This window comes from Nicotiana tabacum, chromosome 19, assembly GCF_000715075.1.
Source record: "Nicotiana tabacum cultivar K326 chromosome 19, ASM71507v2, whole genome shotgun sequence".
Classification (NCBI taxonomy): domain Eukaryota; kingdom Viridiplantae; phylum Streptophyta; class Magnoliopsida; order Solanales; family Solanaceae; genus Nicotiana; species Nicotiana tabacum.
This window is the reverse complement of record NC_134098.1, coordinates 41,149,956-41,222,044: the sequence shown is the minus strand read 5'-3', so window position 1 is coordinate 41,222,044 and position 72,089 is coordinate 41,149,956. Positions and strand designations below refer to the sequence as shown.

Below are 72,089 nucleotides of genomic sequence, written 5' to 3'. Positions count from 1 at the left end.
CAAAATTTGAGGTCAATCAGAATTAAGTAATTCCTAGTAATATCAGTGTTTCCTTATCTTTCATACTTTGTACGAATAATGAATAACTCATGTCAATGGCTTTCTATTTAGATAAAGAAAATCTTAATAAGAAGAAAAAAGAAAAAACAAAAGAGAAAGATACTCAAGCAGGGAATCAAACTTTGATTCACGAGGCCAATGTGAGCCTTCAAAGCGGATCTTGAGCCAGCGCCACCCGCATCTACTTTGTGATTCATGGGTGCCACTTTATTAATATATACATTTTTTGCACATGTATATTTTATACATAGCCAAGATATAGCGAAGAAAGCAGGTGGCATGGAACACCTACCTCATACGGTAGATCCACCCCTAAGCCTAAACGATTTGGCTTTTGACAGAGCAGGAATTGAGAGCCATGAGAAAGTGCATTTTATTTTTTGTTAAAGGATTGTAAAATAACTCTCAGAATTGAAGTTACCATTTTACCCCTGCATTGACTTAGCGAAATGTCAATTTTACCCTTGGTCTTGGCTCTCAATTTAAATAGAATAGAAAGAATAGAAAATACTCATACTCCATCACATTTATATTGGGAGGGCACGCAAATGGGGTTTGGGAAACACAATGTTTTATCACTTGCGTGAAGTATTTGTCAAGAAGATAGCCAATGCAGTTTCAAACTAGTGGAGTCTGCACTTTTTAAGAATCATCTCTTCAAGAAGGGAGCTACAAAAATATTTGAGGTAATTTCTTCTTACAATAACATAAATGTACTAACTTTATGCTTACAAAACATTTGAGGTAATTTTTCTTGCAATACTAATGTAAAAATACCAACTTTATGGTTACAAAAATATTTGAGGTAATTTCTTCTTGCAATTTTTAACTTCACTCATGCTATACTAACATAAAGGTACTAACTTTATGCTTCACTTGCAATACTAACATAAGGGTACTAACATTCTACCAAGAGTCAAAGGCCTCCCAAAATGTTTTCTATTAGTTATAATTATTTATATTAGTAAATAAAATTTTAAGTTAACAAAACATTAACATTTTGTTTCAATACACTACATTGGTTCTTGTTATCAAATATGTTATTAGTAGATATGAATATTTGTATAATTTAATTCAAAATTTTAAAATATTAGACAATGTTATACTGTGAAATACTTAAAAGAGAACTTAAAATCTTGAAAGAAAATTTGTTAAGACCATACAATTTTTTCTTGGTTATCTAAATTAGTCTTGTCTATTTGTCCAACCGTTGTCACATAACTAATGTTATTTCCTCACTTCTTCTTAAGTTTTGGCGTTAGGCCTCCGATTTTATTGAGCCACCCCTGCTTTCTGCATTTTCTCTTGCCAAATTTTTCTTTTGACCAGTACTAACATAAATGTACTAACTTTCTCTATTTCTTCTTGCAAATGCTGGATTTCAAGCCAAAACATAAAAATCTTAGATTTTTTTCTTTTGAGGATTATTTTGTAGAGATTTTCTGAGAAGTTTACGAGATTTTCTCTCCCTATATCTCTACATAAATCTTTTATATTATTGTATTTTATTTTATTTTATTTCCTTATTTACTAGTTGTATAGTTGTAAAATATTTTATTTTCTAGTTTTATTAGTTTTATTGTGTTATATATCAGTTGTAATAATATTATATACAAAAGTGAATATCAATATAATATTTTATTCTCTTATTTTCAATATGATATCAGAGCAAGCAAAGACCATGGGTTCGAGTCTCACCGCCACCATTGTAAAAAAATAAAAATTTTACGTATTTGGACAGAGAAAAATGAATGAAACTTGCACGCAATAGAACGTACTGAACAGACAACTGAGTGAATAAAGTATGACTTCAATATGGTATCAGAGTAGGCAGATGTTCTGTTTCGAGTCTCACTGTCACCCGTTATAAAAAATAAATTTACACCTACATAAATAATAAAAATATAAAGCATACATGTAAAGTGACATGTTGAAGAGACAATTAAATAAATAGAAACATGCTCTGATACCATGTTTTAAATCCTACAGAAGAAGCATGCGTATATACTTAGAAAAATAGCTACAATCAAATAAGAAATTGGATTATTACTTTGATATGTGATTATTATTTTTATTTGCTAATTTATATTTATGTAGAAGTGCATAATCAAATAATCAACAAAAACTCAAAATCTATTCTTTCTTCTGTTCTGTTGATATAACCCGCTGAATGATTCCCTATCAGATGAGTGGAGGTAAAAATTCATCCTTGCGCTTACAAAGCTTAAAAATATTTCCATGGAACGTTATCGAAAAATGATGAGGAGAAAAATGTGTCCACCGAAAATAGAGTCAAAGAATGAAAGGATGAGGAGAAAAACGTATATGTCGAAAATAGAGACAAAGAATGAAAGGATGAGAAAAGCGTGTCTGCCTAAAATAGAGCCAAAGAAAGAAAGGATGACGAGAAAAACGTATCTGCCAGAAATAAGGCCAAAGAAAGAAAGCAAAAAAATTTAACGATAAAAAATGTGTTAACCGTTATTCTTCACGCATAGTTACTTTACAAGAGGTAAGCGAGGCTCAATCATGGAAATAAAATATTATATCGGAGCACATCAATACAAGGATCGTATCGAAACCTGGCTCTGAAATTTAAAGTAATCTTTTTTTTTATTTCGCTAATGAATTTATTGCAGGTTTAAGAAAATATCAATTTTATTTCTTTCACCCTAAAACTTAAATATTTTCATTATCACACTCTAAGAGTCCAAGTCCTTTTTTTCTTTTCAGACGAATGAAGCACAAGTTGTCTTTCATTGTGAAGGGAGGTCAGTAGTTATATTTTTGTATCTGAAAAATAATTTTCCTCTACTTTTATATATGGAGATGATAGTCAACTAGAAAAGAAAAGAACTACAAAGATCAAAGTTTCTCTTTTATGACTTTTATATTTTAATAGATCTCTTAATCCAATCACCTTTTTAACATCCTATGAAATTTTAAAATGGCCTTCAAAATTCAAATCCTTGTAGGTTCACAAGAAATCGCCAAAAATATAAACTGTATTGCCTCACGTTATGATATAATCCTATAACTTCACAACCTACGTCTTGTTGGGAGGATATTTTGCGATAGTTTCTCAGTAGCACTACAAAGGAAAGCATAAATGAAGTAAGTAATAGTAGAGCAGAGATGATGACTATAGTATTTCTTTTGTTCATCTTTTCTTTTTCCTTCTAAGAAAGTAAAAAGTGAAGGGTGAATTAGCTTCTCAAGGAAAAAGCCTCCCATTACATTACACTTCTTTTTTTTCTTTTGTTTTCTTTTTTTTACTACTCAGAATAGAAGAACTTTGACTAAAGAATTTACAAAAATCGTCCTTTTGCCAAGCAATGGCCATCTACAGATGTAGTCAAGCAATTGGAAACTCCAAAATGAGGAACTTGCACTTGTGAGGAGGTTCCCTAATTGCTCAGTATACATACATAAGACAGCTTACAATAGATATTGCCAGACTGCAACTAGGTTTCCAATCAAATCACTGCAACGAAGTTACACAACAACATGATCAAGAACATACAGCCCTTAGAATGTGTATAGTTTTACTAGATGCAGAATGTTGAGACACTGGCTGGACGATACACAAATGGTCTGACTGTGTGAGAATGCTCAGAAGGATGATTATAGTTGAACTTCACACCAGATTTTCCATCTACTATATGTTTGCAGTGGTCATGGAAGCTGCTAATGGATCTCGCAAGGCATGCATCCCAACGACCACTCTCTGGCATTGTCTCTTCCACTCTGTAAATGCCCCTTGAGTTTGTGAATGCGTGATAATTTAGAACTTCCCCAGAATTAGTTATACAAAGAACAACAACCTCAGCACCTGCAACAAGAAAAAAGATGAACACCCTCAAGTAGTGACACCAAAATATGAATCTAGTTGTGTATCTATAGCATATGGTTTTGTAACAGATAATGTTTTAGCCGAGCAAACCTCAAAGTTGCATGTAAATCAGACATAATGCCAGACAGTTTATGTCCCAAATTGTCCATTGTAAAGTACAAACATTTGGTTTTTGGCCTTCTTTGCTCTTATAGTACTAATAAAAATTGTCCTGGAGATATGTCATCTCGAAAGAGAAAAAAGAACAGCAGAATCTTGAGAAGTAGAGGCGGAAAGGAAAAGCAAACTAATTTAATACCATTATAAGCTAAGCCTTGCCGTAACTAGTAAATTTGCTGCCATGTGACCAAGAAGTCACGGGTTCGAGCCGTGGAAATAGTCTCTTGCAGAAATGTAGGGTAAGGGTGCGTACAATAGACCTTTGTGGTCTGGCCCTTCCCGGACCCTGCGCATAGCGGGAGCTTAGTGCACCGGGCTGCCCTTTTATAAGCTAATCTTAAAGTAGATAATGACAGTTCAAAATACTTGGAATTTATCCTTTACGCCGGAAAAGAGAAGTTTTGTTACAACCTCAAGTTTTGTGATCTTTAATTACCCCTTTAACCTGCCACTATACAAATTAGAGCACATTCTACACAACAAGCTCGAGGTGCTAACAGCACCCAACTATAAAACCCTCCCATCCCATGGAATGATGTTTCTGGAAAAAAAGAGTTTGAAGCAGGATAGCCCATGAATTCAGTTTTCCACCATGTTCCTGCAGCAGCTAAGTAAGAAGAAACCACGATGACAATCCTGGTAGAAAACACATGCAACTGCTCAACATTGTATTCTATCACTCAAATGATCTGAGCTACATAAGATAGTCAATTAGCTATGCTGGAGACCAGCTATATATAAGTCTTTTCTAAAGTGAAATAGCACAGCTATGATAATACAAAAACGTTTCCAATGTATGTATCTGCACAACGATCTAGGATTAATGTTCAGAATCTAGATGATTAACGAGTAGGCTGAGCAGGTTATCCTTGAAACTGTAGATACTTCTGAGAGTCGGTTCGGCCATTCATGTATCCAAAAATATGTGAGGTATCAAAATCTTTCAAGCTCTTATCTATTTTAATTATCACCATCCATTTGAGATTAGGGAAACCATAGATATCCAACTGATAGCCGAATAATGAATAAAACTCTACTAATGGAGTGTCACATCATACATTAAACAGAGGCTAGATGAAATTCTTTCTTTCAAGCTTTCTTGAAGAATATTCTCCAAAAGTCATCAATAGGTATTCCTAATTTCATATGACTAAGTTCAATATCTTTATTCTCTAGTGGCTTAGTTTGTGAAAACAACAGACGTGTATATTCTTTCTTCAAGTCACTATTTCAGTCTAAGATCCTCCAGATTTCCACGAACCACATACCAAAGGCCCATTATTTTTTTCTTCTGCTATAGTTAGAGAAAAAGCTCAAAATAGTCCGGTACCTTTGGACTTGGACTCAAAGTGATCATATTTCTTTCGGATGGAGCATTAATAGTCCACATATTTTGAGAAAGTGGTGCATTTTAGGTCTTAAACCTAACCACCGTCACTACTAGAAATTCGGTAAAAAACCGACCAAAAAAACCGACCAAAGTTGGTCGGTAATGGACAATAACCGACCAAAACGCGACTATTTACGTGTGGACGGTATTTTAGGGGTCGGAAAGGAATACCGACCAAAGTTGGTCGGAAATTACCAACCAACTTTGGTCGGTCAATTAAATTCAAAAAAAAATATTGCAAAAAAAAAACCGACCAAAGTTGGTCGGTATTTTAATTATATAATCAAAAGATTTACCATCTGGGAATCGAACCGGGGTCTGTACTGTGGCAGGATACTATTCTACTACTAGACCATTGGTACATTTTATGTTAAGACTGTCTTTTTATTTGATTTATACTCTTTAATTGTATTTTCGCACGAAAATAACCGACCAAAGTTGGTCGGTTTTATTAAAAAGTAAAATTACCGACCAAAGTTGGTCGGTTTTTTTAAATGACCGGCCGAATTAACCGACCAATTTTGGTCGGTTTTTTTAATATTAATTTTTATTTATTTTAATTGAAAAACCGACCAAAGTTGGTCGGTTTCTTGAAAAATAAATTTTGCGGGACTCAAAAATAGTTTCCCGCATTTTTGCGCCAAAGAAAACCGACCAAAGTTGGTCGGTTTCGTAAAAAAAATTAAAAAATAAAATAAGTTGAAAAATCGACCAACTTTGGTCGGTTTTTTGACCGACCAAAGTTGGTCGGTCGACCTTGGTCGGTTTTTGCCGAATTTCTAGTAGTGCGTTTGTCTTCTAACGGAACAAAAGTTCTCACGTGTGCCTTATATATTTCCCTCCAAACTCAAACTCTTGTTGCTGAAACATCCTTTGGGCTTCTCCTCTTGAAACAATCAGACTGCAAATAAGTTTCTCTCTTCTTTGTTTCTTATCTTGCAAAAAACCCTAGAACACCATTGAAGCAACAATATCTCTAAGGAGTTACAGTGGCAGAGAATCGGCTCCAATTTATGGTGAGTTTTTATTTACTTTTATCGAACCCCTTCCCAGAAAAAAATTCTATACAATAAGCATGTTTCTGAATATGTAAAGAGAACCCTTTGTTCAGAAAAAATACCTTTGCAACTTTGTTATTGTTTAAAAACAAAATATGACTTGAATCCACGGCCTAAAATCTGGACGTTTTCTATATGTACTATTGTTAAAGTCTTATTGAATATGTATTATTTTTATTAAATATCACAATATATTTTTTGTGATTTCAGAAGCGATAACCGAGGCATCATTTGTCAGCATCAAAATATACCATGGAGGAATTATGAAATGTATGCCAGAAAAATATTATGTTGGGGGCAACATCGACTATATTGATTATGTTAACGTGAAAAAAATGAACCTTGATGAGTTCAAGAACATGGCAGCAATTTGTGGATATTCAAAGGATTCAATAACTTTTTGGTATAGGTATGGAAGATCCGGTAATAGATGGAGGTTGGTATCTACAGATAATGAAACATATGCAGTTGATAGAAATATCCCGAATGACAATGTGATTGAGATTTACTTCGAAGACTTGGACTCATATTTCAGTATAGAAAATATGGATTTGGTATATAAATTAAATGCTAGAGATAATGACAAACATCAATTTGTGCGGAAAAATTTATCTAGTGATGATTTTAGTGACTCCGAAGATAATATGTCTGATGATCTACTTGTTGATAAACATGAAAAAATTACAGAAAGTATTATAGATGAAAGTGAGATTCTTAGTGTCGAAGTGAAGAGAAAGATGGCCGCTCCAAAAGGGGAATCTGACTGTATTGATTCTGCAGACACAAATAGTTTGCATAGCGATTCCGAGACTGAGGAATCCAATTTTCCTCACTTCAACACACATACAGAGATAGATAAGCCAATTTTAGCTCTGGAAATTACTTTTGCAATCAAGCAAGATTTTAAGAACGTAGTAGCTACTCATGAGATAAACAATGAAAAGTATATCAAGTGGAAGAAAATGATAAAGAATGAATGAGGGCTGTTTGTATACATCCGGAGTGCGAATGGAAAATCATGGCATATAAAATGCAAAGGGACACAGCGCTTCAGATTAGGAAGTACAAACCTAAACATACTTGCAAGGAGTGGAATTATGAAAATAGAACAATAACATCATCCTTCATTGCAAGAAAATATCTCAAAGAAATTAAATCAAGCAGGGGTTAGAGCTTACTTGAGTTCAGAGATAGGGTGAGTGTAGATCTACGAGCTAAAGTGACTTTATCTCAAGCCAAAAGAGCTAAGATGAAAGCTATTGCGTTGATTGATGGTGATATTAAGGATCAGTACAAAATAATGTGGGATTATTGCATTGAAATTAATAGGACAAATTCAGGCAGTACAATTCACATGAAGTTTACTGATAATGAGGTACCAAACAGGCAATACAGATTTCAGAGAATATACATATATTCTGCTGCTTGTAAGCAAGCTTACAAGGCTGGATGTAGAAAGATAATAGGTGTGGACGGTTATTGGTTGAAAGGTCCAATGTATGGGACACAATTGTTATCTGCAGTCAGAATTGATGGTAATAATAACATATTTCCCATTGCCTACGCGATTGTTGAGAAAGAAAGTAGAGAGACATGGGTATGATTTTCGAACCATTTAGAAGCTGATTTAGATATAGATGAGAATGGTTGGACCTTTATGTCTGACAAACAAAAAGGTCTTATTGAAGCTTTTAATTAAGTTTTGCCATATGTTAGCCATAGATTTTGTGCGAGGCACCTTCATAACAATTTTAAGAGAGTTGGTTTTAGTGGGTTCACATTAAAAAAAATATTTTGGACTGCTGCAAAGGCTGCTACTGTGGAAGAATTTGATGCTTGCATGTTACGGATGATAGAGTTAAATACGAATGTTGTTGCTTGGCTCAATGACAAAGAACCTAGCGAATGGTCAAGGTCACATTTTTCTTCAGATGCCAAGTGTGAAAATTTTATTAAATAACTTGTGTGAAGTGTTTAATAGCATGATCCTTGATGCTAGAGACAAGCCTATTTTGACACTTCTGGAGAAATTGCGGTATCTGTTCATGGCTAGAATGTGGACTAAATCAACTAAAATTCCTCCTTGGCCTCCAAGGATGGTAAGAAAGAATAAGAGAGGAAGAAAACAAAAAGTGAGAAAGGAAGTTGATGAGGTTGGAGCAAGTCGAACAAGAATGATAAGGAAGCAACAGTCTCTAAACTGTAGTATATGCAACAAGCCTGGCCACAACAAAAGAACTTGCAAATATAATGTTGTGCAACCAGAGATTACTTCAATCCGTGAAAAACTGCATGTACTATCTCTGGAACTATATTATAATTAGGTATTTATTAAATAAACTTAAACTAACATAGAATATATGTATTCATGGTTCAGATTAGACGGGGGCAAATTGAAATGTGACCAGAAGAAGTTGGACAAGAAGTAGCAGTTGAAATAGATTCTGGTTGGATATACTCTCAACACACACAACAAAATTAAATGGATTGCTAGTAAATTATATTTTTCTAGTGCTAATATGTGTTTAATGTTAATGGTAGCTTATCCTTATTTCAAGTGCTTATCTGTGCATTTTTCAGGTTTTGCTATCAGCTTCTTTGGTGCTGCTATTGTGTTACTTTCCGATATTTGGTTAATGGTGATGTAGAACTGCTAATGAATTGTAGTTTCATGTGGTGCTATTCTGGTGCATTTTCAAGTGCTCGTGTTTCGAATGACGTTGCTACTGTTCTGCTTTTCTTTTTTGGTGTTGGGGTGGTGCTACTGTGTTGCGCTGTTTGAAATTTCTGCTATAGATAAAATTTTCTTTGTTGTGATTGCCAAAAATATTTCAGTGTTCAGGATATTATCACATATAAGGTGACTTCTTTTGAGTTAATTAAAATGGACTGTGAGTTGATTGAAATGTTATCAAGCTATTATGCATAATAGTAGTACCTGTTTGTTCCCAAGATTTAAAAAAAACTATATATTGTAAATGCCCCTACAATGATACTGAAAAGATGTCGTCTATTTTGTTTTAAGATAGAGAGAGGAGTTTGTTTGTTTGGAAGGAAATATCACGTGCATATTCTGATGTCTCTGTTAGAAGACTAACAGTGGTTAGATTTGAGACTTAAAATGCACCACTTTTCTCAAAATATGTGGACTATTAATGTTCCACCCGAAAGAAATAGGATTACTTTGAGTCCAATTCCAAAGGTACCGGACTGTTTTGAGCTTTTTCTCACTATAGTTATCATCAGCAGTATAAATATTTTAACCTTCAAAAAAGTTCTTGCCTTTGTATAACCGCAGTGTAACACATCAAAAAGATTAAACTCATACGAAAGAACTTCACAAAATTGCACTTGGCTTTGGATTATTACACTGTTGCTAATCACCAAATGATTATCAATATGCTTTATCCTAACACAAAATCTCTCATTTTTAAAAAAAAAATTAATCTTATTGACCTTAAAATAAATTTTGATAATCAATCATCTGAAATTAATAAATGAATAAGCAAATTCTTGTCAGCGCTTTCTTAGGACCCGTTTGGCCATGAGTTTTGCCAAAATAAATTTGAGATTTATTTGGCAAGCACATATTTGGCCATAGATTTTGCCCACATTTTGGCAAAATCCCAAAATCACCTCAATTGCTGATTTTGGGCCAAAACATGACCGTTATATTTTTTAAATTTTTAAATATTATCCTAAACTTTTATAGTTTATAAAAAAGCCCACATTTATTACGACCAACTAAATATTTGATGAATATGCTTCCTTACCAGCTCAATCCTTTGTGCATCTTACTTTTGCTTCTGATTTGTAGGCTAAATGGCTTTCTGAATACTCATATCAGTTAACTTTTTCTTTTTAATTAGGATCCGTAATTCTCTAATGGGATTTCATTGTAATTAATGATTTATATAGTTCATTATAAAAATGATAATTTTGTACTAAACTTATTTGTGTTCAGGACTATGGTTTGTGATAATGGTATTATTGGGTATTTGTGATAGTTATGGGGTATAAGTCATGTTTCATGTTTTTTCAAATAAAAAGTGAAATATGTTTTGAAAAATCATGTCCAAACACATTTTCATCTTCAAACCAAACTTCACCCAAATCAAATTTTCAAAACAAATTTAAAAATTTATGGCCAAACGCTAGCTTAGTCTTATTTTACATGATCGAGATATTGGGCAACCGTAAATTAATATATTTAAGTCCAATAGAATTTTCTCTCAATCTATTGGTAAAACTTTTATGCAACTTGCAGTTATTTTACAAAAGCCCGTTTTGAAATTTTTTTGTCTAAAAGTGCACGGTTTCCAAAAGCATTAGTCATGTAATTCACATATAGTGTGTGCAACAGTGAATAGAGAGAAGATTACATGCTATGAATATAGTTGGCAAATATAGAGGTGAGAAATAATTTAGGCGGGGCAGGGCTTGGGGTCCATGTTGAAAGAAAAGAATCTTTCGAATTAAAAATTAGAATTCTTTGTTTGAAAATATTTTGGAGCCCAGACAGCTGTGTATTTCCCTAATCTTTGCTATGAGTTGATTATTTAATAAAATGTCCATATTGTTTTTTTTTCAATATGTATATTAATTTTAATTAGTCCTCCTTGAATCATATCTGTTTACCCTCAAAATCGGATAACAATTGAATTTGTAAGTGATTTTAAGGATACACGGATTAACTTGATACAAAGTGATAAATTAAGTTGCAATTGAAATAAACAATAATACAGTAAATTCAAACTACACGAATTGGACAATTTCAATCTTGGAAGGTTAGCCACCCTCGAGCCAGATGCACTTTGATCGGTATCACGAGACAGAAGAACAAGACCTTGAAGAGAAAACTAACAATACATTGCTTTGGAATGCGTGTTACAATGTGTTAAATGCATTATCAGACCCCCTTTATATAGTAGAGGAGTCCTACTTTAGGTACAATTCTATAAAAAGGTAAAGAATCTTTTGATTTGCCGATTGCGAGTTCCTTATTAATACGTGCAGAGATTCCCGCTATAATATTCGATCGGTCACGGATATTTCGGTCTTCTGTTATGCTAACAGTGTTTCTTCGAGCTCGTTCGGGGCTAGGATCGATTCCGGGATCACGACCTCGATATTCTCGAAGGCGGGCGTTCCAACCCCAAGTTCTAGCCCGATGGGACTTGGGATCGATCTTCAGTCCTTTATTGCCATGTACCGAACCTGACCTACCATGTCGTAGGCGAGCTCGATTTCGACCGTATACAGATAGTCCCTTCATTTTTCGGAGGGTAGACGACGAGAAACGGCATGAGCTTCAGGTTCTTACTTCGATACCCCACGATAGAAACGATAAAACAAGCGAAACGTCTCGTCAGTCAAGTCTTAAATGACATTAAATGCATGCCAGCCGCTGGTGGGACATACTGGATGTGAACCGCCACTGAAATACTATAAATACCTCTTCCTTTGTTCATTCCAAATTTACATTCAAACCTTCTACCCTCGTACCTTCGAAATTTCAATACTTTCTAGCAGTTATACTTAGGTTATTTGAGATCCTTTGCAAGAACCCTTGTTCATTTCCACCTCAAGCCATCAAGTGTACTCCTTTAACTTCCTCTTTTTCCTTATTTTCCCTCAATTTTCAAAGAAATGGCGAAGACTTCAAAAATCGTTCCCCAAAAAAAACTCCTTCTACCTCGCGGCCGGCTACCGAGGAGACCGTTTCGTGTATTGCTGTCGAGGAACCAGTACCGGAACCCCCATTGAAAATGTTCGTCCTCGGAGGATGCTCGGTAACAGCCGATTTCAAGGTTGAAAAACCTTCCCCCGTACAAGTCCGGTGTGAGGAGGTCTCGAGATATATATGCTCGATCACTAAAGAAGTCCTTCCTACGGTCAAAAAGGATTGCAATTGGGTTGACAAGCACGTAGTGGTTCCCGGACCCGATGAAGACATCACCATCCATGTCGACGGATACTTAAGTGTTTACACTTATCCCTTTACACTGGGCCTATTGGATCCGGTCATCATCGACTTCTGCAAAAGATACGAGGTATGCCTCGGTCAAATTCACCCCTCATTCTGGAGGATCGTGATCCTTCTTCGGTTCTTCGTGAGCAAGATCGATGGATGCTCGTTCATCGTCGACCACCTAATGTGCCTACAGTTCCCGAATCTTTCGGGGGGGACTGGTCAAGCTCGTGTATTGGGCCAGTAAATCCCCGTTCTCGAGTATTGATGAAGATCGGGATCGAGGCTAGTTAGGCCGTTTCGTCCGAGTGAGGACCTCGTACTTGATCCCAACTGAGAACATGTCGTTCCCTGAGAAGTGGAATATATCACGTAAGTAAATTTTCGTTTTCAAAATCTTATGTTACGCTTTTTTTCTACCTTCTTATCGGTGCTTTGTGGTGGTGCAGTTGTCGCTCGGGTCCCGAATGCAGTCCCTCGACTCAAGGAGAGGGTCGAGTGAATCGTGTTACAAAGGCCATATTCCAAGCGATCATGGCGCGAACTTTTGGGCTCCTCTCGTGTCATTAAGTTCTCACTTGTTTCATTTCCTTTTGCAGGTTTATCCAAGGACATCACACTGAGGCCTCCATCCAGTGGTGAGAACTTTCCCACCGAGTCCCCTGCTCCGAGACAGGGTGATGAGAAGAAAAGGAAGAGGGCTCCGAGCTCGGAGAAGAAGAAACCAAAGAGAAGGTTGGTGTGCAAATCCAAAGAAAGCACAAGCACTCGAGCACCATCTTCGAATTCACTTTGTCGGTTGAGGGATGAATCTGAAGAAGAAGGAGAAGTCTTCGATATGATGGCCCACGTGTCATCGCAACTCAAGGGGCAAGGGGCCTCCGAAATGGTGAGAGGCGAGGCCGATTTGCCTTAAGTTAGGGAGGACGACTAGGAGGTCGTGGCCGAAGCTTCCCGGGATGTGGGCAATGCCCAAAAGGAAGCACATGGTGTGATAGACATCACCAAGTCGCCCTCGTTCATTGAGTCCATGTATAACGAGGCTCGGACGGTGAAGGAACGTCCCAACGAGGGGGCCCATGGAACGGACGACCCCTTCCGTGGCTTTTTTGATGACATGGATTCTACTGCCACATAGGTAAGTCACCAGATTGGGTGACTTGGAGGTCCCGAAGAAAAGTCCATCTTAGGGAACAAGTAGGCCTTCCTTAAGCCTGAAATCGATCAACCGGTTCCCAGCTCCGAGTGTGGATCCTGACCGGAAGCGGTCGATCGTCATCTCCATTCCGGAGGATGCTCGGGGTCCTCTCTGCCCCTGTAGAAGTGGCCATCTACCTTCAATGTCTGGTAACCGAGGAAGACCAAGCTAAGATGAACGAGGTAGACGCCCCCTGCCTGTTTAATGAAGCATAACAAGCGCTAAACCGGGTAGCTTTATGTCACGACCCAAACTAACCCTGTAGTGATGGTGCCTATCGTGGAACTAGGCAAGCCGACTCATTTCCAAAACAAACCGATATTTTTATATCAGGATGAGTTGAACCAACTTGAAGCCGAGGTCCGAGGGTTCACTAAGAAGACAGCTACTTACAAACTTCTCAGCGAGCAGAGTGAAGGGGAGGCTAAGAGCCTCCAAGCTGAGTTGGAGGTGGGTCAGAATAAGCATACCAACCTGGTCGAGCAGGTAAAAATATTTGAGGTTAGTGACGATAAGCTAGACTCGGTGACTAATGGTCGAAATCTGCAGGTCTTGCAGAAAATCGATCGGATCGACCAACTTCAAGCTGAGATGGATGTTGTCAAGATTGAGACCAACGAATGGAGAGGCAGGATGGACCGTCTGGCCTCGGAAAAGGAGACTGCTCGGGCGCAACTGACTTCGACTGAGACCCAGCTTCGTGCGGCAAAAGAAAAGGCCGAGGTGCAGGCCAAAGAGTTTGAGGAGCTCCAGTCTCAACTAAGTGCGGCTGTCTCTGATCCAGAAAAATCTTGCCAAGGAGCTTGAAATGGCCAAGTCAGTAGTCTTGGTGGTTAAAGCAGATGCCGACGAGATGGTGGCCTAATATAAGGCTGATGCCGAGGCGGCCCAGGATCGAACGAGGGATATCATCGAGGATGCGAAGCAGCGATCTCGAAGGGAGGCCTTCGAGGAGATTCATGCTCGGGGTTTCGACTTGTCAGCCGAAATTGAGAGTGTTAAGGAGCTCGAAGCCGAGGCCAAGAAGTCAGCAGATCCCGAGGATGAAGAAAGCTCCGAGGGTTAGAGCGGATCCGAGGGTGGAGGAGACTCCGAAGACCCTGGCGATGAGGCGGGCTCCGGTGAAGATCAGCCTGTTTAAGTGCCATGTACATTTTTCTTTGTTTTTTGTATTTTTGTACTTTTTAACTTTTTTGTCAAGGCCGTTTGGCCCTTGTAAAGACTATACGTATATATAATACAAGGCTTCCTTTTCCCTTCGATAATTTCTGAGTTTTATTTTCCTTTGCTCTATTTTTTATGTTTGCAAAGATCGAAATGCCTTAGCATGAAGTAATTAGGTCATGTTCGGAGGTTTGAACAGGCCTTGCCTTCGAAATTATTTTGTTTAAGGCATCGTAGGGGTTCGATATGACTAGAACTTTTCCCTAAAGTACTTATAATTTTTTAGATTATAGTTTGCCGAGGGTAGCCTTTAGAACCGATTAAGAAATTTTTCAAGGCCTTGTTTTTTGTTACGGGTCTCGGATGTCTCCGAGCCGTTTTAATATGGTCGTAGCCTTTTTAGTTCGGGTATTGCCCAATGGGCTTGTCATCCCGAGTTATCCGGGCTTGCCTAAGATAACAGTCCCCGAGTGGGGATGGCCGTAGCCTTTCAGATTCGGGCGCTGCCTAATCCCCCGGGATTCAATAGCCCGGGCTGTTCGAGTTTGTCTTTGGATGACAGTCCCTGAGTGAGATCGATCCTTTGAACCCATATAAAGGTGGCCCTTGGGCTCGATCTTTAGTGGATCAAATGTAGGAAATTCCTTAAGAGAAAAGATTTTTAAGGGACAAGATATTTATCTGCAAAGTAGAAACATCCTATTATTTTTGTGCGTTATATATACGATTACACATATGTACAAGATTTATGTTAGGGCTCGAGTAGTCTATGTGGTCACGGTTTATTCGACTGTTTGTCCCTTACAGTAAATTATATTGATCGAGCCGAGACTATTCGATCGCAAATTTTCTTTCCTTGCTAAAGTCATTGTCCCAGGGTGATGCCCCTAGTGTTCGAGGCCAGTCGTAGAGAGGCCTCAAATGTTGTTGTCGTGATCTTTGATACCGATTCGTAACCGACCTTCAATTCTAAGTTAGCACGATTTACTATTGTCTCGTTAAAAACCTTGTCGAAAAACCTATTTGGGACAAAACCGGTTCAAAAGAAAAAGAGTGCAACGCGTGCTTTCAGGACAAAAACTTGTGTCGTTCTTTTGACGGTCGCCTACAAGTGTTAGTTCAAAATGCAAATAAGTAAGAGGAATGAATGGGGTTGTACCTCGGCAGTAACATCGCTTTAAGTGAGTTATGTTCTAGTTGTTCGGTAGTTGCTCATCGTTCATTGTTCCGAGTTTGTACAATCCCATTCTGGTGATCTCGATAATTTGATAAGGATCTTCCTAGTTCGATCCCAACTTCCCTTTGTTCGGGTTCTGGGTACTTAATGTGACCTTCCTTAACACTAAGTCTGCAACATTGATGTGTCGAAGGTTGGACCTTAAAATTTTAATATCTCTCGATTCGCTGCTTTTGGGCGGCCAATCGGACAAGGGCGGCTTCGCATCTTTCATCTAATAGCTCCAGGCTTGTATTCATGGCCTCGTCGTTCGATTTATTGATTTCATATCGGAACTTGAGACTTGGTTCTCCAATTTCTACCGGTATTAGAGATTCGGTGCTGTAAACCAAAGAAAATTGGGTGGTCCCGGTAGTGGACTTCGAGGTCATACGGTATGCCCATAGGACTTCGGGTAGTATTTCCTTCCATTTTTCTTTGGCGTCAGCTAACCTATTTTTAAAGTTTTGGAGTATGTTTTTGCTGGTCGACTCTGCTTGTCCGTTCCCACTAGGGTGGTAGGGTGTTGATAGGATCCTTTTGATCTTATGGTCTTCGAGAAACTTGCTTACTTTGCTGCCCATGAATTGTTTCCCATTATCTCACATAATCTCGGCCGGCATTCCTAACCGGCATATAATGTGGTCCCAGATGAAATCGATGACTTTATTTTCCTGACCTTCTCGTATGCCTAGGCTTCCACCCACTTAGAAAAATAGTCAGTCATAAACAATATAAATTGAGCCTTATCGGGTGCCCATGGAAGGGGGCCAACGATGTCCATTCCCCACTTCATGAACGGCCATGGTGACAAAATCGAATACAACAGCTCCCCTGGTTGATGATTCATCAGAGCATGTCTTTTACATTCAACACATTTTCATACGAACTCCTTCGCGTCCTTTTCTATGTCAATCCAGTAGTAGCCAGCTCTGATTACCTTTCGAACCAATGATTCGGCGCCTGAATGATTTTCGTAGGTGCCTTCGTTCCCTCAGAACGTACTCGGTATCTCCTGGTCCTAGACATATCGTGAGTGGGCCATCGAATGTTATTCTGAATAGGGTTCTGTCCTCGGACAAGCTAAATCGGGTTGCCTTTGTACGTAGGGCCCTCGATTCTTTCGGATCCGGGGGTAGTTTTCCGGTCTTCAGATATACTATATATTTGTTTCTCCAGTCCCAAGTCAGGCTCATTGAGTTTATCTCGGTGTGGCCTTCTTCCACTACCGATCTCATGAGTTGTACTACCACCCGCGAGTTGAACTCATCATCCTCGACTGTCGACCCCAGGTTAGCAAGGGCATCGGCCTCACTGTTTTGATCCCGAGGTACGTGTTATAGAGTCCACTCCTTGAATCGATGTAATGTTACCTGAAACTTATATAGGTACCTTTGCATTCGTTCCTCTATGACCTCGAACGTCCCATTAACTTGGTTCACCACAAGGAGGGAGTCGCACTTAGCTTCAATTACCTCCGCCCCCTAGCTTTTGGCTAGTTCAAGACTTGCAATCATGGCCTCATATTCGGCCTCGTTGTTAGGCAATTTTATAGTCCTAATAGATTGTATAACTACATTACCTGTCGGTAGCTTCAATACGATGCCAAGTCCGGACCTCTTTGCATTCGAGGCACCATCTGTAAAGAGGGTCCAAATCCCCGAAGAAGTCCCCGAGTTCAACAACTCTCTTTCGATCTCGGGTATTAGGGCCGACTTAAAGTCGGCCACAAAGTCTACCAAAATTTGAGATTTAATGGCGGTCCTGGGGCGATATTCAATATCGTACCCACTGATTTCCACGGCCCATTTGGCCAACCGTCCCGAGAGCTCGGGCTTATGCATTACATTCCTCAATGGTAAGTTGTCATAACACATATGGGGTGACATTGGAAGTATGGTTTTAGCTTTCCAGAGGGACTTAGCAAAGCGAACGCCAGCTTTTCTAGGTGAGGGTACCTAGTTTTGGCCTCGCCAAGGGTCCTACTAATATAGTAGATTGGAAATTACGTACCTTTCTCTTCTCGGACCAGGACTCCACTTACCACTATCTCCGATACTACCAAGTACAAGTACAGTTGTTCATCTGTCTTCGGCGTGTGAAGTAGCAGTGGGCTCGATAGGTATCGCTTGAGTTCCTCCAAGGCCCATTGGCACTTTGAGGTCCATGAGAAGTTGTTCTTCTTCTTCAACAGTAAGAAATATCAGTGGCTCTTACCAGAGGAGCTCGAGATGAAGCTATGAAGCTATGCGTCTGGTTAATCTATGCACGACCTTCACATTGTCCACAACTGTGATATCTTCGATCGCTTTGATCTTGTCGGGGTTGATCTCTATTCCCCAGTTAGATACTATGAATCCAAGGAATTTACCTAATCCAACTCCAAATGCACACTTCTCCAGGTTCAACTTCATATTATATTTCTTCAATATGCCGAACGTTTCCTGCAAATGTTTCAAATGGTCCTCTGCTCGCAAGGACTTGACCAACATATCGTCAATGTAAACCTCTATTGATTTTCCTATTTGTTCCTTGAACATCCAATTTACTAGACGTTGGTAAGTGACACCGGCATTTTTTAATCCCAATGGCATCACGTTATAGCAGTATGTGCCGTACTTAGTGTTGAAGGAGGGTTTTTCCTGATTGTCCGGGTTCATCCGTATTTGGTTGTACCCGGAGTAGGCATCGAGAAAACTGAAGATCTCGTGGTCGGCATGGCATCAATCATGCGATTGATGTTAGGCAAAGGAAAGGAGTTCTTGGAACATGCCTTATTCAAATATTTATAGTCTATACATATTCTTAATTTATTCCCCTTTTTAGTGACTACCACTTCGTTTGCTAACCAATCTGGGTATTTAACCTCCCGAATAGACCCTAGTTTTAGGAGTTTAGATACCTCATTCTTGATGAAAGCATTTTTGACCTCTGACTGGGGTCTCCTCTTCTACTTGACTGGGTGGAACTTCGGGTCCAAGCTTAGCTTGTTAGTGGTTATCTCCGACGGGATCTTTGTTATATCAAAGTGAGACCAAGCGAAGCAATCTTTGTTAGCTATAAGAAATTGAATGAGTGTTTTCCTGAGCTCGAGGCTTAACCTCGTGCCCAGGTATACCTTTTGATCGAGTAAGTGTTTGATTAGTATGACTTGTTCCAGTTCCTCGACCATTGATTTTGTGGCGTCGGAATCGTCAGGGACTATGAAAGATCTGGGGACTCCATAGTCGTCGTCCTCGTCTACCCCTCATTCCTCCAATCCTATCGAGGCTGGTGTCGGCGATTGCTATTTGGCCCCATCTTTGACCCTCCGATTCGGATCCTCCGATGTTGAGAGTGTGGATGTCGGGATCACTCATCGATCGCGAACATCCCCTTGGCACCAGTTGTTCCCCATAAACCGTTTTGACTCCTCCGGGTGTTGGGAATTTCAGCACCTGGTGCAGCGTCGAGGGTATTTCCCTCATGTTGTGAATCCATGGTCTTCCGAACAGAGCGTTGTATCTCATATCCCCTTCAATTACATATAACTTGGCTTCCTGTACGGTTCCGGCGAAGTTCACTGATAATGTCATCTCCCCTTTAGTGGTCTCGCATGCCATGTTGAACCCGTTTAGGACTCGGACCGCAGGTACGATCTGATCTTGTAGGCTGAGTTATTCTACGACCCTTGATCTGATGATGTTGGCTGAGCTACCTGGATCAATTAACACACGCTTAATTCGAGATTTATTTACGAGTACCAATATTACCAGTGCATCGTCATGGGGCTGCTCAATCCCCTCAGCGTCTTCGTCGTTGAAAGACAAGGTTCCTTCCGGTATGTAATCCCGAGTCCTTTTTTCCCTTGTGATGGACACTTTGGTGCGCTTCAACATCAGACCCTGGGGAATGTCGACTCCACCCATGATCTTGTTAATGACATGCTGAGGCTCTTCCTGCTTGGTCTGTTTATTAGAATCCTTGTTCCTGAAGTGGTTCTTGGCCCGATCACTCAGGAATTCTCGAAGATGCCCTTTGTTGAAAAGTCGGGCCACCTCTTCCCTTAATTGTCGGCAGTCTTCTATTCTATGGCCATGAGTGCTGTGATATTTGCAATTAAGTTGGGATACCTTTGGGATGGATCGGACTGTAAAGGTCTAGGCCACTTGGTATCTTTGATACATCTGATGGCAGATACGATACCGACGGCATCGATGTTAAAGTTGTACTCCGATAATCTTGGCGTTTCTATAGGCCCGACGGGCCTGTCGAAACTCTTTTTGCTCATGAGTCCCCGGTTGTTCTGACCTCGATCACTTCTCCTTTCATTTCTTATAGAGTTTCGTCCGGACCCGCTAATTCTTCGGTCCCCATTATACGGTTGATTTCGATCCCTGTTTGATGTCGGTTCACGATCGATCTCTCTTAACTCTGTCGATGGTTCTGATGGGATACATGGACCCGGAAGGGGCCCCAAGCTGATCATCTTCGATCCTGATTTTCGATTGATACCGGTTATGGACATCGGCCCAAGTGACAGTCGGATATTCCACCAAGTTTTGTTTCAACTGTCGTGAAGCCAACGAGCTCCGAATGTTGAGTCCTTGGGTGAAAGCCTAAACGGCCCAATCATCAGCGACCGGTGACAGGTCCGTTCGTTCCATTTGAAACCGGGACATGAACTCTTTGAGCATCTCATTATCCTTCCATTTTACTTTGAAAAGGTCTGACTTCCTGGTCTCGACCTTGATAGCCCCGGCGTGTGCTTTTACGAAAGAATCTGCAAGCATAGCAAATGAGTCAATAGAATCAGGAGATAAGCTGTGATAGCATATCATAGCTCCTTTTGATGGGGTCTCTCCGAACCATTTCAACAAGACAGACTCGATCTCATCATCCTCCAAGTCATTCCCTTTGATGGCACATGTGTAGGAGGTAACATGCTCATTTGGGTCGGTCGTTCCGTTGTACTTAGGAATCTCGGGCATGCGGAACTTCTTAGGGATCGGCTTTGGAATCGCACTTAGAGGAAAAAGTTTTTGCACAAACTTCTTGGAATCCGGGCCTTTCAATATCGGCGGTGCGCCTGGGATTTGGTCAACCCTGGAATTGTAGGTTTCTACCTTTTTATCATTAGCTTCGATTTTCTTTTCCCCTGATTCTACCCGTTTTGTTAGTTCCTCAAGCATCTTTATGATCTCGGGGTTAGTCCCCGATTCATTTTCATTCGACCTCTCTATGACCGGTTCATCCCTGCGGGTTACTTCCTCGGACGGATCGGGTTCAATTCTGTAAGGTGCGTGGTTTTGGTTCTGTAACTGAGCTATCGGTGCCTGTTGAGCCTGTAAGATTTTGAAGATCATCCGTAAATTGATCCCGTCTCCTCTAATGTTTTGTGTATTTTGAGCTGTCGATCGGGCTCCACCACAAACGCTATTCTCGGGATCGGTTGGCAGGTTTGCGTTGATAGCCACATGTGAATTAGCGTCAATCGGGTCCACGGCCGGAATTTCGATGGGATCAACGGGCGGTACCTCGTCACTGGGCACTATGTTTTTATTTTCACCGTGATGGCCGGACTCATTGTCAACATGTAGGGGTGCTGATTGAGAGTTTGACATTTTGAGCTTTAACCTGAAATTAGAGACACTTCAAAGAACAAGTGTAAAGTAGTGTGTGTTATGGAAATTTGTATCAAATAACCACTATTATCCTTAAACCCACGGTGGGTGCCAAACTGGTTACCCTCAAAATCGGATAAAAATTAAATTTGTAAGTGGTTTTAAGGATACGTGGATTAACTTGATACAAAGTGATAAATTAAGTTGCAATTGAAATAAACAATGATAAAGTAAATTCAAACCACACGAGTTTGACAGTTTCAATCTTGGAAGGTTAGCCAACCTCGAGCCAGATGCACTTTGATCGGTATCACGAGATAGAAGAAGAAGAGCTTAAATAGAAAAATAATAATGTATTGCTTTGGAATACGTGTTATAATGTGTTAAATAAATTATCAAACCCCTTTTATATAGTAGAGGAGTCCTACTTTAGTTACAATTATATAAAAGATAAAACATCTCTTGATTTGCCGATTGTCAGTTCCTCATTAATACGTGCCGAGATTCCCACCGTAATTTTCGACCGATCACAGATATTTAGGTCTTTTGTTATGCTAATAGTATTTCTTCGAGCTCGTTCAGGCTAGAATCGATTCCGGGATCACGACCTCGATATTCTTGAAGGCGGGCGTTCCCACCCCGGGTTCTAGCCCAGTGAGACTTGGATCAATCTTCAGTCCTTTATTGCCATGTTCCGAACCTGACCTACCATGTCATAGACAAGCTCGATTTCGACAATATACAATGTCTTAAGCATATGAATTTATCTATGCACTAATATCATGGGATTTCCAAATTAAACCTATCAATTAATCACTTTTCATCTTCTACAATAAATTTATGTAATGAAGGTAAAAAAATCTAACCTATGTTATTTTTCACAGCCTATTCTATATGGTTATTTTGTCTTGTTTTATACGTGTAATTCTTATTTGTTAGAGTAAATGAGCTATGATTCATGCTAGAAATCATGCTTAGGCTATGTGCTTATTCGGTTGAGAGCTATCGAGGTTATTTCTGTTGTTTTGAGTTATCTTCTCTAACTCTAATTATATACTCAGTCATGATTCTTTATTTGCATATCATATCTAAGTCTCTGTTTATCATTCAATGTTACATCACATGTTATCATTGTTTGGGCTGAGTGGTACGAGATTGTGAGCTCTTGAGACTTGAGAGATTGATGATTGAGGTGGTCCTGAGAGCCAAGTTGTGAGTGTTATTGTGGATCGGGCTACACCCGTAGCAGGCCATATTGGCTTTATCGTTATTATTACGTGGATCGGGCTGCACGCCGTAGCAGGACTTATTTGCTTAATATTAGCTCTTGGGAAGGATCCTCCCCTCCGAAGTTTGACATACCAGTAGGGGGCATAGGCACATTGATATATATACACGTGCTTTGGTGAGGGGCATTGATGACAAGCATCCGCATAGTGTTGAGTGATTGTGTGTGAGTTGTGTGGGCATTTGGCAGACATATTGAGTATTTTCTGAAAGTGTGAGTACTTGGGGGTATCACCGTGAAATCGTTCCTTGACATGCATATATGACATGTAGAAATCGTTCCTCATGTTAGCTGTAATTGACATGTTCCTATCAGTGTTGAGCTTTAATTGTTGAACTTGAAAGCATGTCTAAATTTCCGTATCATGAACGAGCTGACTATGATAATTTCTCTTAGTTGTTGATTGTTTATGTCATCATTAAACCTATGTAGTCATTATATTGGACTCTAACTGTTTTCTTCTGATCTCGTCACTGCTTTCAGCCCAAGGTTAGTTTTGTTACTTATTGAGTACAAGAGGTCAGTTGTACTCATATTACACTCTACACTTCGTGTGCAGATCCAGATGCATCTGGACGTGGTGATTTCTAGATCTGTGCTACTACTTTCTTGGAGACTTTAAGGTAGCTGGTATTACGTAGGGAGACCTTGACTCTCTTTCCTTTTATTTTCTTCAGTATTGTTATATTATTCGGACAGTTGTACTAGAGTTTTTGGTTTATTTTGATACTTAGTAGTGCTCATGTACTCGTTGACCCCAGATTCTTTTGGGGATGGTTGTAGTAGTATTTCAATTATTTTTATTAGATATTTATGAGATTTTCGCTATTGAGTTTATTAAAATATATTTATTCCAATGTTTAGTTGTTATGTGATTGTCAGCTTGCCTAGCAAGTGTGTTAGGCTCCATCACGACAAGTTGGCATTTTGGGTTGTGACACAATCACCCTACCGTCCTGTATCAATATCGCGCCAAGCCCAATATGTGTTGCATCATAATGGTATAGGACCCCGAATCTGTAGGCAACACCAACATTGGGGTCGTAGTCAATGCAGTATAGAGCTTATGAAAACTCACCCCACACTGATCGGACCATATGAAAAGAGCACCCTTCTGGGTCAACCTGGTCAGTGGGGCTGAGATAGATGAAAACCCCTTCACGAACCGGCGATAATAACCCGACAAACCTAAGATGCTTTGAATCTCTATAGTTGATGCAGGTCTAGGCTAGTTCTGAATTGTCCAAATCTACTTTAGATCCACCTTGATGCCCTCGGATGGTACAACATGCCCCAAAAGGGCAATCGAGTCCAACCAGAACTCGCGCTTTGAAAACTTGGCATATTATTAACGATCCTTCAAAGTTTGAAGTACGATCCGCAAATGCTGCTCATGCTCCACTCGTCTACGGGAGTAAACCAAGATATCATCAATGAAGAGAATTACAGAGAAATCCAGATAAGGCTTGAACACTGGTTCATACAATCCGTAAAGGCTGCTGGGCTTTAGTCAAGCCAAATGACACCACCAAGAACTCATAGTGACCATACTGAGTCCGAAAAGCAATCTTAGGGACACCCGACCTCAAATCAATCTTCAAAAATACCTTGAAACCTTGAAGCTGGTCAAATAAGTCACAATCCTTGGCAACAGATACTTATTCTTGATAGTGAATTTATTCAACTACCGATAATCTTTGCACATCCTCATAGATCCGTCTTCTTCTTCACATACAACACTGGTGCACCCCAAGGCGAGACACTAGGTCTATGAATCCTTTATCAAGCAAATCCTGTAGCTGTTCTTTCTTTCAACTCAATTGGGGCCATACAGTATGGTGCAAGAGAAATAGGCTGAGTGCCCGGAACCAAGAAAATGCAAAAGTCGATATCTCTATTGGGTGGTATGCCTAACAAGTCTATAGGAAACACCTCTGGAAACTCTCTCACCACCGGAACCGAATCCAGGGGATGAACCTCCGCACTCAAATCATGGATATGAGCCAAATACGCCTGGCACCTTTTCTAAACCATATGCCGAGCTTTCACATATAAAATGACCATGCTAGTGGAGCGACCGAGAGTCCCTCTCCACTCCAATCAAAGCAACCCCAGCATCGATAACGTCATAGTCTTGGCATGACAATCCAAGATAGAGTGATAAGGTGACAACCAATCCATACCTAAAATCACGTCAAAATCCACCATATTAAGTAACAGAAGGTCAACCCTAGTCTCATAGCTCCCGAGAGCGACCAAACATGAATGATAGACCCGGTCCACCATAATAGAATCCCCAACGGGCATAGACACATAATCAGGATCACTCAAGGAATCAAGAGACATAACTAAATATGAAGCAAAATAGGATGACACATAAGAATAAGTGGAACCAGGATCAAATAAAACCGATGCATCTCTATGGCAAACAAGAACAATACATGTGATGACCGCATCAGATAACTCTGCCTAGGTCTAGCTGGAAATGCATAGAAACGGGGCTGAGCCCCACCAATCTGACCTCCACCTCTCGGATGGCCTTTCACTAGCTGGCCTCCACCTCTAGCTGCCTGACACCTCCCCCTAACTAGCTAGGCAGGAGGTGGAGCAACCGGTGCTAGAACTATAGCACGAGTACCCTGTTGTGGCATGCTGCTCTATGACCTGGGGAAAAACCTCGCGACGTGCCTTGGGTCCCAAAGTATAACAAACCCTTGGCTGATGTGACTGTTGACCTGAATAACGACCCTAATAACTCTAAATTTTGTGGTGCACTGATAGGAGCTAGATATGCACTAAATGTTGGCTGCCCAGAGTAAGGCATAATAGAACCGTGACTCCCTGAAGCACCGGGAGATGCTTGAAGTGCTGAATGACACAGTCTAGGTGGATGGCCCTTACCAAAATTAACCCTACCTCCAGACGAGGCACCATTGAAACTACCGAACTGACGAGGCCTATCTCATTTTCCATGTCTCTACCCTGACCAGGAATCTTCTTAATCCGTCTAGCGATCTCTACGACTCGAGTGAAAGAAATATCATTCGCAGTCTCTTTAGCCATTTGTAGACTGATACCATAAGTAAGGCCATCAATGAACCAACGCACCCTCTCCCTCTCTATAGGGAACAAGATAACTGCATGGCGTGATAAGTCCACAAATCTGGTCTCATACTAGGTAACGGTCATGCTACCCTGCTGGAGATGCTCAAACTAATTGCGAAATTCCTCTCTTTGAGTGAAGGGGATGAATTTCTCCAAGAATAGCTATGAAAACAGAGCCCAAATGAGAGGAGGTGAACCTGCTAGTCTACCCCGAACATACTCCTACCACCATCTCTTAGCGGAGCCATGCATCTAAAACAGTGTGAAGTTAGCTCCATTGGACTCCATTACACCCATGTTTTGCAATACCTAATGGCACCGGTCTAAGAAATCCTGGGGGTCCTCAAAAGGTGTACCACCAAAACAAATAGGAAACAACTTGGTGAACTTGTCCAACCTCTTCAGCCCTCAGATGATATCGCGGGTCCCTCCCTAAAATGTGTAGCAATAATAGGCTGAGCTGCTCCAACTGGCGGAACTGCTGGAGTCTCATACTCATGATCCATCTTCTCTGGAGTGTGAGTAGCAGGAGTTTGGGCTCCTTCCCCAGCATGATAGATGGTTGGTGCCATAAGGAACACACCAGTCTGGGCCACACTCTCCATAAGGCCCACCAGGCGGACTACGGCATCCTGAAGTATCGATGTAGCAATGAACCCCTCTAGGACGTGAGCTGGTCCAACTGGTGCAGTCTGAACAGGGATCTCCTCATCCTGCTCAATCCGAGGCTCTGCATTATGTGTTGTTACGCGTGCTCTAGGTTGAGCTCTGCTTCTGGCGCTACCTCGGCCCCGGCCTCCGCCCCTGGTAATGGCTACAACCCGAGGCTCCGACTCCTGATTAGCTACTGATATGGTACGTGTCCTTATCATCTGTGAGAGAAAATAAAAGAATGATTTAGAATCAATGATAAAATAAAGTCGCACGATAGACAAAGAAATAAGTGAAAGTTTTCCTAAAGCCTTATAGCCTCTAGAATATAAGTATAGACGTCTCTGTACCGATCCTCCAGACTTTACTAAGCCTGCTCATGACTCGTGAGACCTAGGCAACCTAGTACTCTGATACCAACTTGTCACAATCCAAAATATCAACCACGGGACCGTGATGGAGCCTAACATTCACTTGTTAGGCAAGCCAACATTGGCTAAAGAATTAACAAATGTTAACAATTTTAAAAAAATAGAATATTAGTAAGTAACGACTGAAATGATCTGAAATACATAAAACACCTCTATAAATAATTCATTCTATATTAATCCTAGAAATCCGGAGTCACAAGTACATGAGAGACTAGAATACTATAAGTACAGTCTGAAACAAAGTACAATTGTTTGAAACAAGGTAAATAGTAAAACAAAATAAGGAAGGGAACTTCTGGGACTACGAAAGCCGTGTAGCTCTACCTAAAGTCTCCTGAATAGATATGATCTGAGAAAGCCTCTGCTAAATGCCGCTGGGACCAACACTCGAATCTGCACAAGAAGTGCAGAAATATAGTATGGGTACAACTGACCCAATGTACTCCGTAAGTGTCGAGCCTAATCTCGACGAGGTAATGATGAGGCTAAGGCAAGACACATATAATAAGCATGTACAGTTATATATATGCATAAAAAAATAACAAATACAGAGTCAAGTGAAACAACTGAGTTGGGGCATGTATTGGGAACAATAGACAAAAATAATAAATAAAGAATCATGAAGTAACCTCTTTCCAAGATGGGCAACGAAGTCACCAAGTCAAGTTTCACATTACCAAATATAGAGTAACACAATGAAATAAATAAACTCGCACGGCATCACCCTTCGTGCTTTTAATCTCAACTTCACTATATCAAATAAATACAAGTGCATGACATCACCCTTCGTTCTTTTACTCTCATCCTCACGTGATCACAATAGAAATGCATATGCACAACATCACCTTTCGTGCTTTAACCTCTCATGATAAATAAGCATGTACACGGCATCGCCCTTCGTGCTTTTATCCTTACATTCACTCAATCAATAATGTCAATATGCAAAATATGGCACGGCAACACCCTTCGTTCTTTTCACCCTTCTTCACCAAGAAACCATAACAATTCAAATTATCAAACAAGGTGAGAAGCAATTTCAACCTCAACAAAAATGCTAGAATCATGAAACTCAACTTTTGATATCACAATAATTTCAACATAAGCAATAAATACGCAAGCGAATAATTAAAGAATAGACAATCTGACTAAGGCGTGGAAGGCGTAGTAAATGAAACAATATGGTACAAATAAGATAAATTTCACCCGCATGCTTAAACCCACGACAATGTATATATTCTCGTCACCTTACATATACGTCACCTCTTCCGCAACCAAATCAATAATCAACCCCGACTATTTCTTTAGAATAAGCCTCCAAACTAATTGAATCTAGCCAAATATCGTTCAAACAATTCAAAACAAGCTTTAGAAACTACCCACGGGTGAAAAAGGTTCAATCTTTAATGAAATTAAAAAATTTAACAAAAGTCAACCCCCGATCCGCTTGGTCAAAATACGAGATTCGGACCAAATTCTGATTACCCATTCACCGCCGAGCTCAATTATTTGATTTATTTTTAAATTTGGCCTCAATTTGACGTCTAATTCTTAATTTTACCAAATTACTAAATTCTACCAAAATCCCTAATTTCTAACTTTTAACTACTAAATTTAAGGCTAAAAATCAATGGGTGTTTTTGAGAATACATCAAAACTAGTCGAAAAGTACTGACCAATGAAGTTAGGATGAAAATCTCTTAGAAAATCTATCTAATACGGGCTCTAGGTTTCAAAAATAGTGGAAAAGAATGAAATCTCGTGTTTCAGCTTTTATTCAATTGGGCATCAGGTGCTCTTCACATTGGAGGACCACCTGTCGCGTTCGCGAAGTACACAGGCCCATTGGACTTCGCGTTCGAGAAGTCCACATCGCGTTCGCAAAAACATTTTTCCAGCCAAGCCTCCGCGTTCGCGACCAGTAGGTTGCGTTCACAATGAAGAACTCCTCCTGCCTTCCCAATCATCCCAAACCGCCACATTCGCGAAGGATAGTCCCCCCAAGCCTTCGCGTTCATGGTCTGACTCTCGCATTCGCATAGTGAATCCAGCCCCAGTCCCATTTTCCCCTTCGCGGTTGCGGTAGTAGTTCCGCGATCGCGAAATACTGATGCACCAACAGAAAAAACAGCAATCTCACAAGGCAAATAATGGTCCGAATTCAATCTGAAATTCACCCAAGCCCCCGCGCTCCAATCCGAACATGCACAGAAGTGTAATAACATCACATAAACTTGCTCACTCGCTCAAATCATAAAAATAACATCAAAAATCACGAATCGACCATTGAAACTTATGATTTTTCAAAGTTTAAAACTCATTTTCCAACGTTCCACGAAACGCGCAATGCCCTCGGGTCTTCTGGGACCCCAACTAAACTTGTGTACAAATCTAAAAAATCATGCGAACCTACCGGAATCGTCAAAATACCGATCCTAAATTTTTTACTAAGAACGTTGACCATGGTCAACTCTAGTTCTTTTTAATGCCAAAAATTACATTTTCTACAAATTTTTCGAAAAGCGATACGGATCACACGCAAGTCTTATAATATCAAATGAAGCTACGAGAGACCTCAGAACACAGAATTTAAGGCTATTACTCAAAATGATCTATCGGGTCGTCACATCGTTAGGGTTCCCTCCTTTAGAGTTTTACTCTCAATCATCCGTGAAGCGCTTCGACCCAATTCCCATGAACTTAAAGCTGCTAAGAAGTCTTAATCTGGTTTCTTGTATTGAGGTTTGTTTTACTTAGCTTGTTTCGACTTCAATTAGTTTTTAGGACAAATTTAAATTGAGGTTTTCCTCTACCGAGGTACTTTTCTGTTGTGTTATTTATTTCACATTCTGTTACTTTTTTACAGCAATTGAATTAACAAGGTAGATGTAAACTATTTCTCTTTAAAGTTCAAAGTTGTATGCTTTAGTTGTGATAAAATTCTTTCTTCATTGAAGATTTATTTATAGAATTCTTTTTGCTAAGATTGATGGAAAATCTTATAATCATAGACGAGCATGTTTTAAAATGCGCTGCTTCTTATTACTGCATTAGCTTCTTTCTTTTGTTTGGATGCGGTGCATTTTAGTTGGTATTACATCAGTATAAAGAGTATTTATCTTGGTAGAATGTTATTTCAAAAACGTTGACAAGGATAATACTTTCATACATGTGGTACTTTCCCCTGCAGTTCTGTGATATTTTTCTTTATTTTACGGGACAAAATTCTAAAGTTTGAGTACTTTGTAGTAGTTGTATGTGATCTATCAGAAACCTATAAGTTACTTGAATCCTTTCATTTGAGGTAACTGAAGGAGATCTTCTTTATGCTAAAATTTATAAAAGGCATATGCCGTGGTTTATTCTTCAATTGGCAACGTGTTCCTCATATATAGTTATGCACGAATTTCTTGAATATTTTCGGATGGGAATGTGAATGGGTTGCTACTCTCTAGAAGGTAAGTACATGATTTTCTTTGATTCTGATTGGCCTTCTTTTGTACCTCAGCTTTAGTAAATTACTATGTATGTTATAGACAAAAGTACTTAATGGCCTGCCTGGGAGCGAAAACCTCTTCAGAATTAATATGATATTATATGGGAGGAAACAATTTACCTTGTGATTTGTCCTTCACTTGACAGGACGTCAAAGATCATAAAATGCCCAATTTATTTCTCTATTTTGCTAGAACGCAGTCATATTTATTCATTGGCTCTAAAAGATTCTTAAATGACTAACTTTTCTAAAAGGCTACCAGAATAGCATTTAGGCATATCTCATTATTAGTTGACATCTTAATAGAGATGTTTAAGACTATCAATATATCCATGGGAAATACTTTAGTTGTTCTGTTGTAGCAATATGCTAATACCATATAGTGTGCTAACTCAATTGATAACATCACTGAGGGTCACAGTTGAAGTGCTTCCGCAATATTTATATCATGAACTTGAACGTATCTTCTAAGCTATCAAGTTGTAGTTGCAGAGTTAACGGATGCTTGAAATGCCTCTGCTTTATTTACATGCTAGGAGAATTAGTTCACTTATGTTATTTTTATATTAGGTTTTCGCTGAAAAATGTTAGTAGGTGTTTGTCTTTACTTTGTGACAATTGCCAGATAATTCCTTTAAATAAAATTTAAATGTAAATGTTTCTTTCAAGTAGCAAGTTTGTGCTCTCATGGCTAACGGAAAGGCTGTACCATGCTAACATTTAAGCACTTCCACTACTGTGCATATTTTTTGGGATGAAAAGAAATTATGATATTGCGCTTTGAGGTGTTTGTGTTTTGTCCATGTGACCCCTATTGGTCATTTTAACCTTAATTTTTGTGTTCTCAGACCTCTCATAACGTTTTTTAATATTTATTGATTTGTGTGCATGGTCAGAGTCACTTTTCGGAAAGTGTTAATGCGAAATTTTTATAAAAATATAATTTTTAACTTAAAATGAGGTTAGGATTGACCACTGTCAATATTTTGGGTAAACGACCATGGATAGGTGTTTTGACGATTCTGGTAGGTTCGTATGATATTTTTGAACTTGTACTCACGTTTGGTTAGGGTCCGGTGTGATCCGAACGCGTTTCGGTGCATTATGTGTAAAATTGTGAAAATTGAGTTTAAGATAAAAATTCTTAAGTTTTGATGATCGATTCTTGTTATTTGATATTATTTTGATGATTTGAGGTAGCGATCAAGTTTGTATAATGTTATTACACTTGTGTGCATGTTCGGTTTGGAGACCGAGTGGCTCGGGTATGTTTCAAGTGAGTTTCGGGTGAGTATCGAATGAGTTTGGTTGGTTTTACGATTGCTTGGGCAAAAACTGTTGGTGCCTCAGGTCTACAGATCTCGCATTTCCAAGATCTGGCTTGTATTTCGGTCAAATGAACGCATTTGCGATAAAGGGGCGGGGCTGGGGGATCTCACATTTGCGAGGTAAAGTTCTCTTTTGCGAAGGAGGGAGAGTCGCTTTTACAAACTATTCGGTCGCAGTTGCGACCATTGGGCATATAGGTCAACTTCACAAATGTGAAGAATTTATCCGCATTTGCGAAGGTGGGCAATTCACATTTGCGACTTCTGTGCATTTGATACAATGATCGCATTTGCGATCAGTGTATCGCATTTGCGGGCATCGCATTTGCGAACAAGTGTTCGCAAATGCGACGTCTGTAGCTGGGTAAAAGAGGAGAAAACCGAGAGTTAGCTCATTTTAAATCATTTCTCAAACCCAAATACTCTAGAGGCAATTTTTGAAGAATATTTTCTTCCCAAATTCATTGTTAAGCAACTCTAATTAATTTTCTATCAATTCCCATTACTTTTCATGAGGTTTTTTAACTTCAAATCTATGAATTCCATGGTAGAACTTAGGAATTTTGTAAAATTGAAATGTAGACCTCAAATTGAGGTCGAATTTTGAGACAAATTACATAATCGGGCTCGGGGGTGAATGAGTGATCGGATTTTGGTCCGAATCTCGAATTTTGACCAAGCGGGCCCAAGGTTGACTTTTGTTGACTATTTTAAAAATGATCAAAATTGAACCTTTTTCATTCGTGGGTAGTTTCTAAAGTTTATTTTGGATTGTTTGATCAATAAGTGGTTAGATTCGGTTTGTTTGGAGGCTTATTCGAAAGGCAAGGTCGTGGTTGATTGATTTAGTTGCAGTGTGAGGTAAGTGTCATTTTTAACTTTGACTTGAGAGAATTAGGACTTGTTGGTCTATTTGCTATATGAACTATGTGTGGGAGGACGTACATTCAAGGTGACGACTATATATGCATCGTCATGGGTTAAAGCATAATAACAACAACAATAACGAACCCAGTGTAATCCTATAAATGGGGTCTGGGGAGAGTAGTGTGTACGCAGACCTTACCCCTACCTTATAAAGATAGAGAGGTTGTTTCCGATAGACTCTCGGCTCAAGGAACAGAGGAGATAAGGCAAAAGTAGCAAACAATAGTAACAACAATATATTAAGGTAACGAGCACTAATGACATATCGTGTAATAGTAAAGAATCATGAATAAGATAACACAAAAATAGTCCTAGTACTACTGGTAAGCCTAGGAGGAACACACTACTATCTATCAACCTATAATCCTAATCATCGACCTCCACGTCTTTCTATCGTGGGTCATATCCTCGATATGCTAGAGCAATGACACGTCCTACCTAACTACCTCTCCCCAATACTTCTTAGGCCTGCCCCTTCCCTTTCTCAGACCCGTAATGGACAACCTCTCACACCTCCTGACCGGAACACCTATGTCTCTCCTCTTCACATGCCCGAACCATCTCAACCTCGACTCTCGCAACTTGTCCTCCATATATGCTACTCCTACCTTGTCCCTAATAACTTCATTCCTGATCCTGTCCTTCATGGTATGACCACACATCCATCTCAACATCCTCATTTCAGCTACTTTTATCTTCTGGACATGGGACTTCTTGACAGGCCAACACTCAGCCCCATACAACATAGCCGATCTAACCACCACTCTGTAGAACTTTTCCTTAAGTCCAGGTGGCACATTCTTATCAAACAAAACCCCCGAGGCGAGCCTCCACCTCATCCAGCTCCAATACGATGAGTAACATCCTTGTCAATCTCTCCATTGCCTTGAATAATCGACCCAAGATACTTGAAACTTTCCCTTTTGAAACTATCTCATGGGTTAAAACATGCAGGTGGAAATTGATATATTGTACCATGTTGCTTCTTTTGTCATGCCTCCTATGCTTTAGTTATATTGTTATGCTTTGGCTGTTCACTTCGTGTTTAGTTATTGATTAATTTAAAGTTGTTAGGATATCGTAAGTTGAATTTGTTTATCATAACACCACGTTTAAAGCTGAAGTTAGTTTCCCACCTTGCTTGATACTTTGAATTATTGTTGTTACTTGGTGAGGAAGAGTGAAAACACGAAGAGTGGTGTCGTGCCTTATTTTGCACATTATTATCATTGATTGAGTTATTGTGAGGATTAAAGAACGAAGAATGATGTCGTGCACTTGATTACCTTAATATCATTTATCATATCATGTGAGGAAGAGGGTAAAAGCACGAAGGGTGATGCCGTGCCATTTTATTTATCATATCATATGGCGAGGATGAGAGTAAAAGCATGAAGGGTAATGCCGTACCATTGCATTTATCATATTATATGATGAAGATGAGAGTAAAAGCACGACAGGTGATGCCGTATCATTTGATGGATTCATTTTTTCACTTGATTTTCGGATTTGTGAATTTACTTGAATGCATCGTTATTTATTTTGAAAAGAGGTTAATTGGTGATTTTGTACCTACTGTTATGATCTTGCTCCCTTTTTACATGTTCCCTTCACGTTATTATTTTAAATGCTATACTTGTTATTTAGTTTCTTTATGTATATATCTGCACAAGATTTTAGAAGGTGTCTTGTCATAACCTAGTCACTACCTCGTCGAGGTTAAGCTCGACACTTACGGAGTATATTGGGTTGGTTGTACTCATACAACACTTTTGCATTTCTTGTGCAGATCCTGGTGTTGGTCCGGTGGTGTCTAGCAGAGTTCTGCTCGGATCATATCTATATCTGGAGACTTGAGGTAGACCTGCACAAGGATCGCAGTCCCTGAAGTCCCCTTCCTTATCTAGCTTTACTATTTATTTTGTTTCGAACAATTGTATTTTATTCAAGACATTGGTTGTAGCAAATTTTAGTACGCTCATGTACTTTTGATACCAGATTTCGGATTTCGGCTAGTCGGTGTTGGAGTTATTATATCTACTTTGAAATTCTACAACTTTAATTCATATTTTATTGCTTTCATGTTGGTCTAAAAATGATTAATTGTGTAATAATGTTGGCTTGACTAGCAAGTGGACGTTAGGCTCCATCACAGCCCCACGGTCGGGATTTTGGGTCATAACAAGTTGTTATCAGAACCCTAGGTTGCCTAGGTCTCACGAGTCATGAGCAAGCTTATTAGAGTCTGGAGGATCGGTACACGTCTGCACTTATCTTCTAGAGGCTATAAGGTAGGTAAAATTTTACTTCTTTCTTACTATGTCGTGAGACTTTATTCTATCATTGAAATTTGAATCATTATATTCTTGTTCTCTCACAGATGGTGAGGACACGCACCATATCCACAACGGGACAAGAGCCGCAGCCCTAGGTTGCTGCCACTACCAGGGGTAGAGGCCGGGGCTGAGGCAGAGGTAGGGGCAGAGCTCAGCCTAGAGCACGTACAGCAGCACCTATTGCAGAGCCTCAGATTGAGCAGGAGGAGGAGGTCCTTGTTTAGACCATTCCAGTAGGACCAGCTCAGGTCCCAGAGGGGTTTATTGCTACCCCGGTACTTCAGGACACTCTAGTCCGCTTAGTGGGACTTATGGAGAGCGTGGTCCAGAAATGTGCATTTTATGTGGCACCAAACTGGTACAGAAAGCTCATGGAAATTAGACTCACGTGGTTCCAGCAGCCTGAGTACTTTAGCCGGTCATTGCTACACAGTCCGGGGAGAGACCTGCGATGTCTTCTGAGGGGCTGAAGAGGTTGGATTAGTTCACCAAGCTATTTCCTATTCGATTTGGTGGTACACCTTCAGAGGACCCACATGATTTCATAGACCGTTGCCATGATGTACTGTGCAACATGGGTATAATGGAGTCCAATGGAGTTGACGTCGCGATATTTCAGATGTATGTTTCTGCCAAGAGGTGGTGGTCGGTCTATGTTCGAGGTAGACCAATAGGTTCACCTCCACTTACTTGGGATCAGTTCTCAGAGCTATTCTTGGAGAAGTTCATCCTTTTTACTCAGAGAGAGGACTACCGTAGCCAGTTTGAGCGCCTCCAGCAGGATACATGACTGTTACCCAATATGAGACCAAATTCCTGGATTAGCTCTATTACACCCCACATTATTTTCCCCACGTGTGAAGTTGACGATTTATGAGGTTTAAGTACAACCAACCAGATAGCAACACGTTAACGGGCAAGAGACGAATGCATGCAACCATATTTTGCTAGTTGTCCCACTGGGCGCAGCAGCCGGTGCGGGGTGACCCATTTTGCATCTGGGGTGGAGAAATTTCCTAGGATTGATATGGTATAAAAGGGCATAATAGATCTTTCGCTTTAATTTTTAGGAAGTGTCACCCACTCAAAATTCACTCAAGCGCTCTCCAACCCTACTATAGAATTCCAAACAACCTAAGGCTAAATCAAAGCTGAATCTAGCAGGATTCAGCATGAAGAAGCTTTAATCATCGCTATAATATTCATTGCCTTGATGTGTTGATTCTGGAAATTCGTTAGAGGCAAAGTTAACCGGAGTGTAGCTAGTTCTTCAACAAGGTAGGACAACTTTCTTTTTTGGCATGACTTGGTGTTAATATCTTTCTCTTTGAAGGATCTCTATGTTGTCACAGTGGTTTGTTCTAAGCTCTTCCCAGAAATGCTGTTTTTTTTTCTTTTATATATATATATATATATATATATATATATATATATATATATATATATATATATATATATATATATATATATATATATATATAAAATTATCAGAATAACGTTACGTTTCTATCAGTTGAAATGTTTTTAGATAGTATTTTGAAGTAATAAAGTATGATTCATTCTACGTTGATCTTGGTATTTCCTTGAAGTTAACCTTGCATATATATATAGATATATATGTATATATATATTACCTTATATAGTCAGCTATAGTCAGCCGGGTACGACACCTATTATGCAACCACTGATTAGTTGGGTATGATAAAGCATGATGTGATATATTATCGAGCCCTTGTGTGGCCGGGTGCGATGATGTAAGGTTACCAAGTCCTCTTGAGTCTGACTACACCGAGTCCTGTTGAGGTCGGGTACTATCGAGACCTCCTAAGGCTGGGTATAGAGTGTTGTGTGATGTTAGGCTACCGAGTCCTCTTGAGGGACGACTACACTGATTCTTATTGAGGCCGAGTTCTATATAGACCTCCTGAGACCGGGTACGATCGAATCCTCTATGAGGCCGGGTATGGAGTGATGTGTGATGATATGTCCCAAAGAGTGGCTGAATATATATATATATATATATATATATATATATATATATATATATATATATATATATATATATATTACATGGACCCAATGAGTGGCTTGACCTTTACAAAACCTTGCATACATTCATGATTCATGGTTATAGCAGTGTACCCCCTGGTGGCTTGTCTTCGATATTCAAGTTATATGTATGTATTTCTATCTCTTATGCTATGCCCTTGATTTACGTACTTTATCGTCTTACATACTTAGTACTTCGTTCATACTGACGCCCCTTTCTTTGGGCGTTGGGTTCATGCCCAAAGGTACATATAGACTCGGTGACGTCCCTCCCTAGTAGGATATTTGTTCCAGCTGTTGGTCGTTGCACTCAACTCCGTCATAGTAGCTGTTCAGAAGTTAATAGGTACTATAGTGTATGTTCCAATTATTTTGGGTACAGTGGGGCCCTATCCCCACTAAGTTATGTGTGTGTATATATCCTTTGTTACTCTTAAAGGCTTGCAGACTAGTGTTTAGATATGTATAAATGATGGTCATAACTCTGATGGAAACAGATGTATTTGTAAGTGTAAGTGAATCAAGGTCTCTTCCATTGTTACTTGTGTTCACTTGAATATCAATTCGGAGGCCTTATTGGCCCAGTTCACATGATGTAAAGATGTTGGTATAGACGTCGGTTTTCACGGGCCTTTGGGTGTTATGTGCTGGTCGCACCTCCCAAGGTTTGGGTATGATAAACTTAGTATCAGAGCAGGTTTGTCCTAGGGAATTTGCAAGCCGTATCTAGTAGAGTCTTGTTTATGGGTATGTCGTGCACTATACTTATAAACAGAAGGCTATGAGATATCTAGGATAAGTACCTTTCCTTTTGATCGAGAATGTACACTGGAACGAGATCGTAATGTGTTCGTTTTTAATCTCTATTTTGTTTATGTTTATAGCGATGCCTACCACGAGACGACATGCAATTATTCAAGGATTGAATGAAGAAGCAGGAGAAGGTACCAGCCAGGTGCCACCTGCCCCTATGAATCATCACGAACTCTGTGATGAGGCTGATACTCAGGCTTCGGGGACAGTACCATTACCCCCGGAATGACAAAGAGAAGCTAATGTGCCTCTGATTCCTCCCCCGGTTGTTCCTGAATAGGATCTAGATATGAGGAGTGCAGTACAGTTGTTGACTTGATTAGTAGCCTCTCAGGCCCAATGTCAGGCACCTACCATATCAAATAGAGTAGTTAGTACGTAGGTTCGGAATTTCATAAATTTGGACCCCCCGGTATTCACAGGAACAGATCCGAACGAAGATCCCCATGCCACTGATGCAGAGTCTATAGAGCTTTTCTCATACAGATTGTGGGATATTGCTGTGATTTGGCATGAAACATGGGAGCAATCTAGGGGAACTCTTGCTCCACCAGTAGGATGGAGGGAATTTTCTGAGGCATTTTTGCAGCAGTATTTGCCTATTGAGCTCCGCCGAGCTAAGCAAGATAGATTCTTACGCTTGGAACAATGGAACATGAGTGTTTGGGAGTACAACATGCAATTTAACTCCTTGTCCAAGTACACTCCTTTGGTTGTGGCTGAGATGAGGGATAAAGTACATTGATTTGTGGGTGGTTTGGGACCACATTTGATCAACGAGTGTACCACTGCATCTCTGAGTCCGAATATGGACATTGCTCATATTCAAGCTTATGCGCAGAGTTTAGAGGATCAAAAAAGGCAACATCGAGCTGCTCGAGAGCATGATCGGGGCCAACATAAGAGGGCCCGGTCTAAAGGTGATATGGGTGAGTCTCGAGGTGAGTTCAGACCTCCGTTTACTCAGTACCCATATTATCTAGTAGCAAATGCAACAACTTTGTCCCAGGGTCAGTGTCGCAATCGAACCACTCAATCCGGCTAGAGTTACAATCCCCGAGGGTAGAGCTTGCAATATGGTGGAGACCCTAGTAGGATGAGGCCCCAGGTGTCGCATTGTGGACGGTATGGTCGAAATCATTTTGGACAGTGACGTTAGGGTTCAAATTTATGTTATTCTTGTGGGTAGCCTGGTCACATAATGCGTTTTTTCCCAATGAGAGATGTGGGTAACAAGAAACCGCCAACGAGATCTGTAACAACTTCATCATCATCAACATGCCCTCATGAACAAGGCATGTAGCCACCGGTAGGTAGGGGTAGAGGTAGAGGTAGAGCGTCTACCTCGGGTAGACAATAAAACTGCATCTATGCATGATCGGGAAGAAAAAATCTAGAGTAATCATCGAATGTGGTCACAGGTATACTATCCATTTTCTTCGTAATGTATATGCTTTGATAGACCCAAGTTCTACCATGTCGTACATTTCTCTATTTGTTGCTAGTAAATGTGGTAAAGAGCCTGAATTGTAACATCAACCATTTGAAGTATCTATGCCCATAGGTGAGACTGAGATAGTTAGACAGGTATATCGAGGGTGCGATGTGGTGATTCATGATTGTCATACCTTAGCTAATTTGAATGAATTAGACATGATGGAATTTGACGTCATTAGGGGGATGGACTGGTTGGCTTCGTGCTATGCCAACGTGGATTGTTGGGCGAAAGTTGTTCACTTTAATTTTCTAAGAGAATCCGTTATTGAATGGAAGGTTGATGTTGCAGCGCCAAGAGGGAAGTTTATTTCTTACTTTAAGGCTCGGAAGATGATTGTGAAAGGGTGTATCTATCACCTGGTGCAAGTGTGGGATGCAGATGCAAAGCCTCCCACCCTCCGATCGGTCCCAGATGTTAGTGAATTTCCCGAAGTGTTCCCTTATGAGCTCCCAAGTATCCCATATGAGAGAGAGATCGAGTTTGATATCGATGTGCCACCCGATACACAAGTGATATCTATTTCTTCATATAGGACGACTCATGTTGAGTTAAAGGAATTGAAAGCTAAACTAAAGGATCTTTTGGAAAAGAGCTTTATCTGACCCAGTACTTCCCCGTGGGGAGCTCCAGTGCTATTTGTTCAGAAGAAAGACGGTTCGTTGAGGATCTATATCGATTATCGATAGCTGAACAAGGTAATCATTAAGAACAAATATTTTTGTTTGATCAATTGTAAGGGGCTAAATATTTTTCAAAGATTGATATGATATCTGGGTATCATCTGTTGAGAATTAAGGAAGAAGATCTTCCTAAGACAGCCGTTCGGACCAGATATGGGCATTACAAATTTCTCGTTATGTCTTTTGGCCTAACCAACGCACCATCGACTTTTATGGATCTAATGAATCGAGTATTAAGGCCATATTTTGTGATTTTTGTGATCGTTTTCATATATGATATTCTAGTGTATTCTCGATCTGAAGTAGAGCATGCAACGCATTTGCGAAAGGTTCTACGCACACTTTGGGATCACAAGTTGTACGCCAAGTTTTCCAAGTGCGATTTCTGGCTGAACTCAGTGGCTTTTTTTGGGCATATTGTATCGGACGAGGGTATAAAAGTTGATGGTCAAAAGGTTGAAGCAGTTAAGAATCGGCCAAGGCCCACAACTCCTATCTAGGTGCACAATTTCTTGGGCTTAGCCGGTTACTACTAAAGGTTTATGAAACATTTCTCATCTATAGCGGCTCCGTTAACAAGGTTGACGCATAATGCATAAATATTTTGGTGGACTGATGATTGTGAGAAGAGCTTCCAAGAGTTAAAGGACAATTTAATCTCGGTGTCAGTGCTAACTCTTCCCGAAGGACCAGAGGGGTACGTTATATATTGTGATGCATCTAGAGTGGGATTGGGCAGTGTTTTAATGCAGCATGGGAGAGTGGTTGCCTATGCTTTGAGACAACTAAGGAAGAATGAGAAGAATTACCTCACTCATGACTTGGAGCTAGCAACCGTTATATTTTCCTTAAAGATATGGCGTCACCATATGTATGGTGTCTATGTTGACATATTCACAGATCACAAGAGCTTGCAGTACATATTCAAGCAAAAAGAATTAAAATTAAGGCGGTGGAGATGGCTTGAATTGTTAAAAGATTACGATGTTGATATTTTGTACCACCCCGGGAAGGCAAACGTTGTGGCTGGTGCATTAAGTTAGAAGCCCATGGGCACCCTACGACGTATGGAAGATTATAAGTTAGAGATGACTAAATATTTGTACCGGTTGGCTAACTTAAGTGTACGATTTCTCGATACCGGTAACGGAGGAGCCATAGTTTGAAATATTGTTGAATCCTCGCATGTAGCCTAAGTAAAAGCACGACAATATGATGATCTAGTTTTGGTAAATCTATGGGAAAGCATTCCCTTTCCGAAAAAGCCAGCGTTCGAGCTATCCGAGGACGGGGTCCTTAGATATAAGGACCGGTTATGTGTACCCGATGTTGGGGGACTCCGAGAGCAGATCATGGAGGAGGTTCACCAATATCGGTACTCTATTCATCCGGAAACAACCAAGATGTATCATGATCTTCGACAGCTGTACTGGTGGAATGGCATGAAGAGGAACGTTGTTGAATATGTCGCTCAATGTCCAAATTGGCAACAAGTTAAGATTGAACACCAGAAACTGGGAGGATTACTACGGAGTATGGAAATTCCAACCAGGAAATGAGAGATGATCAATATTGATTTTGTTACCAGGTTACCACGATCACGCCAAAGATTTGATTCCATATGGGTTATCATGGATAGACTCACTAAGTCATCTCAATTTCTACCAGTTAAGACTACCTTCTCGATAGAAGAATATCCTAAGCTATACATCAAAGAAATAGTTTGACTCCATGGGGTTCCGACTTTCATCGTATCGGACAAAGGTGCCAAGTTTACAGCTAATTTCTGGAGATCATTCCAAAGAGGATTGGGCTCGAGGTTCAAACTTAGCACGACTTTTCATCCACAAATAGATGGTCAAGTTTAACGTACCATTTAGATGCTCGAGGACAATTGCGATCATGTGTTTTGGACTTCAAGGAAAATTGGGAGGATCATCTGCCATTCATTGAATTTGGTTACAACAATAACTACCATGCTAGCATTTAGATGGCACCATATAAAGCACTATACAGATGAGAGTGGAGATCTCCTATGGCTGGTTCGAAATTGGTGAAGCAATGTTATTGGGTCTTGATTTGGTACAACAGGCTGTGGAAAAAGTGAAAATGATTCGGATTCGATTATTGCCACTCAAAGTAAGAAAAAATCTTATTCGGATAACCGATGATGAGATTTAGAGTTCGTCGTAGGAGATTGGGTATTCTTAAAGGTGTCGCCTATGAAGGACGTGATGAGATTTTGCAAGAGAGGCAAACTAAGTCCCCGGTATATTGGACCATATCGAATTATCCAAAAAATTGGTCAAGTGACTTATAAGCTTGAGTTGCCCCCAGAATTGGAAGTAGTGCATCCGGTATTCTACATGTCAATGCTTCGGAAGTACTTGAGCGATCCATCTCGTATTATCCCTGTTATCTTACGAAGAAGTTCCGGTGGCTATCCTAGATCATCAAGTTCGCAAGCTATAAACCAAAGACGTAGATTCGGTTAAAGTATTTTGGAGAAACAATAATAAATAAGAAATGACCTGGGAATCTAAAGAAGATATGAAATTCAAGTACCCCCATTTGTTCCCTGCTACAGGAAGCAGCAATGAAACTACTATGACTGGCATAACTCACAATGACTAAAGAAGTTTGTAAGGAATGACTATAACTCAACATTCAAGGATGAATGTTCGGGGGGGGGGAGGAGATGTTACACCCCCACACTATTTTTCCCCCACGTGTGAAGTCGATGATTTACGAGGTTTAAGTACAACCACCCTGATGGTGACACGTTAATGGGCAAAAGGCGACTGCATGCAACCAGATTTCTCCAATTGTCCTACCGGGCACAACAACCGGTGCGGGGTAACCCATTTTGCATGTGGGGTGGCGGAATTTTCTAAGCTTGATATGGTATAAAGGGTAGAATAGTTCTTTCTCTTTCATTTTTAGGAAGTGTCACCCACTCTAAATTCATTCAAATGCTCTCCAACCCCCCTTTATAATTCCATACAACCTAAGGCTAAATCAAAGGTAAATTTAGCATGATTTAGCGTGAAGAAGCTTTAATCATCGCTATAATATTCATTGCCTTGATGTGTTGATTCTGGAGACTCATTAGAGGCAAAGTTATTCACCACAGGAGTGTAGCTAGTTCTTCAATAAGGTATGTAGGAAAACTTTCTTTTCTGGCATGACTTGGTGTAAACGTCTTTATCTTTGAAGGATTTCTATGTTGTAAGCTTGGTTTGTTCTAGGATCTTCTCAGAAATGCTGCTTCTGTTCTAATATAATATATTCTCACCGTTAACGTTACGTTTCTATCAGTTGAAATGTTTTTAGATAGTATTTTGAAGTAATAAAGTATGATTCATTCTACGTTGATCTTGGTATTTCCTTGAAGTTAACCTTGCATTACACTTATATATATATATATATATATATATATATACACTTTACCTTACCGAGCCATGCTATAGTCGACCTGGTACGTCACCTATTGTGAAACCACTAAATCAGTTGGGTATGATGAAGCATGATGTGAGATATTACCAAGCCCTTATTTGGCCGGGTACGATAATGTGAGGTTGTCGAGTCCTGTTGTGGCCGACTACACCGAGTCCTGTTGAGGCCGAGTTCTGTCGAGACCTCCATAGGCCGTGTATGATCGAGTCCTCTATGTGACCAGGTATGGAGCGATGTGTGATGATATGTCCCAAAGAGTGGCTGAATATATATATATATATATATATATGATGATCATTGCATGGCCCCAATGAGTGGTTTGACTTTTACAAAATCTTGCATACATTCACGATTCATGGTTATAATAGTGTACGCCCCGGTAGCTTGTCTTCGGTATTCGGGTTATATATGTGTATTTCTATCTCTTATGTTACGCCCTTGATTTACGTACGTTATCATCTTACATACTCAATAATTCGTTTGTACTGACGCCCCTTTCTTTGGGTGTTGTGTTCATGCCCATAGGTACGGATAGACCTGGTGACATCCCTCCCCACTAGGTTGTTTGTTCCAGCTATTGGTCGTTGTACTCCACTCCTTCAGAGTAGCTGTTCAGAAGTTAATAAGTACCGAAGTGTATGTTCTGGTTATTTTGGGTATGGTGGGGCCATGTCCCTACCAAGTTATATGTCTGCATATGTCCTTTGGCACTTTTAGAGGCTTGCAGACTAGTGTTAAGATATGTGTAAATGATGGTTGTAATTCTGATGGCAACATATGTATTTGTATGTGTAAATGAATTACAGCTAAGGTCTCTTCCATTGTCACCTGTATTCACTTGAATATCAATTTGGAGGCCTTATTGGCCTAGTTCACAAGATGTAAAGATGTTGGTTCGCACGTGCTTCGTGTGTCGGTCGCACCTCCCAAGGTTAGGGTATAAAAAGCTCGCCATGCATCTTGATCCCTACTAAGAGGGAGAGGGTGGGGAGATTCACAGATGGCCTTACTTATGGTATCAGGCTACAGATGGCCATAGAGACTGAGGATGATATATAATTTACTCGGGTTATCGTGGTGTTCAACCAAGAAGAAGTATCAATTTGAAGTAAATTTGGAAGGGACTTAGAGAAATAAGACAGCGTGGTAGTAGGTTGGATCAGCACAGTAATGGATATAATCGGTTCTTTGGGTACTTATGATGTGGCTAGTCTCTACAGGTGTTTCGTGGCAATGCTCTTGGGTTTTGGCGACCTGCGTGGCTGGGTTGAGTTAGAGAAATTCGGTTCTGATAGCTTGGTTATGTGCAAATGGGTTCGAAGAGTTCTCAATGGTTTTTACCAAGGTTCGAGGGGTATTTTTCCTGCTGGTGTGAGGAGCATGTGGTGTATAGTGAATTTCTCCTGGATGAAATCAAATGGAAGGTCCTTGGCTAATTGAGTATGTAGTTAATTGTGACTCGGAGTGGACTATGAAGTTCTCGTAGTTTTCTTATGATGGCATGGTATATGCGGTGTGTTGTGTGGGATTGAGATTTACGTGAGTGGGGTCACAGTTCTGTTTTGGAAGGGAAGGTCATAAAATCCCGTAGGCAGCATGGATGGATTCAGATGACTAGCTAAATGATATTACTGTTTGGTATGGCTTGATGAAAGTATACATTTCACAAGGGGCAATGTGTTTTGATTTATGGATACTTCACTAGTACTGTGGCACTCTTCTGGTTGATCGACTGCTGATATTCAAATTTTGCTATGTGGAACGGAAGAATTTCAGAAGTATTCCTCATAGGATAATCGTGTATGAGGGATGTGTTAGACATTCTGGCGGTGGAGTTGGGATCAGATGTGGTGATTCGTGTGTTCTATGAATTTGGAAATAGCGAGTTCTCAGGAGTAGACTGTTTCATGGTTGTAGACTGCGAAGTCATGGCCGAAGCTAGCCAGTATGTGTTATGATTCAGTCAATTGTAGGCTTTCAGAGGTTCATTTATCTATTTGTGGGTGCCCGGAGTTGATTTGGGGGTCCATTGGTAGTCCCAATTAGGATGTGTATTCTACACCGAGTTGGATTGGTTGGCTCCATAATGCTATTGTTGAGGGATGTGTCATTCAGTTGTTGCTGAGCTTATTCGTGTTCTGGAATTTTCTGTGAGTTACTCTTATATGCTAAGAGGAGTTGTGATTCGTTGGTTTTAGGCACACATGGTGCGGTTCTATTGTGGTCTTATAGCATAATTTAAGCCAGTTGAGCAGTTGGGTATTGCATGATTGAGGGCGTATTGGTTATGTTCTTTCAATTTTTGTGTGGCATTGTGTCATCTGCTTCTCCATGGTTATGGTAATGCACTTTGGGTACTTGATATCTAATTTCGCATGGCTATTGATTTTGAGTAGGGTGGCTCGAGGTATATGATATGGATCAGTGTTTGGATGGAGTCGCGCATTGCAGTGGAGTTATGTTGAGGTATAATCCCTTGTGTTAGATTTGTGTGTTTTGGTCCTACGATGTGTGATGGGTTCTTAGCATTGCGTTGTGGTGGTACCCATTGAGCTTGTGGGACGGTTCTCTTGATTGAGTCATTTTCGTGATTGGATATATTTGGATTGTTGTTTATTGGTGCATAGATTGCACGGTTTGTGGCTCTGAGTAGTATGGGTGTTGCGTGTCAGTAGAGTTGTTGGTATCCGATAAGATGGAGTCGTTGGATCTAGGATAAGTGCTATCGGATTTGATTGCAGTATATTTGGAAAGATAATATCGGAAGTCGGCTTAGGAATTGGCTATAGTTCTTGTTGAAGGAGAGGGAGCTCCAGGCTTGTTGATTTGATGAATGATTATGAGTTTCTGTGTGTTCTTTCATTATCGGCGGTGTACGAAGGTTTTAGAATGAGGTTTTGTTAGGTATGAGGTTTATTACCGGGATTGGGTTGTTCTGAGCAGTTACTGTGATCAGAGATTTTGCTATGGGTATTTGAGTTAGATGGTATATCCTGTGATTGTAGCTTGGGTGATGGTTGCGGTTTGGTACAGTTTGTTCAGACTTATGCAGTGTGTAGGTTGCGAGATTCAGATCTTATAAGAAATTCCGGATGCTGGAAAATTGAATTCTAAGGCTTATGGACTAGGTTGAATTGAAAATTTTCAGTTATGTTGTGTTATCGGACCTATATGGGACAGGGTGACATGGGATCACCCCCGGGTACGTGCATGGTAAGGTTATACGACGGTTTGATGCTTTCGGGAACAACTCTTGGCACGTTCGTCCTCGAACGTACGTTTAAGTGAGGAGAATGTAACGACCCGACCGGTCGTTTTGAGCATTTGCACTTCGCTCGGTAGTTTACGGGCATGAGTAGCTCCTTATGTTATAATTTGACTTGTGTGAATCATCGATTTTGGTTTTCAGGTTATTCGGGACTGATTTGGAAGAATGATTCCCAACTAGGGAGCTTTAAATTTGAAAGAGTTGACCAAGTTTGACTTTTTAGCATTTGACCTCGGATTGAAATTTTGATGGTTCCGTTAGGTCCGTTGGGTGATTTTGGACTTAGGAGCGCGTCTGAATTGTGATTTGGAGGTCCGTAGTGGAATTAGGCTTGAAATGGCGAAAGTTGAATTTTTGGAAAGTTTGACCGGGAGTGGACTTTTTGATATCGGATTCGGATTGTGATTCCGGGAATTGGAATACCTTTGTTACGTCATTTGGGAGTTGAGTGCAAAGTTTGACATCAATCGGCCATGATTTGGTAGGTTATGGCATCGGTTGTGGAAGTTTGAAGTTCAAAGTTCATAGATTTCGATTTGAGGTGTAATTCGTCGTTTTGATGTTGTTATGTGTGTTTTGATGCCTCGAGTAGGTCCGTATTGTGTTATGGAACTTGTTGGTATGTTTGGACAGGGTCCCGAGGGGCTCGGGTATGTTTCGGATTGATTTCGGATCATTTTCTTCAATGTTGCTATTGTCGGTTCTGGTATGACCGCACCTGCGGCTGGTTTGCGCAGGTGCGATGGTCACAGAAGTAACGAAGGGGTCGCAGGAGCAGAAATATTGCTGGGAGCAGGGTTCCGCAGAAGCAGAGATTGCTTCGCATCTACAAAGGCGCAGATGCGGTGAGTTGAGCGCAGAAGCGATTGGCAGCGCAGAAGCGATATTTGGGCGTGCACCTGCGAGTGTGCAGATGTGGGTATTTTACCGCAGGTGCGAAGGCAGGCTCCAGTGCTTCTCCGCAGAAGCGTGATTTTTGGTCGCAAAAGCGATGTCACAGAAGCGGCTAATGTGTCGCAGGTGCGAAAGTGCTAGGCAGAATAATAAATACAAGGGTTTGCGATTTTGGCTTCATTTTAACATTTCCAAGCTCGGATTAAAGCGATGTTTGAAGCAACTGTCACCATATGAATTGGGATAAGTGTTCTCTACTTGGTTTTGGTTATATTTCATGAATCTACCTTCATTTTGGTAATTGGATTGTGAATGTAAAGAGGAAATTGGGGGTTTTGGCCTAAAGTTTCATTATATGAATGTTTGAGTTTTGAACATCGAACTAGAGTCGGATTTGAGTGAAACTAATATGGTTGGACTCGTAATTGAATGGGTTGTTGGATTTTGTAAATTTTGTCAGGTTTCGAGGTGCGGGCCTGGGTTGGGCTTTTGATTCAAGATTTGATCTTTTTCGATCGAGATTGGTTCCTTTAGCATTGTTTGGTGTACTTGAGTTGTTTTTGGTTAGTTTCGGGCCGTTCGGAGTCGGAACGCGCGGGGTGGCATCTTTGGAGCATCGTTTGGCTTGTTCGGCATTGATATTAGCTTGTTCGAGGTAAGTAACTCTTCTAAATCTTAGTGTTGAGGGTACGAAACCCCGAATTACGTGTTATGTGATTGGTATTGAGGTGACGCACATGCTAGGTGACGGGCATGTGGGCATGCACCCTGTGAATTGAGACTTCTTGTTTCCATGGCACTGTATAGTGGCCTTATTTTGTTGATATCTATGTTATCACCATATGATAAAGTAACTGAGCTGTCAATCATGCTAAATATCATGTTTAGGCTTTATGTTGACATTGTTAGGACCCATAGTGGTCGTTTCTTGCTGTCATCTCACTGAATTCAGTGATATATCGTACTCAGTCATATTCATGCATTCATATCACATCTCAGTCTCAGTTGTTATTTATTGATACATCATATCATTGTTCTCGGGCTAGTTTCATGACATTGCGAGCCCGTGAGTGAGACTGGAGAGATTGATGATTGAGTGAGGTCGGGGGCCCGTTTGTGAGGATATTGATACTGTAGCACGTGAGTTGTCCATGCAACACGTGAGTTGTCCGTGCAACACGTGAGTTGTCCATGAGGATCCAGATATTGATACTATAGCACGTGAGTTATCCGTGCGGATCCAGATATTGATATTATTTCACGTGAGTTATCCGTGCAGCACGTGAGCTGTCCGTGCGGATTATAGCGCTTGTGCTGAAAGGAGCCCCTCCGGAGTCTGCACAAGCCCAGTGAGCGCAATCGACTATAAATATATGGATCGGGCTGCACGTCGCAGCGGGTATTGTATAGCGCTGAGTGATTTAGTGTGCTGAGCATGAGCATAGTGAGAGAGGATGCGAGACAGTGAGATTGAGTACTATGAGAGTGTGAGTATACGAGCTCATCATCGAGATGCATTGCATTTGATATGCGTACTTCAGATACATGCATAGAGATGCATTTCCTTCTGCTACCTAGTTTTGGGACATTTATGATTTTACATGTATCTTGACATGTAGGCATAGAGATGTACTTTCCTCATGCTATCTGAAAATGAAACATCTTACTTATTGTTGAAAGGACTTTTGGGAAAAATCACAGTTTTCCAACTTACTCGTATTTTGGCATATTCGGTAAAAGATTTGAGTTTCATTGAGATACCTCTTTTATTACCTGTGTTATGCTGTTATGAACTGTTGTGGAATATTGGTATTGTACCCGACCTTGTGTTAGCTCGTCACTACTTTAAATCTAAGGTTAGGTTTGTTACTTACTGAGTACATGGGGTCGGTTGTACTCATACTACACTTCTGCACCTTGTGTGCAGATGTTGGCTGCTAATATTGCTGTGTTCGATGGGAGCTGGATTGAAGATGTACCTGCGTCCCGGTTGTAGCTGCCTCTTGTTCGTGATAGCCTTAGATCTATAAAACCTCATTTATGTACTTTTCAAACAGACTTTGTATTTATTTCATTTCAGCTTTGTAAACTCTATTCTTAGAAGCTCATGATTTGTATTACCAGTCTTTGGAAAATGTATAAAATTCAGTAAATTACTACAGTTTATTTGTCATGTTAATATCATTGGAATTGGATAGTTACTAGTTGGCTTACCTAGCGGGTTGGGTTAGGTAGCACCACGACTAGTGGATTTGGGATCGTGACAACCACAATAGGTATCCAGTAAGTATCAAGACTAACTTCGATAAATTAGTGACGAGTTTCAAGTTATATGATACTCACTAGTCACATAACTTATGCAATATATCAATAACTAGCAACAAAATATATATGAAAAACAATATCAACAATCTCATTAAAATATGTGATAACAACTCAACATAGAAAAATCCATCTTTGACAACAAATCATTAAATAGAAGTGGAGGCATATGATAGGATGTCAAATTCAACTAACAGCTTAATAAAGGGAAAAGGTCCACATTTACCCCTCTACTTTTGAACATTGTCTACATCTAACCTCTATTATACTATTCGGCCAAATGAATCCCTACCGTTATACTATCCGGCAAAATTTACCCCTACCATCAGCAAACTTTAATAATTTACCTCTCAATCCGTTAGGTAACTCAAAATTTCCCAAATCCTTTTTATTTAAATCACTTGTTCATCTTCCTAATCCACTATTTTCAGAAATTACTATTAATGTGAATGCTAAAGGTACTAAATTATACAAATGATTCATGGATATTTTTAATTGCCATCGCACCCACTTCTCTTCTTGTGATAATGGGTTTGGAATTGGTTTAAATTTTTTATAATTTTTCAACCATATACACACCGCAGAATTCAGTGGGTCTATTAGTTATGTATTATATCCGGTTGCTCATAATGTATGCACATGTATATTCGAATATATTTTGTAATAGTTTAGTTAGTATAGAGTTTGGTCGACTAACTTAAGAGTGCTCAATGCGTAGGTATTTGATTAAAGCAAAGTTGAATTCGACAATGCAAAGTCTCCAAGGAACTTCAACTTATATTACTAATACTTGTAAAGTTTCCATATTTTTGGTACAACAAATTCATTAAAGTTGTAGTGTTATAAATACTTTTAGAATTTAGACAAGCTACCTAATTTAGATTCTTCAATTTACTATATTTTGTTTACTAATCTCTGCATTATTTTAATATTTCTTTGTCATGTGTCTTTTTTCCAATTAAATAAGCAGGTAAATGTCAACTATTTTAAAAATAGTAAATCAAAACAAAAAGAATAAATGACTTAACTAAAATGATTTGGAAGATTTTGGGTCACCTGACACATTAGGGGGTAATTTTTAAACGTTTACCCATGGTAGAGGTAAATTTTGGCCGGATAGTGTAACGGTAAGGTTAAATTTGGACGAATAGAATAATGGAGGTTAGATTTGAACAATATTCAAAAAATATAGGGTTAAATAGACGGAGTTTTAAGAAAACATGTGTAAGATTAAAATATCATCCCCGTCTCGTCAGATGAATATCATTAAGAGAATCACCCCAAAATCATCACATAACATCATCAGCAATACCGCCCTTATTTTGCTGCATGTGCAAATAACAATAAATGTCATCCTTATTTTGCCACATTCATATATCGCCATCCTTATTTCGCCACATGGCAACCCGAGAAAGTAGCACCCTGACGAGTGCAAAACACAACATAAAATTATTGCTCACTAGTCAAAGATAGTATAGATTAATTATCGTCTCCACATGGATTGGATTTAAACAGTGTTCGAATAATCTCCAGTTAATTACTATCCAGGAAAATTAATACTTGATTTGATGACTGTTACTACGATTAACTAGTAAAAATTAAGCAAATAATAATTGATCACAAAAGACAGCAGATTAGCAACAAATAAATATCAATGAGAGGGATAAGGATATTTGACTAGATAGGTGAAAGATAATTGACTCGGGATCCAATTCTTGAGTTAATTCACTCTATAATACGGTTGATTCTCACGAATTCAACCGATAATCAAACTGCACTTAAAGTTAACGTTCCTTTTTCGATTAAATGTTAATTCAATAATTAATCCAATTGAAGCACGGTAAACACTTGTAACAATCAAATGATGGTTATGATCTCAAGGGTAACGTCTCACAAATATTTCCCTATTTTCTAGTTCAATTAACAATTCATGAAGCTCTTTCGATTACCTATTTGAATCACGAATTTAAACTAGAACATAAGATGTGAAAAAATTCAATATCAAACTCCTCTTCCGATTAAGCAAAATAATAAATAACTCACAGTACAAATTAAAGCTCCGTCAATTAATTCTAACAATTATCAAGAATCGAATCCCTAATCAAGTTATCAAAACACCGTACATGTCAACACCCTAATGGAAATTACTCCATAATAATGGAGTAATACGTCTCAAATAAGTTTAAGAATAGAGAAAAAAATTAATTCTAATGATTTGATACAAACTCTCGTATTGCACCAATTGCAAGTTGTAATATTGATGAATTCTTGAATCTTCTTGCCTTGGTTGATTTTTCAATCTCTCGTAGGTCAAAAGTCCCTTCAAAATCGTATTTTTGGTGTATTTATACCGTGTAAAAATAAGCCCGGATGAAACTACCCTTTCCTAGCCGAACTTGGAAATCACTCTGACGATTTTGCACAACCGCGCCGCACGCCGCGCCGCGCCGCCCCATGCGGCGTGCTAGTGAGGAAATCCAGAGAGCTTGCACTTTGCTTGTCAGACCACTTTTGCACTGTCGCGCCGCGCCTCGCGGCGCCCCATGTAGCGCGGTAGTGGCTTTTTCTCAGAGTAAATTTATTTGTTCACTTTTTGATATCCGGACTTGGTCCTCGACCCCCAAACATAATCCCGGCTTAATTTCTTGGGCTTCTACTCATACTTCAAAGCTCCAACTTATTCGATTTCTCTCCAAATTACCTAAATAGCTCATAATCATTTCCTATAAGGCATAAAATACGTAATAAGAATAATTCACTCTCATTTAAGCTCAAACACACATAAAATGTAGTAATTAGAGTACAATACTACGGCTAAAACACGGGTTTCTAGCCTACCATCAACATCCCACACTTAAACCATTGCTCGTCCTCGAGTAATCAAACTGCACTTCACCTAGGGACGACCTTTTCATTAAACAACATCCCTAACACATCATGCCAAGAATATTTAAAATCGACTAAGCACCTTATCATAACATCCTGACCTCAAGACTCGACTCAAAAGCACCACACATTTTTCACAACCTGTTCACTTACTCTAACACAGAGGTCAAAGACTTTACCTTAACAAGTCATGTGCCCTCACACAAACAATAGAGAGTAGTTCAACACATAATAAAATTCAAGAACAAATAGGAACTCGAGATAGACAGGATTCACTCACTCTCAGAAATAAAATTCATGTGTCACAGAGAATGTACCATAAGCTTTCTCGTAGTGTAATACTCTACTAACTGAGCTCATTTAGTCAAGGATAAAGTTGGACTTTATTTGGTTGTAATGTAGGCTGCGGGACGGGTAGCATACATTTGAATATAGTGACTACACCTCCCTAAGTACTTTAATACATATACATTAACAGTTCAAACCCCACACTTGTGTTGAACCAAACCCTAACCTTCACACATAATAACATCAAGCTCCCAATTTCTTTAAGCACAAATAAGATGAGAACTACCACTAGCAAGGAATTAATATTTTCTTCTTCTAAGTTCTGATTTTTTTTTTCTTTTCGAGCAAACTCATTTTTTTCCAATTTCCTACAAGTGGATTTCACAATTTTTCAAACAATTCACCTTTTCTCCTTTTTCAATAGTTCCACTCAAAAACATGACCATACCTTTACTTAGCTTTTATAAGCTCATAACAAATTCAAGTAATCAAGAGAGGTAAAAGGTTCAAATAGATAGTCAATTCAAACAATAGGGGTCAGGCTTGTAATGTGGTTGCCAAAGAAATAGGATTACAGGCTCAAAGGGGCTAACTAAGATATACATTAATTAGGTGAGTAAAAGCATATAATTGGCTCAACAAAGAAATGCCTATATTACTTCCCAGACTGAACAAGACTGCTATTTCGCTTTGCAGACACACGGGGCAAGTTCTAGACATCACTGAAATGCACATAATATCAACAAAAACCTTACTCACACATTGGCACATAACTCACTTAGTATCGGATCTTTCCCAACTCTCTAGTCAAAGCAGTTAAGCAGAGTTACGATCAAGCAATTTAAGGCACTTATCTAAGAGTCAAGAATTGGGCCTAGGCGTCACGACTAAGGCACTCACCACTCTCAAGGCATATGCAGTAAAGGAAAATTGCTTCAAATTAGCACTATGACTCAAGATTCTTTATTCCTATAAAACAAAAAACTAACTACACCCGGTTCAAGTAAAACCCTTGGAAACAAACCATGGCACAAAGAAAAACCAAGGGAGAATTACTACACTACCAAAGAAAGTAAAATAAAATAGAATAACATAAAACAAAAGACAAATTTTTGGATTTTCAAATTGTTTTAATTTTTTTGTATTTTTCTCGTTCGACTTCAAATCCCTCAAGAAGCCAGTCGACGAAATCCATCACCGGAAAGAGTCGAAACTAAACAATTAATTACTAACTATTACAAACCGATAGAATTCAGAGTTATGATTACAGACCATATTGTCTAAGAAAGCAAGAAACAAATCAAACAAAACCAACTGGCAAATAGAAAACAAGTACAAATACAATCAAATAGAAGCACCCCACACTTAAGAAATTGCATTGTCCCCAATGCAAAATAGTAAAACAAGAGTGAAAAGGTAACTCCCTGAGGCCCGTGGACTACTCCTCATCAACACCCTCAAAGGTGTGCAGGTACTCTTTATCATCAGAGGGAACACAGTTGGAGTCCTCATCTGGTGACATATGTACTCCAGCAGCTAAGCCCAACCACTGCTGCGTGACCACGGAGAGTGGATGGTCCTCCTGCAGCTCTGCCAAGTCAACCTCCCCCCGAGCAGCGCGAAGGCGCATATTAGCAAATAGCAGCTGCAGTGTCTCCTCAACACAAACAAATCTCTGATCGACAGGAACAACAGCAGTGGGTAGGTCTGTCATAGCTGTGACATCAAAAGGCTTAAGAGGCTGCAAAACCGGAATCTCCCGATCATAATGGAACTCCTCCTCCACATGGTTGGTCCTTAGAAGCCGCGTGATCATACTCGGGAGATATATGAGGCAGGCCCCAAGTGGTCGTACTCGATACATGTGCTCAAGCATAATCTTACCTAGATCAAGCTTTATCCGAATCAAGATAGCATAAATGAGACATACCTTCAACCGGGAGACATCAATGTCGTTCTTGGTAGGCATGATCTTTGCATTAATCAAACGGAGAACGACTCTGGCGGGACGCTAGAAATGGAACTTCTTCATGTCCTTGTGGAACTCATTAGCATTTAGCGTCCATGTGGCAAGAGACCCAGCGCCCTACAGTTGGCGTCTAATATCAGGATAGGGGTCCGACATAACAATCTCAAGAACAACTTATGTGAATGCTCTGTGAATCCCATGATCTGATTTATTACCCGAGAAAAAATTGAAATCATCTTGCCTCGCACCTACACTTCATACACTACATATAAACTGGCCTCAGGTTGTCAGTTAGCATAAAACTCCTTAACCATGTTCACGTTCACAGACTCACCGGGACGGAACAAGCTTTTAAAACCCATGTATCTGATGTTGTTGTAAATCCAAAAGTATTTCCTGGCTAGCTTACCATCATCAATGCCAACTTTCGGGTCGGGACTCACCACCAGAACAAAGGTCTGGTACCACATCCTAGCATGAGCTGGCACAGCCCGAATGCCATACTTGCAGCCTGGTACTACATCCGCATCAGGATCAATGCGCTCCTCTTCTTCCACCACTAGGGTGGGGGGAGGTGCCCGCCTACCTCCTCGACGGCTACTAGAGGCAACCTCTGAGGTACCTTTGTTAGAACATTTGCTAGGACGGCGAGACATTGTACCTGCACAAGACGAACAACATTAGCCACAACACTTAAAACAAAAATAAGAGCAAACGGGGTAACCACCCTACACTTATGTTATTGGCATGTTCACAAGTACAATGTATATCGGGGACTCAGACTACCCCATTGAAAGCACACCACGAGTAATCAACAACCCACCCGACCACCAACATAACATTACAATAACATAACCACAGACTACACTAGTGTAAAAGACAAAATTAAGAAGCTAAACTAGTAATTAAGAAAAGAAGAAAAAGAAGTTAGTCTAATTCACTACTAACAAAATTAAGATACAATACAACACTACACAAGCACATAGCATGAATCGGACACCCCATTTAGTACCTAGCAACACATTAGTATGGGGTGGTCAATCAATTAGCACTCGGGGCTAACAAATTAAAGTTTCACAACATACGAACATGACCTCCCACCCCATACTTATCATCTAGCATCACATCCCACAAAGCACTTCCCTTCAAAATTAGCAACACTACACAATTTTATGTCACTAAGGCATTTCAACAAACACATTGTGGGCATACCTTTCACCTTCTTATTTCATCAAAGTGGGTTAGAATCCTCATACAACCACATCAAAAACACCACTCACCACAACCACAACATTACCACATCTTCACAATAGTACCAAGTGCACAAAGTTTACACAAACTTTACTAACTTTTGGCCACTTGGGCACGCCCACAAAGCTTCAATACAAATTAATTCTAACACCATCAAAACACACCAAAAATCACCCATAATCATAAGAACAATGAAAACTCTATAAGTTTATGCAAGAATTTCGGCCAAAATAGAAGACAAATAGCTAAAATATTAGCAAAAAATAAAATACTTAGGGTTAGAAAACTTAAACTAAAGATAACTAAAATCTGGTATTAAATACTAAAAGAAGGAGAAGAAAAACTTACCTTGATGAGGGGTGAAGGCGAAGAGTTGGAGTGGAAGAAATTTGAAGAAGAAGAAAAATGGGGGATTTGGGGTTGAGTTAGAGAGGAAAGACTTGAGAGAGAGATTGAGAGATTGAGAGATATGGGAAAGGGGGAAGGGAAAATGGGTCTGTTTGTTTTAGTTTTCCAAACAAACATCAATTCTTGAGTTTTCTTGCCTTGGTTGGTTCTTCAATCTGCCCTAGGTTAAAAGTCCCTTCAAAATCATATTTTTGGTTTATTTATACCGTGTAGAAATAACCCCGGATAAAACTACCATTTTCTAGCCGAACTTGGAAATCACTCTGACGATTTTGCACAGTCGCGCCGCATGCCGCGCCACCCCATGCGGCACGCTAGTGAGGAAATCCGGAGAGCTTGTACTTTGCTTGTCAGACCACTTTTGCACTGCCGCGCCGGGGTGCCGCGGTAGTGGATTTTTCTCGGAGTAAATTCGTTTGTTCACTTTTTGATATACGAACTTGGTCCTCGCCCCTCGAACGTAATCCCGGCTCAATTACTTGGGTTCTACTCAGACTTCAAAGCTCCAACTTATTCGATTTCGCTCCAAATTACCTAATTAGCTCAGAATCATTTTCTACAAGGCATAAAATACGTAATAAATATAATTTACTATCATTTAAGCTCAAACACACATAAAATGCAGTAATTAGAGTGCAATACTACGACTAAAATATGGGTTTCTTGCCTACCATCATACCCTTATTCCGCCCCATGCGCACAACAATAATCACAATCGCATGGCAAAGAGCTCGTGCCAATACCCAATCAATCTGCCTAATATGTCCACATGAGCCATAATTATTTCAAAAAAATAATTTTAGATTTTCATGAAAGATATAAGCTCTTAATTTAATAACAAAATGTACAAGGACATGACAATAATAAAATACGGATGGGTGTTCAACATATAAAGCATGACTACGGCTAAATCAATTGTAATGATCAGATTCATGTAGTCACAAAGTGATTAAGCATGTTTCATATAAAGCACATCCTCAAATTAAGGCTTATTAATAGCCTAAGATCTAATCCGGTCATAAGCCACACATAGCACCTATGTACAAAGCTCGCCACCTCGTGTACAAGTCGTTTTTCACATAACACGAATAAACAGTTAAGGACAAATCCTAAGGGGTATTTTCCCCATACAAGGTTAGGCAAGATACTTACCTCAAACAAGCCAAATCAATACTCTAAAAATGCCTTCCCACATGAATCGACCTCTGAACGGCTTGAATCTAGCCAAAAATAACTCAATAACATCAAACAAAGCTATACGAATTGATTCCAAGTAATAAAGCGTTAATCTTTATCAATTAGCAAAAAATCAACCAAAATTTAACTCAAGCCTGCTTCTTAGAACCCGACAAAAGTCACAAATCCCAACTGCCTATTTGAATACGAGTTCATATATACAAGTTTCTTCCAAAACCAACTCCAAATCAGGGTTCAAATCTCCATTTTTTACTTTAGAAAAGTTTTGCGAAACCCCCCATTTTTTATCTCTTAGATTTATCAATCAAATGCCAAAATCAAGGATAGAATCATGAATAATAATCAAATGGGAAAATGGCCAAATATACTCTTCTACTTTCGGATATACTCTATATTTAACCTCCGTTATACTATCCGGCCGAATTTATCCCTACCGTTATACTATACGGCCGAATTTATTCCTACCATCAATAAACTTTTAAAAATTACCCCCCAGTCCGTCAGGTGACCCAGAATCTTCCAAACCATTTTAATTAAGTCACTTATTCTTTTTCTTGATCTACTATTTTCGAAATAATTGGCATTTACATGTTTTCTTAATGGGAGAAAAATTAAAAATAAAAATAAATATTAAAATAATAAGACTATTGGGAAGCTCACTCTCGGCCGGGCTCGAAGCAGAAGGTAGAACGTAATATCTCTTGTTGGTTCAGCTCATCAAGCTATTACAAAAGAGTCCAACGGAAAGGGTTAGTAAACAAAGTATAGTAAATTGAAGATTCTAAATTATATAGCTTGTCTAAATTCCAAAAGTATTTACAACATCCCAACTTTAAAAATTGCACCAAAGATATGGAGACTTTGCAAGTATTAGTGATAGAAGTTGAAGTTTTTGGAGACTTTACATTATCGAATTCAACTTTGCTTTAATCAAATGCCTACGCATTGTACACTCTTAAGTTAGTCGATCGAACTTTATACTAACCAGACAATAACAAAATATATTCGAATATACATGTACATACATGGTGATCAACTGCATATAATATACAATAAATAGATCCACTGAATTCTACAGTGTGTATATAGTTGAAAAAATAATAAAATTTTAAACTACTTCCAAATTTATTATCACAAGAAGAGAAATGGGTGCATTGGTAATTAAAAATATTCATGAATAATTTGTATAGTCTAGTACCTTTAGTACTCACATCAATAGTAATTTCTAAAAATATTGGAGCAAAAAGAACAACAAGTGATTTAAATAAAAGAAAATTGGGAGATTTTGGATTACTTAACAAATCAAGGGGTAATTTTAAAAAGTTTGGTGATGGTAGGGACAAATTTGGCCGGATAGTATAACGGTAGGGATAAAATTATCCGAATAGTATAATGAAGGTTAAGTGTAGACAATATCCAAAAGTAGAAGGATATATTTGGCTCTTTTCCTTAATCAAATCCGAGTCAAGAACACTTACCCAATCCAAGTGGCTGAATTACCTCAAGCATCGCCTCAATCTGAGCTCCCAGTCTCAAAATATGATAAAATGAGCTCAAATTCCCGAAAATAACAACTTATAACTCTACCTAGTTATACCCTTCGCGAACGGGGTCCAAGCCTCGCATTCACGAAGCACAAAATTTCACTGCAAAAATTAAACCTTCGCAAATGCAGCACCTAGCCCGCGAACGCGATGAACAAAATCCAACTGGCCTACACGAATGCGGTAGCTTTCCCTCGAACGTGAAGACCACTGCTCACAAAGCTTCGCGAATGCGTCCTTCCGATCGCGAATGCGAAGAGCAAAATTACACTGCCCCAAAAAATAGCTTCGCGATTGCAAGCACACTAGACACCAGCAAATCTTCGGCAGTCCAACAAAGCTCAAATGATCCGAAATCCATTCAAAATACTCCCGAGCCCCTCATAATATCGTCCAAACATACAAACCAATCTCAAACATAACATGGACCTACTCGAGGTCTCAAATCACACACTACAAATTGTACTCAATTCAAGCTTAATGAACTAATCAACTTTCCAACTTCCAAAATTCATACCGAACCACGTCTAACCAACTCAGAATGACCCAAAATTTTGCACACAAGTTTCAAATAACATAACGAACTTATTTCAACTTTTGAAACAACAATCCAAACCTGATAACATCAAATTCAACTCCCGGACAAACCTATGAACCTTCCAAACCTTCAAATTTTTAACTTTTGCCAAAAGAACCAAATCAACCTAGAAACCTCCAAATCCAAATCCGGACATATATCTAAGTTCAAAATCACCATACGAACCTATTAGACCCATCAAAATATCATTTCGGGGTCGTTTATATAAAAAGTCAAACATCTGTCAATTCTTATAACTTAACCTTCCAACCTTGGAACTAAAGTTTCAATTCGCTCTAAAATCTTTCCGAAACCAAACCAATCATTTCTGCAAGTCACATAACAACAAATACACATACGGAGAGCATCAAATAAGGAGAACGGGGCTCAAATATATAAAACAACCGGCTGAGTCGTTACATATATGTAACGATAACAAATCGGCCAAGCAAGATAATTAATTGAATGAAACTCACCAGAATAGCAAACCAACCGAAGCTCCATCAGAGAAAATATCACACCCCCACCAACATACGATATTAGCACAGTCAAAAGGGAGTGGACAAAATGATCGCTGAAGGAAAGCGACAGCGAAAGCAAAGAAATAGTGATTTCTTACTCTAGGTGTCATTTAGAGCGCCAGAAACAAATGTTGCCTTTGTTAAGTGAACAAGAGATCACAAATAAAGCTCTACCAGTGGCAGATCATAAAGATTAACACTGATGGTTCTTGGAGGCGGATGTAGAACTAGAATGAATTTAATAATGAGTTCAATTTTGAATTTTCTTAAAATACGAGTCCATAAATTTAACATTTATACTACTACTTTTCAAGATTAATTCTCACATACAAGGGCGAAGCATATAGGGGATGAACCAACATCATTGTGTATATTAGGTTCATTTTTTTTAATGTAAATATGTTAAATGTTGAATCTCCTTATTTTTTCGTGTGTTTCTTTTTTTATTTAATTTTTTAAATTTCCTTAATAAAAATCTTGCCACCGTCTATATATCCATATGGTTGTAAAAATAATGAACCCAATTGAATTCACTCTCAACGCTCCAGGTCTGCCTCTACCTAGATGAAACAAGTGACACCCTGATTTTGAAAATCTTAGAAGCCGATAAATGGGGAAGTGTTGCAAGCGAGTTTCAAACATAAAAGGAGTCGAGATAGGATAAGTGTTGGCTGCAAGTACGGTTCCAGCTACAGAGAAATTTGTCAATGGTTCACTTATAGGAAGAGGACACCAGGCCCTCTGCTAGTACGACGTGATGGAAGACATATTTTGTCATACAAATTTCTTTGAGAATTAGCTTTACTCATATACTTATAACGTGAACCTCGTGAAAGGTATTGGATGGAATCAACTGCATTAATATGCTTTGTTAGGAGACGGTATTATTGAGTATGTAAGCCAATTGTCCTTTCATGTTGTCATGGAATCATCCCATTAATCAAGTGGCAACAATTTCAACCGTTGTCTCATGATTTCGGTAGTATTTGATAACTGCAATAATTTTATTAGATATTTTTTACTCTCTTGTTTATAAGGTACACTCTATCATCAGTTAATTGGGATGGTATATATGAATCTTATGTCACCCCATCTAGCCACCTAGACCTGTTTCATTTCAGTATTCAATAATGTGGAGTTCTTTAACTAAATATTTTCTGCATTTTCTAATATATATATATGTATCTTTTGGAACATCTACCACCTTTTCCTATCTAATATATATCCTTTAGAAGTTGAAGCACCAAATACAATATATAGTTGCAAGACAAGAGTAATGTTCTAAAATATACTCCCTCCGTTTCAATTTATGTGAACTCATTTGACTGGGCACGGAATTTAAGAAAAGAGAGAAGACTTTTGAACTTGTGGTGTAAAATGAGGCACATATATTTTGTGTGGCTATAAATCATTGCATAAAGGTAAGTTGTTTCCAAATAAGTAAAGTGGTCATTCTTTTTGGCACGGACTAAAAAGGAAATAGCTTCATTTCAGTATTCAATAATGTGGAGTTCATTAACTAAATATTTTCCGCATTTTCTACTATATATATAAACTCTATGAAGATTAAAAGACCATGAAAAGACATTGAACTAATGTAATTGTACCAACATATTGAGCTTTAATCTCAAATAGCTAGTATGAACTATATAGATCTTTTATTTTCAATATCCAAATATTGTAACCACCAGGAGGTGATCATACACGGAGACGAGGCCGGTTCAATAGCGTTCGAGGCCTAAAGCAAAACCTTAATAAGATGCCCCATATATATATATATATATATATATATATATATATATATATATATATATATATATATATATTTATTTATTTATTTATTTATTTATTTAAGAGGATCAAGTGAATATGAGGAATGAAAAAAGAACTTGGTTAGATAAACTACAAAATAATTGAATGAATTTAACGTCGATTACATCACAACATATATTTATTTATTTATTTAATGTAAGAGGATCAAGTGAATATGAGGAATGAAAAAAGAACTTGGTTAGATAAACTACAAAAAAAATGATTGAATTTAATATTGATTGCATCATAACTGAAATGAGAAAACCTAGAAAATATACTCTTTCCGTTTCAATTTATGTGATACTATTTCTTTTTCAGTTAATCCAAAAAAGAATGATACTTTTCTAAATTTTTCTTGCTGCCATGTGACCAGAAACTCTTGGGGCCTAAATAAGAAATTATTATATAAATTATATATGATATATAGAAAATAGTAATTTTGGGGCCCTTAAATTCTTGGGGCTTAAAGCAAGTGCTTAGGGTCTAGCCGGCCCTGCATGGATTGCAAGAGATTAAAGGATAAATTTCACAAATGGTCATATAACTATGACTTTTTTTCACCAAAGTCATAAAACTATATTTTCTTACACAAAAATCATAAAATTTTCACTAACTCATACAAAATTCATAGTGACGAAAAATAAAATTTTCCGGTAGTATTTTCTTATTTCATAATTTTTTGTTTTTTATTATCAATTTAATAAATAATAATCCAATTAAAATAAAAATGGCCTTACCCCACCTCACCCAATACCCTACATACAAATTAGAATAATACTAAAAGTGAATCCCCAAAACACGATACCTCTATATTTTATTTTTCTTTTCAAGATTTTCATTTGAATGGATATCATTATTGTTTCAAGAGCTCTCTAATTATTCATATATTTTATTTTTCTTTTTTCTTTTTTTTTCCTTTTTTCTTTTCTAGCAGAATCACATGCATTCCAAACTAATTTTTTTTCCGGGAAGTATTCACTTTTGGTATTATTCCATTTATATTTATGGGTATTGGGTCGGGTTGGGTCATTCCTATTTTACGAAAAAAAATATTGATCGGTAGATAAAAACTAATTGGTTTCCTTAAACAATATATATATATATATATATATATATATATATATATATATATATATATATATATATATATATATATATATATATATATATATATATATATAGAGAGAGAGAGAGAGAGAGAGAGAGAGAGAGAGAGAGAGAGAGAGAGAGAGAGAGAGAGGGTTAATAATATATATTTTTCCTATTTTAATTGGGTTATTATTTATTAGACTGAAAATAAATAATGAAAAAATATGGAACAAGAAATACTATTGCAAAGTTGACTTTCTTGGTCAATTTGAATTTTACGTGAGTTAGTAAAAAAATTATGATTTTTGTGTGAGAAAACATAGTTATATGACTTTAGTGAAAAAAATCATAGTTATATGACCATTCGTGGAATTTAATCTGAGATTAAAGATTCTTGAAATAACTTCTTTTCATGTTAGGTCGATCATGTTTAAGTTTAATTTCAACATTTTATATCATCACGGATCTATGGTATATTTGGATGTTTAGATAGGACCTGATCAAACATCTAGCCTTCTTCCATTGTATCCTATGTGCTACTTGCACCTTCAATTGAATGTGATCATTGCCATATAATGTTATCTAAACTTGTATCAATATATATATTCATCTTAACATCTGCATTTACAATACTTGTTTTGTTAATATGTTGTGTCTTAGAGACCAACATTCACCCATATAACATTGTTGATTTTATAAATGCATTATAAAAATTATTTTTCACTTTGTTAGATATGCTTTTCACGCACAATATTGTCCTAAAATGCATCCCGTTCTAGCTATTTTTATTGTTAAACCATCATCTATTAATATACCATTCTTTCATTACATTGAGCATGTATATCTGAATTTTTTTATTTAGGTACTTCAATCCGTCAAGTTGTTATACTGTCTAAACATGTCGTTCATCTTATCATGTCTTACTTCCAGTTGTCATAAACTTATTACTCTGTATAGCACTTTATAAAAATTCAGATTTTTCGTCGCGCTCTTCTAATTGTCACAAGTTCATAACTTTCTATAACATTAATTTATCATATACGACAGAGAATATCATTATATATGTTTTCCCTCAAAATTGGATAACAATTAAATTTATAAGTGGTTTTAAGGATACGTGATTTAATTTGATACTAAATGACAAATTAGATTGCAATTGAAATAAGTAATGGAAAAGTGAATGCAAACCGCTTAAGTTGAACAGTCTTAGCCTTTGAAAGTTAGCCACCCTCGAGCCAAAAATGCTTTTATTGATAACAGAACAACAAGAGAATAATAAGAACTTGAAGAGAATATTAATATACTGCTTTGGATGCGTGTTATAATGTGTTTTACAAGTAATCAGACCCCCCTTTATATAGTAGGGGAGTCCTATTTTAGGTACAATTCTATAAATGGTAAAAATCTCCTAGTTTGCTGATTTGCCGGTTCTTTATTGATACGTGCCGAGATTCCCGCTGAAATATCCAATCGGTTATGGATATTTCGGCCTTCCGTTATTTCGGTCTTCTGTTGGTTATACTGGCAATGCTTCCTCGGGCTTATTTGGGGTCAAGATCGATCCTAGGATCATGGGCTTAATGTTCTCGAGGAAGGACATTCTGACCTCGTGTTCCGGTTCGATGAGACTCGGGGTCGATCTTCAACCCCTCGCGTTCCGAGCTCAATCTATCATGCAATAGTCGAGCCCGATTTCGACCGTATACAAATAGTCCCCTCGTTTTTCGGAGAATAAACGATGAGAAATGATATGAGCTTTCGATTCTCACCTTGGTACTTCGCATCAGAAACGACAAAATGAATGAACTGTCTCGTCAATCACGTCTTAATGGCATTAAATGCTCGTCAGTTGCTGGTCGGTCACCCCTGGCTTTGAACCGTCGTTTAGAAATTATAAATACCCCCTTCTTCATTCATTCAAATTTTACATCCAAATCTTCTCTACTTTTGTTTTTTAGAAATGTCAACACTTCTCAGCATTAAATTTCTAGCTATTCTAAAATCCTTTTTCAAGAACTTCAGCTCTGTTTTTATCCCCAACCACCAAGCTTAATCTTTAAACTCCCTCTCTTTTCTTCATCTATCAAAGAAATGGTGAAGACGTCAAAATTCGTTCCCCAAAAAGAAACTCCCTCTGCCTCGCGACCGGCTGTAGAGGAAAATGTTTCGTCTGCTGCTACCGAGGAACCGACACCAGAACCTCCTCTGAAAATGTTCATCCCGGGGGGGGGTGCCTGACCGGTGCTGATTTTAAGAACGAGAAGCCCTTCTCGGTACCGGGTCGGTGTGAGGCGGTCTCGAGATATATTTGCTCGATAACTAAGGACATCCTTTCCGAGGTCAAGAAAGTTTGCAACTAGGCTAATAAGCATGTGGTGGTTCCCAAGCCCGAGGAAGCCATTACTACCCACGTGCAGGAATTTTTAAGTGTCTATACTTATCCCTTCACGATGGGTCCTTTGGACCCGGTAATTATCGCCTTCTGTAAGAGGTACGAGGTGACCCTTGGTCAAATTCACCCTTTATTTTGAAGGATAGTAATTCTCCTCCATTTTTTCGTAAGCAAAATCGAGGGGTATCCCTTCACCCTTGACCATCTCATGCGCCTATATAGTCCCAGACTTTATCGAGGGGGACTAATCAAGCTTACTCGTCGGTCCAGTAAGGCCCCGTTCTTGAGCATCGACGAAGATCGGGATCGAGGCTGGTTAGGACGCTTTGTCTGAGTAAAGACCTTGGATTTGATCCTAGCCGAGCATATGCCATTTCTTGAGAAGTGGAACATGACACGTAAGTACAATCTTGTTTTCAAGATTTTGTTCACCGCTTTCCCTTTTCCTCCCTTCTCATCGATATTTTGTGGTGGTGCAGCTGTTGCTCGGATGCGGAATGCAGTTTCACGACTCAAGGAGTGGGTCGAGGGCATTGTGTCACAGAAACCGTATTCTAAGTGGTCATAGCGCGAGCTTTCGAAGGGCCGGGGGGAGGCCCGTTCTCATGGTGAGATTCTTTTCTTGAGTGGATAACATTTAGGTTTCCTCTGTGCTACCGAGCCCTTACTTATTTCTTTTTTCTTTGTAGGTATTTCCAAGGATGTCGCAATGAGGCCTCCATTTGGTGACGAGGATTGCCCCGCCGAGTCTCCTACTCCGAGACAGGGCGGGGAGAAGAAGACAAAAAGGGCTCCGAGTTCTCCGAACACGAAACCAAAAAACCGACGAGGACTCTGGTACGCAAATCCAAAGAAAGCACCAGCGCCCAAGAGCTCCCATCGGACTCACTCCATCGCTGAGGGATGAGTCCAAAGAAGAAGAAGAAGCTTCTAAACTTGTGGCCTGCGCGCGAGGCGGCATCAAACTGCCTCAAATCGGGGGGCGATGAAAAGGCAATGGTCGAGGCCTCCGAACCAGGGAGGGCGAGGCCGTTTTTCCCCAAGTTAGGGAGACGATAAAGAAACCACGGTCGGTGCTTCTCGGGCAGAAGATAATGCCTCGAAGGACGTACTTGGAGTGATAGATCTCTCTAAGATGCCTTCGTTTACTAATTCCATGATTAAGGAGGCCCAGACACTGAGAGAGCGTCCCAACGAGGGGCCCCAAGGGGTGGCAGACCCCTTTCACAACTTTTTTTATGGTTTAGACTCTACCGCCATGGAGGACGTCACTGAGTTGGGTGATTTACCGGTGCCAAGGAAGAGTCCGCCTTCGGGAACCAGCGGGTCTTCTTCAAGTTCGAAACTAGTTGACCGGTTCCCAGCTCCGAGTGTGAATCCTGACCGGAAATAGTCAGTCATCATGTCTATTCCAAAGGATGCTCGGGTCCTTTATACCCCCGTAGGGATCGCCAGTTATCTTTGGTGTCTGGTGACCGAAGAGGATCAAGCCAAGATGAATGAGGTGGAAGCTCCCTTCATGCTCAACGAAGTACAATAAGCGTTAAATCAGGTAACTTTGGATGACTCTTGATGACCTCTATTATGTACTTAGATTAAGTCGTAAATAATCATAACTTTTTTCTTTATGCTTACAGGCCTCGGTGCTTCATCGCGAGACTTTTCTCTGATATCAGGAAGAGTTAAACCAACATGAGGCCGAGACTCGAGGGCTTACTGAGAAGAGGGATACTTACAAACTTCTCAGTGAGAAACTCCAAGCTGAGCTAGAGGCGGCTCGAAAGGAGCATGCCGACCTGGTCGAGCAGGTAAGAAGAGTATTTGATGTTAGTGATGATGAGTTAGATACGGTGGCTAACGGTCTGAACCCGTAAGTCCAAAAGAAACTTGATCAGATCGAGCAGCTCCAGGTAGAAATGGATTCGGTAAAGGTCGAGGCTGAAGAATGGAAAAGAAACATGGACCGCTTGGCCTCAGAAAAGGAGACTGCCCGGGCACGGTTGTCTTCAACTGAGGTCCAGCTTCGAGCTGCGAAGGAAAAGGCCTTGGTGCAGGCCAAAAAGATCGAGAAGCTTCAATTTTAGCTAAATTCAGTTGTTTCCGATCGAGAAAATCTGGCCAAGGAGCTCGAGACGGCCAAGTCTGAGGCCAAGGCAGTTAAAGTTGATGCCGATGAGATGGTGGCTGTTTATAAGGCTGATGCCGAGGTGGCTCAGGTTCGAGCAAAAGATATCATCGAGCACGCGAAGTGGCAATCCCGAAGGGAAGCCCTCAAGGAAATTCACGCTCGGGGTTTTGACTTATCGGTTGAGATTGAGAGTGCCAAAGAGCTCGAAACCGAGGCCAACAATTAGCCTATCCCGAGGATGATGAGGAGTCTGAAAATTTAGGCGAGTCTGAGGATGGAGGAGACCCCGAAGGTGATGATGCGGACCCCAACGAAGACTAGGACACTTAGGCCATTTTTTCTTTTTTTGCTTTTTGTATTATCATTTTGTTGAGGTCGTTCGGCCTTTGTAAAAATTTGCATCGGGGGTGTTTAGACCTTGTAATAAGGAATTTTTGACATGTATATAAGGCTTTTTCCCTTCAATAGCTTTTGATTTTTTCCTTTACTTTATTACTTATATTTGCAAAGATCAAAATGCCTTAGCATGAAATAGTTAGGTTACGTTCGGAGGTTCGAACAAATTTTGTCTTCAACATTAAGGCATCGTGGGTGTTCGGTATTACTGAAAACCTTTTCCCAAAGTAGTTTAGATTATAATTTGCCGAGGGTAGCCTTTAGAACTGGTTATGAAATTTTGAAGGCCTTTTTTTTTTGTTACGGGTCTCGGACGTCTCCGAGTCATTTTGGTATGGCCGTAGCATTTTTAGTTCGGGTGTTGCCCAGTGGGCTTTACTCCGAGTTATTCGGGCTTTGCCTAAGATAACAGTCCCCGAATGGGGGTGGCTGTAGCATTTAAGGTTCGGGCGTTGCCTAATAGGTCTTCTGCCCCTGGGCTCCGATAGCCCAAGCCGTCCGAGTTTGATTTTGGGCGGGAGTCCCCGATTGGGGTAGTCGTTTGAATCCGGGTAAAGGCGGCCCTTGGGCTATGTACCTTTAGGGGATCGGATATACGAAATTCCTTAAGAAAAAGGAAAAAAGAGAAATTCTTAAAGGATAAGATTTTTATCCGTAATGTAGAAACTCCTTTTACTCTTGTGCGTGATAGTTACACATGTGTATAGGTTTTATGCCAGGGCTCGAGTAGTCTATGTGGGCACGTTTCATGTGACCGTTTGGCCCTTACAGTAAATCCTACCGATCGAGTTGAGATCATTGAATCATAAAGTTTCCTTCCTTGCTAAAGTTGTTATCCGAGGGTGATGCCCCCAGTGTTCGAGGTCGAGCATAGAGAGGCCTTGAATACTGTTGTTGTAACCTTCGATACCGATTCGTAACCGACCTTCAATTCTAAGTTAGCACAATTTACCGTTGCCTCGTTAAAAACCTTGCCGAAAAATTTATTTGGGACAAAATCGGTTCAAGGGAAAAAGAGTGTAACGCGCGCTTTCAGACCTAAAAATCATATCGCTTCTCGATGATTCCCTGCAATTGTTAGTTCGGAATGTAAATAAATAAAATTAAATGAATGGGATCGTACCTTAGAAATAGTATCGCTTCAAGTGAGCTATGTTCCAGTTGTTTGGTAGTTGCTCACCGTTCATCATTCCGAGTTTGTACGATCCTTTACCGGTGATCTCGATAATTTGGTAAGGGCCTTCCTAGTTCGGCCCCAACTTTCCTTCGTTCGGGTTTCGGTTATTTAGTGTAACCTTCCTTAGTTCCAAGTCCCCGACGCTAAAGTGTTGAAGGTTGATCCTTCGATTATAATATCTCTCGATACGCTGCTTTTGGGCAGCCAACCGGACAAGGGCTGCTTCGCGCCTTTCATCTAATAAATCGAGGCTCGCGTTCATAGCTTCACCGTTTGACTCCTCAGCTGTATCTCGGAACCTAAGACTCGGCTCTCCGACTTCGACCGGTATTAGAGTTTTGGCGCCGTAGACTAGTGAGAGCAGGGTGGCCCCGTTACTGGACTTTGAAGTAGTTCGGTATGCCCATAAGACTTCAGGTAGGATTTCCTTCCACCTTCCTCTGGCATCGGTTAACCTCTTTTTAAGATTTTGGAGTATGGTTTTGTTGGTTGACTCTGCTTGTCCGTTCCCACTAGGGTGGTAGGGTGTTGATAAGACCCTTTTAATCTTATGATCTTCGAGAAATTTGCTTACTTTGTTGCCGATGAATTGCTTCCCGTTGTCGCACACGATCTCGGCCGGCATTCCGAATCAGCATATGATATGATCCCAAATAAAGTTGATGACTTCTTTCTCCCTCACTTTTTTGTATGCCTGGGCTTCCACCCACTTAAAAAAATAGTCAGTCATAAACAATATGAATTGAGCCTTACCGGGTGCCCATGGAAGGGGACCGACAATATCCATTCCCCACTTCATGAACGGCCATAGTGATAAGACCGAATGCAGTAGTTCCCCAGGTTGATGAATCATCGGAGCGTGTCTTTGACATTTATTACATTTTTGTACGATCTCCTTTGCGTCCTTTTCCATATCGATCCAGTAATAGCCGACTCTAATAACTTTTCGAACCAGTGATTCGGCGCCTGAATGATTTCCACAGGTGCCTTCGTGGATTTCTCTCAAAACGTATTTGGTGTCCCCTGGTCCTAGACATATCGCAAGCGGGCCATCGAACGCCCTTCTGAACAGGGTTCCATCTTTGGATAGGCTAAACCGGGCTGCCTTTGTACGTAGGGCCCTCAATTCCTTTGGATCCAATGGCAGTTTTTCGATCTTCAGTTATTCTATATATTTGTTTCTCCAGTCCTAAGTTAGGCTTGTTGAGTTAATCTCGGCATGGCATTCCTCCACTACCGATCTCATAAGTTATACGACTGACCCCCAGTTGAATTCATCGTCCTCGACTGATGACCCTAGGTTAGCGAGGGCATCGCTATTTTGATCCCGAGGTATGTGTTGCAAAGTCCATTCTTTGAATCGTTGTAATGTTACCTGCAATTTATCCAGGTACCTTTGCATTCGTTCTTCTCTTACCTCGAACGTCCCATTAACTTGGTTTACCACAAGGAGGGAGTCACACTTAGCTTCAATTATCTCTGCCCCCAAGCTTTTGGCTAGTTCGAGACCTGCAATCATGGCCTCATATTCGGCCTAATTGTTAGTCAATTTCACAGTCCTGATAGATTGTCTAACTACATTGCATGTTGGTGGCTTCAATACGATGCCAAGTTCGGACCCTTTTGCGTTCGAGGCGCCATCTATAAAGAGGATCCAGATTCCCGAGGAGGTCCCTGAGTTGATTAATAACTCTCTTTCGACCTCGGGTATAAGGGCCGGCGTAAAGTCGGCTACAAAGTCCTCCAAAATTTAAGACTTAATGGCGGTCCGGGGTCGATATTCAATATCGTACCCACTGATTTTCACGATCTATTTGGCCAACCATCCTGAGAGTTCGGATTTATGCATAACGTTTCTCAATGGGTAAGTAGTTACGACACATATGGGGTGACACTGGAAGTATGGTTTTAGTTTCCTAGAGGTGCTTAGCAAAGCGAGCGCCAGTTTTTCTAGGTGAGGATACCTAGTTTTGGCCTCACCTCGGGTCCTGCTAACATAGTAAATTGGAAATTGCATGCCTTGCTCTTCCCGGACCAGGACTCTAATACCGCTATCTCTGAAACTGCCAAGTACAAGTATAGTTGTTCGTCTGCCTTCGGTGTGTGAAGCAGTGGTGGGCTCGATAAGTACCGTTTGAGTTCCTCCAAAGCTCGTTGGCATTCCGGGGTCCATGAGAAGTTATTCTTCTTCTTCAATAGTGCAAAGAATCGATAGCTCTTGTCGGATGACCTCGAAATGAATT

The 72,089-nt window shown here is 39.6% G+C and overlaps 1 protein-coding gene across 1 annotated transcript; it reads left to right on the top strand.

Annotated features, from left to right (window-relative positions):
* The first annotated feature begins 39,746 nt into the window (after window positions 1-39,746).
* On the top strand, window positions 39,747-40,193 carry LOC142173443 (uncharacterized). Its single transcript, XM_075239033.1, has one exon. It carries the CDS (start codon window positions 39,747-39,749, stop codon window positions 40,191-40,193), a length of 447 nt encoding a protein of 148 aa, XP_075095134.1.
* The last annotated feature ends 31,896 nt before the right edge of the window (window positions 40,194-72,089 follow it).

What these genes read in the sequence shown, in the direction of transcription:
- LOC142173443 (XM_075239033.1), top strand. Translation starts at nt 39,747, where the DNA reads ATGATGGAATTTGACGTCATTAGGGGGATGGACTGGTTGGCTTCGTGC.